Source organism: Aplidium turbinatum, chromosome 12 (genome assembly GCF_918807975.1).
Source record: "Aplidium turbinatum chromosome 12, kaAplTurb1.1, whole genome shotgun sequence".
Classification (NCBI taxonomy): domain Eukaryota; kingdom Metazoa; phylum Chordata; class Ascidiacea; order Aplousobranchia; family Polyclinidae; genus Aplidium; species Aplidium turbinatum.
Window position 1 is genome coordinate 755,680 of NC_137483.1, and position 72,089 is coordinate 827,768.

General features: G+C 39.3%; 2 protein-coding genes across 3 annotated transcripts; one reads left to right on the plus strand and one right to left on the minus strand.

Annotated features, from left to right (window-relative positions):
* Positions 1–33,060: 33,060 nt before the first annotated feature.
* Positions 33,061–45,086, plus strand: LOC145780872 (leucine-rich repeat-containing protein 43-like). The gene is made up of 12 exons (XM_082592521.1): positions 33,061–33,282; positions 33,660–33,711; positions 35,401–35,600; positions 35,719–35,829; positions 39,386–39,522; positions 40,514–40,634; positions 41,026–41,220; positions 42,068–42,158; positions 42,332–42,455; positions 42,732–42,936; positions 43,159–43,386; positions 43,497–45,086. Exons 1-12 carry the CDS (start codon positions 33,199–33,201, stop codon positions 43,725–43,727), a joined length of 1,779 nt encoding a protein of 592 aa, XP_082448647.1. The 5' UTR covers positions 33,061–33,198; the 3' UTR covers positions 43,728–45,086.
* A 933-nt stretch (positions 45,087–46,019) lies between these two features.
* On the minus strand, positions 46,020–55,006 carry LOC145780873 (validoxylamine A 7'-phosphate phosphatase-like). Of its 2 annotated transcripts, none has more exons than XM_082592525.1 (4): positions 54,791–55,006; positions 54,019–54,160; positions 47,356–47,441; positions 46,020–47,097 (listed from the first exon to the last, which is right to left on the minus strand). In XM_082592525.1, exons 1-4 carry the CDS (start codon positions 54,948–54,950, stop codon positions 46,718–46,720), a joined length of 768 nt encoding a protein of 255 aa, XP_082448651.1. In that variant the 5' UTR covers positions 54,951–55,006; the 3' UTR covers positions 46,020–46,717. The 2 variants fall into 2 exon arrangements, with proteins under 2 accessions (XP_082448651.1, XP_082448648.1); XM_082592522.1 differs by lacking the exon at positions 54,791–55,006 and adding an exon at positions 54,537–54,782.
* Positions 55,007–72,089: the final 17,083 nt, after the last annotated feature.

The following is a 72,089-nucleotide window of genomic DNA, read 5'->3' on the forward strand; positions in this document are numbered from 1 at the left end:
TTCTCGCCGTGTCAATTATTTTGTACTCGTGCGTCGTTGATCAAAATAAAACAGTTCATCATCTTCTTACTGCTTGAAGCACTTTGGCATCTGTCTGCAGTTATTTATATACCTGATATACTTATGAGCAGCCTGTATTAGATTAATGGGTTACATATGGGCAGCCCATATTAGATTTGCGGGTTGAGTGTGAGCAACTCACATGAAACCCATCAATGAATATGGGCAGCCTATATGGGGGCAATGTGATGCCCGCGGACACAATGTGTATGGGCCCTATATGGGTAGCTCACATGGGGCCCGTATATCAGCCCATATGGGTCCCCATTTGGGGCCCATATGGGCTTGCTGACTGGGATTATGTCTAAGCCAAATGAAAAACGTAAACGTGTGAACTTGTCGGTGATGCAGAAACTAGAACTGATCAAAAAGCTTGAAAAAGGGGCCAGCGTTGAGAGTGTTTGCGATCAGTATGGTGTCAAAAAACAAACAGTCTCAGACATTAAGAAGAGCAAGGACAAGCTGTTGAAATACGCTACGTCTTATTGTGTTGATGCGGCGTCTTCCAAGGGTGGTAAAGTGAGCAACAGAAAACATATGAAGATGGGTAAGGAACAATCTTTGGACGCAGCAGTTATGAAGTGGTACGTTCAACAACAGTCCAGTGGAGTGAATGTGCGTGGGACAGAGTTAATCGCAGCTGCTGCTAAACTTGCTACCAGTCTTGGCTTAACCGATTTTAAGGGCAGTGATGGGTGGCTTTGGCGATTCCGGAATCGCCACGGATTATTTAACGAGGTTCTGCATGGCGAGGCTGGTGATGCAGATACGGCAAGTGTGGCCCCCTTTCGCGAAAAATTAACAAAGTTGATTAGTGACGCAGGTTATACAGCCAATGGACCAGGGGGTTATTAAGCGCCTTGAAGAGGTGCTACATCCGACGTTACTTGGATGAGGTCCTGGTCATTGTAGAGGACGAAACAGATGCTGAGGTCAACGCCAGGGGCCAGCGGACCTTAAGCAACATAAAAAATTACAATATTCGTTCGGCCATTTATAACTTTGCAGCAGCGTGGCAAGACATTAAGGTGTCTGTCCTCGCAAATTCATGGAAGAAAATCTTAGAGGACAAAGATTCAGAGGCCAACTTTGAAGGAATAGAGGCAGGAGATTTTCGCCAAATTTTGCAGCGTGGTGGGGAGGTATCCACCTCCATCGATGATATAACAGACTGGCTGGACGAATTAGATCTGGACCCAGGGTATCAGTTCATGTCTGAGGCCGACATAGTGGCATCTGTGGTGGATGGTGGAGAAGAGGAAAGCAGTGACGAGGAAGAGGCAATTGAAGTCCCCACGGTGAAGTTGTCAACTATACGGAGTTATATCGATGCCCTCATTGATTAATCCGCCTACAGCCAACTACCTGAGATGGCGCACCAATATGGGAAGCTCAGGATGATCAGGAAGCATATCATCAAAGAACAGCATATGGGGGGTCGCCAGACAAAATCAACAGCTTCTTTGCCTCTAGCCGCCCTGTTCAACATGGTGCTCCAGCCAACCCATCTGTGTCGTTGTTCACGACAATTATTCACCAAATCAAACGTCATATAAAACCGTTATGGTCGACTTAACCTAGCTGGCATCTTACGTCATGGAAATTGCTAGAAAATGTCCAAATATTGCACCATCGGTCGTAAGACCTGATGAAATATTGCATTAGCCGCTTGAACACCTGTTTGAATGACTTCATAATTGTCTTTCATTATTGCGTCACAGTTACTGTCTACGTGCATTTGAGATATCGCAAATTATTCTAGTCATTCGTAAAATTGTTTGTTGGAAGTCAGTCGCAAGTTTAACTGTTTGCTTGGTGCTTGCTAGCTGGACAAATTTTCCGTCTTTTATCTAAGTAATCTGTTCTGTAGTGACAAGTTTTAGTGGTGTACGGCGTTGCATCCAATTTTGACAGCCAGGTGGCAAATTTTACAGAAATACAAATTTGAATAGACGTTTCGAAGGAGTGTTTCTTTTTCGGTCATTACATACAGACGAACGGATCCGGGAACTTTATGTTACAATTTTCCCACGAAGAGATTATGGTTTACCGCTGTGACCAGTCGTCTCCATCTCTCTTACGCATCCCACCTGCCCCTGAAAATCTGAACAATGATGCCCCATGCTGCAGTTATCGTCCCGCCATCCCTGAGGTTGATGTTCAGGAGGATGGACATGATGAGTTGATGATCATCTCTCACTCAGATTAATCTACATTTAAGTTGTGTACTGTAAATGTACCTGTGTACTGTAGTCGCGTAGGCTATACAAAATACAAACAAGGAACGCATTTCATGTGTCTTTAAACTGCTACCGTGTTGTACTGTACAGTATTTGATTTATTAAGCGGTGACAGATGGTCTACGCTATAGCAGAGTACTTGACTGTACAGTGTACACTGTACAGTAGTGGGAGTAGCCTACGGTATTTTCGATTAACGGACTTTTTCCAGCAACGGACTGCTGCTGGTCCGCATTTGTCCGTTAAATCGAGGGTTGACTGTATTTATTTTTTTTGCTTGCTAATAAACAAAAATATACACAACGCAATAAACAAAAATAATTTGAACAAGGATGGTAGTGAAAGACTTAAACATAAAGAAAAGACTTAAAGAAATACTTATCATAACACAATGATCACTTGAGTTCCTCCGCCTATGGAATCTACGAACAAGCAGTTAAAAATCTTTTTGAAAGGACACCACTTGGTGAATTGTTACCTAGCAGAATCATGGTTATTTCTGCCACATCCCTGTTTGCTTTTGGAGATGAGAGCTTCTGCAAAATTTCGAACAAAAAACGGTGTTTCTTTTCTTTTTTCACTGAGCCATAAGCAATAAACTTCGTCAGATTGAACTTTCTTTCACTTTGGGGCAGTTTTTGTTATTTTTTGAGCTCTTTACACCATGGATTTTCAAGATTTTTTACTAACACTGCACCAACGGTTATCTCCAGCCCATGGTGGAGTCAAGCTAACTACCATTTTTGCTCCAGATCTTTCTCCAAACGTTTAACAGCACCCTCATGAATTCCACTGCTGTTAGCATAAGTATTAGGGTGATGACTAAATTTTCTTTTGAGGAAATCGAAAACGCCTGCTATGGCAAACGATGAACTTTTTTATGTGTAGCCTACCAAGAATGTGAAATTTTTTTTTGAAAATTTTTCAAAAACCTCCCCCACCAATTGATATTTCTGACGTCACCTAAGTACATTTTTCTCCTTTTTTATTCCTCATACATTGTTTAAACTTGTTACAGACTCCTTACCATACTAAAAAGGTGGCCCACAGTATGGTGCAGATTTAAAAAAAAATTTGTCGAAAAAAGTCAAGGGGGTTCAGAGATTTTAGCCTTTTTGTCATTATTTTTCGCAACAGCGCCTCTAGCGGAAAAGTTTTAATTAGTGTAACTTCAAGAATTCTTAAGCGATTTCGACAATTTTTTGTCAGATGGTTTATTTTTGATACTGGGTGACTTGGTAGTTTGTTAGTAGTTGCATTTTTACCACTAGATGGCAGTAATTTGTTTTTTAGAGTAAAACTTGCAAAATCCTCAAATCGACTGCATGATACCCAAATTTATCGTATATTTCCATGTTCTTTTGCAATGTTTCAATATAATCAGTAAAAATTACTCTACTTATTTTCCTAGTGTACTACACTACTACACATGACTCACAATCAGTTACTTAGTAATATGAATGGCAAATTGTATTATTGTGACAAAATCATTTAGATGCAGTACAGGTGTGCAAAGTATTAATACACACAATACTTTGTCCTTAACAGCTTCACAATTTGTTGCATGCAACAAATTTCACACTCAAATATTTTTCTTTGGTGCACTTCTTATGGAGTTCTTCCATCAGCTTAACAGCTCTTTCAGCAATCATATTCAAGCGAGGGATGTCGAGAACAGAGCAATCCTGGTTCCAATGTGTTTTCAAGCATTTCAGTGCACCGTCACACTTAACATAAAACATATTTGTTAAAGCCTAATTTACTGTTGGTATTGGTAGTCCGGTATAACCTTGCAATATTTCATAAACATTGTTTTGGCTATTCAAGCGTACAAATTTGATGAGGATGATGCTTTTATTATATAAATAGTACCGGTACCATAAAGTTACCTCAAAATATCACGGTTCACTATGGTTAAACACTAGTTTTACTTACTTTGATTCCTTCAACAGCCAATAACAATTTTGGGTATGTCTCCTCTGAGTATCTTTGGTCAGAAAACCATTGCTCTTGCCATCCATTAGTAATAAAGTGACATGGGATTTCTAATTTTCCTCTCCATTGCGAGATCAAGAAGTATGCGATTAAAGTATAAATTGTTCGTGAATTCCATCTAGCATTGTGCAAAGAAGGTAGTTTTCTCCATTTTATTTGAGGAAAAACATGATGCGACTGTAAAATTATGAATTTTAAATTGATTTATTAGAAGATGGACGTTTAGTAACCTTACAGCACAGCACGTTCAAATTTTAGCTCACCTTATAAAATTGAAAAGAACGACACAGCTCATATAAGAATTTGAAGTCATCTCTCCAACCAGGATTTTCATTGATGTTGACACAAACTTCTCCACTGTAATATCTCTGCAATTCTTCATATCTTTCGGAGATATCATCAATAAATTTGTAACTCAGAGTTGGTTTAGTGGAATGTTTGCTGACAAAGAAATCCAAGACATGCTTCAGAATTCTGTCCAGTATATGGTGTTGACTGTTGACAACCAATATATTGTGGTCGATCCAGTCCCATCTCAACCATTTTTGTTTGTAATTTCACCACTATACCATTTAGTCGACCAGTAGGCTATTCACAGCGGTTGTGTCACAAATAATCATTTTGATACTGGACCAGGCTTCATATTCATTCAAAATTACTTCCAATTCATTATAAATATCTTGAGCAGATCCACTTTTGCACTTTAGTATTCCAAGTTTGACCTCATTTGTTTCTCTTTGGAGGCAAACCACCTGAAACTCCTCCCCAGACAACCTTTTTCCATAAAAATGGAGACAGTAATATTTTCTTTCTTTTAACAGCAACTTTATTTTATCCTTTTCGTTGTTTCCAGCTCTTATAACACTACGCCACACGCCAGACTGCGATGGAGTAAGGAGAGTAACCCCTTCTTCATTCAGAGTGGTGCACACACCCGATGCTTTGTGCGTGGACAAAGAATGGCAAACCACCATTTTTGTTGCTGACAATGTTGACGATCTCATCTTCTTTTCAAACCCATCTTCTTCTTCTTCTGAAATTGTGCTCTCGGAATAACTGGAGGCCCTGTAACTTTCAAAATCGCCATCTTTGCTGGACTCATGATATGCAATCTAAAACAACCAGTTAAGCACCCCCAACTCCAAAACCCAATACCGGTAACTAAAAAAACTAACCCGATAACTAGGCTAACTTGAATTCAATTGCATGATATAGGCCCATTAAATAGACAAGGCTACACTTTCAAGCTTTTATGTACAGTACAACAAGCTGCTAATAATTAATAGATCAAATGATTTCAATTATTCTTTTAAATTATTAGCAACTTCCAATGCTATTAAAAACTCTTGTCTGGTCTAGCTTTATAGGCTATCAGTTCAGATATAAAGCACTAGTGCCCTCTAGTGACAAAATATATCAAAATAAAGTAACAATAAACCTCCTCAGCATTCAAAATGAGCTTATTGAAAAAAAAATTTACCGAAATCGCTTAAGAATTCTTGAAGTTACACTAATTAAAAATTTTCCGCTAGAGGCGCTGTTGCGAAAAATAATGACAAAAGGATAAAATCTCAGAACTCCCTTGACTTTTTTCGACAAATTTTTTTTTCAAAATCTTCACCATACTGTGCGCCACCTTTTTAGTGTGGTAAGGAGTCTGTAACAAGTTTAAACAATGTATGAGGAGTAAAAAAGGAGAAAAATGTACCTAGGTGACGTCAGAAATATCAATTGGTGGGGGAGGTTTTTGAAAAATTTTCAAAAAAAAATTTCACATTCTTGGTACACATAAAAAAGTTCATCGATTCCCATAGCAGGCAAAAAAATTTTTTTTTAGTCATCACCCTAATAAGTATCACCTACTAATGCAACTATACTTTCCTTAGATCCTATAGGCTACTGTTATGTATTTTGGTTTATTTGCATTGAAACGATGTAGACCTATAGTTTGTTTTCGTTTCCCTCAGGTCTTCTCTTTTGCTTTGTATTCATCCGCATGCTTTTGTTGCCTAGCGCTTCTCGTGTTGGGCTAACTTTGTAGGTTTCACACTATATCTTGGTTGTGCAATTTTATAATAAAGCAGAATTCCAGTACGACTCTGGTTGAATGAGTTAAGAACACAACAGAGTTATTTGGCGACGAGGATGGGATGCTGAACGTCTGAAGGAGAAACTTACGGTGGTACGCAGAGTGTTCAGTTTTAGTTCCTATACAAGTTTTTAATTTGTACAAGTTTTAATTTTTACAATCAACTGCTACTCAAGATGGAAAAAGTGGTGGAATTGATGCAGTCGCAGCTGGAACATATGTGACAACAGATACAACAGCAAGAACGTCATCATGAAGAACAACTGAAAGAGTTCATTTCAGCCCTCAAAATTCCTATCGAATCGGAAAACTAAAATCGGGTATCCCAAAGCTATTCCTAAATTTTGTGAGTTTGATTCAACTATAGAACTTTGGACTGATTAATTATTGGTCTCGTTTTTGCACATTCGTAAAAGCACAATCCATTCCTGGTGATAAGAAGGCTCAAGTTTTCCTCACCAACCAGTCAAATTTCTAATTACATGAAGGCACAGTTCGACCCTAAGTGCTTCGTTATTCGTGAACGATTTCGCTTCTGGAGCAACTTGAAGCGGAAACCAGGTGAGACTGTTCCAGAATTGGGTGCACGAATAAGGCTAGCCGCTGCCGCGTGCGACTTTTCTTCTATTACTAATCCTTTAGATGAAGCTTTGCGTACTTGTTTTATGTGCTCGGTAGGAAATGAAGCAGTTCTTAAAGCTCTCTTTAAAATTAAACCTGTCGATCTTACTTTTTCACGTGCTCTTGAAATAGCCATAGAAACTGAAGACGCTGCCAAAGTGGCTAAGGAGACGGTGTTTGGCACTGAACCGTCGGTGGTACATAAAGTTAAAACACCGATGGACGATTTTCTTCCAAGAAAGCTACGGTGGTCAGTGCTAATGCGAACAAGCAAAGTAAGTGCTATCGATGTGGTAATTCTAATCACCTTGCTAACAACTACAGATTTAAAAATGCGACCTGTCATTTCTGTAAACTTACCGGGCATGTAGCCTAAAATCCGCATGTCGTAAAAAAGCCGCACAAGTTCATTCTTCTAAGGTCAACTGCATACAGGAGGTAAATACTGTTCATAATTCGTCGAGTAAAGTCTCTAAACTCGAGGTTCGAAATTTTATTAAGTCTTTTCCCGTCTTAATGGAACTTGATACAGCTACAGGGGGAAATTTCATCTCTTCTGAAGTTTGGTCGCAGCTAGCCAAACCTATCTTGCAGACTCCGCAGCTACGTTTTCAGTCGGCAAGTAAGCACTCGATGCCTATTATTGGATCTTTCACTGCCGAAGCGAGCTGCAACAAATCGGGAAAGACGACCACAGTTCAATTTATGGTATGTGAAGTACCTAACCTTAACTTATTAGGGCGTAATGCTATTCAAGCACTAGATATTTTGGTAGATAAGTTCTTGCTTCATCTTTACATGCTATTCATCGTCACAACGACATAGATTTTTAATAGCCGAAATCGCGATCTGCAACAGAAGAATTTCAATTTGGACTTTGTCATGAACATTTAATTTCCACCCAACATTTTCTATTTCTGTTTGAGCTACATGTACTAGGTCGTCAATATTACTGCATTCAATTTTTTTCAATAGATTTTTAACTTGCAAAAATCATGTTCCGAGTTATGTGATCAATACAAAGACTTATTTAAACCTGAATTAGGTTGTCTTCAGTATTACGAATTAGAGATTGAGTTCAGCTCTGATTGTAAACCAATGTTTTCTAAGCCCAGGCCAGTGCCTTTTGCCATTCAAGAAGACTTAGCTCTTGCCTATGACGCCGGCATAGAAAAAGGTATCTGGACACCTGTACAATTTTGCGACTGGGGAACTCCTGTAGTACCAGTTCGCAAGACTTCTACCGATGGTAAGAAATCCAAATTAAGAGTTTGTGGTGACTATACCTCGACGGTTAATCCACAACTTAAAGCTCACAGGTACTCTTTGCCTCTTCCAGAGGATTTAATGCGTAAACTAGAGGTGGCCACGGATTTACTTAGATTGACTTGGCAGATGCTTATAACCAGATTAGGTTAGGTCTTAAGAGTCGAAAAATATTGGCATTAAGTACCCATAGAGGGGTTTTACTGCAAAATGTTATGCCGTTTGGCATCTCTTCTGCCCCAGGCCATTTCCAAAAGATAATGGATGATCTAACTATAGTGACCTTCCAGGTGTAGCAGTCTACCTGGATGACATTTTGATAAGTGGAGTTACAGCGGAAGAGCATTTCCAGAACCTTAAACGACTACTCGATCGTTTATCTTCGAAAGGTCTTAGATGTAGAAAGGAAAAATGTAGATTTGCCCAGGCAAATGTCGAGTACTTGGCAAAAGGCAAATGTCATGTTCTTTCTAAACAGGGGTTTCAAAGGGTCTAAAGTCGATGCTGTACTGAACATGCCTGCTCCTTCTAATGTTGGCACCTTACGTTCTTTTCTGGGGTCGGTTCAATTTTATTCTATAAGTTTATGCCCCCAGATTTTCCATGGTAGCGCAGCCGTTATATCATTTAACCAAGAATGGTGTTCCTTGGAGATGGGAACACAAAGAAAAATGCGCTTTTGCAAAATTAAAAACGTTTCTTTCCGCAGAAGATGTCTCGTACACTTTAACCCGTTGCTTCCTTTAGGAATTGCATGCGACGAATCAAGCGTGGGCGTTGGCGCCACACTATTTCACCGCTCCCGGACGGAAGCGAGTGGCCAATAGCCAATGTGTCGAAAATCTTGACAAAATCTCAAATAAACTACAGCCAAATTCAAAAGGAGGCTTTGTCCATCATCATCGCTTTGAAGAAATTCTACCAATAGCCTACCTCTACCAGTAGGAATTTTATTTTGGTAACGGATCATAAGCCTTTGCTTTCACTTTTTGATCCAGATAAACCTACCCCTTCACTGGCGGCTAACCGGTTAGCACGCTGGGCGTTTTTTTTAGCCAATTTAGTTATACTATAGACTAGAGTATCGCAAAACAACGCATCACCAAAATGCTGACGCCTTGAGCCGTCTTCCATCCAACGATGACACAATTTTTGATAAGAAGGAAAGTGCAGATGATATTGATATTGTCTGCGCTATTGATACGTTGGATTCGCAGGTGAGTCATTCCGATTCTTCTACTTTGCGCAAGGAAACTTCCAAGGATCCAGTCTTGTCTAAAATCATTCGCTTTACACAAGAAGAATGGCCTGCGAAATCAAATTCTAACGATCCAATCGAACAGTTTAGAAGAGTGGCTGATTCTCTAACAACATGTTATGGTGGTTTATTATATGGTTCTAGAGTAGTTATTCCTTTTAAACTCCGCAATGATATTCTTTCTCTTTTACACGAAGGTCATTTCGGCACGCAGCGAATGAAACAGCTGGCCAGGACAGCAGTCTACTGGCCCAATATCGATGCGGACATTGTCGACCTCTGCCGAACATGTACTACATGTGGTGAGCATCAAGCTGCACCAAGCAAGGCTCCTATCCACCCATGGATAGCTCCAGAGAAGCCTTGGAGTCGAATTCATGTCGATCACGCTATTAATTTTTTAGGTTCCAATTGGCTTATTGTTACCGATGCTTATAGTAAGTATCCTTCTATTCACCCAACTTGTTCCGTATCGACATCTGTTATTATTGATCTTTTAGAGCAAGATTTTGCCCATTTTGGATAACCCCACTCCATCGTCTCAGACAATGCGACTACGTTCTCTTCAGAAGAATTCAAGATTTATTGTAAAGCTAGAGGAATAACACACATCACTGGAGCACGTTTGGTGCGCATTTTCAAGCAGGCTTTAAGAAAATCGTTGTTACCGCTTAGAAGTGCGACCACTCAATTCTTGATGCAGTTTCGCCGTACGCCTAATGCTAGTGGTTACTCTCCCAGTCAGTTATTAAACCACCGCCAATTACGTACTAAATTAGATATTTTACTTCCTTCCTCAGCTCAGATCACGTAAACGTCGAAGAGTCCTCCCGCCTCGGAAACAAAACCGGAAAACAATTAATTTCGATGTTGGTGATCCGTGTTACGCTTTATACTTTGGGTCCAGGCAAAGTCGAAGTCCTCGTTGGGTTCTTGCCGTCATGGTCAAGCGAAACGGGAGTCGGAGTTTGCAGGTTCGAGTGGACCCTCGAGGTCCAATATGGAGACGCCACATCGACCAGCTACGTCTGCGTTACATCTCGCCGGAAGACGGGGACCCAGGGGAGACTACTTTCACGTCGTCATCGACAGCTGACGAGGTTCCCAATTCATCGACAGCATCTGACGAGGTTCCTGATCCATCGACGCCGATTGCGACCGAGGATTCATCGACGCCGATAGCGACCGACGATCCATCATCGTCATCGCATCAAGAACAAACATTAAGGCGATCAAAGAGAAGACGCCAACCACCTCTTCGTTATGGGTGGTCATAAATTTGATTGGGGAGGTGTTATGTATTTTGGTTTATTTGCATTGAAACGATGTACTTTGTTTTCGTTTCCCTCAGGTCTTCTCTTTTGCTTTGTATTCATCCGCATGCTTTTGTTAATTAGCGCTTCTCGTTTTGGGCTTACTTTGTAGGTTTCACACTATATCTTGGTTGTGCAATTTTATAATAAAACAGAATTCCAGTACGACTCTGGTTGAATGAGTTAAGAACACAACATACGCTGAGCAACTCAAGAAATGCTTTTGCTCAGAATGCACCAGGAGAATGTCTAGAGAAAGGGTCATACCCAGGAATTTTTCTTTTTCATATTCGATCTAGTCAGTGTTGGGCGCGATAACTCATTTTTCAGTTAAGCGATAAAGATAATCGATAAACGAAAAATGCCTAAAACGATAACTCAAAAAAAAGTTAAGCGATAACGATAAATTATCGCCGATAATGTCCGATAACGATAATTTTTTTTTCTTGATTAGCGCTGCCCCATCCCATGCAGCACGAACTGTTTTCATCAACATGACGAAAAATCGAACATAAAATACTGTAAAGGGACAAAACTTTTTGCAAGTTATGCATGAATAGAATCGCAACAGCGGCAGTGGGTATCGAATCTTCAACCTCTTGATCCAGAATCAAACCACTGAAGTAACCGCCGTGCTTATAATTATACCTTCAGATACCAGTTGGATGCTTTTATGAATTAGAGTTACACTGCCGGTTACGTGCAGTGGGCAAAATAATTAAATCAAATGAAAATACCATAAAAAATTCCAAACTTTGTACTTTGCTTTCTGCTTAAAGGGCTGTTTACAGTAAAGTCAGCAATAATTGAAAAAATTCCAAAAAACGCAAAATGCTTGAAAATTTATCAGTAATCTTAAAGGGATACTAAAGGAAAAACCTGACTTGGCGATTTTCCACGTTCTTTGTGTTTAACATGCTACCATAAAACAATTTTGAAAAAAATTTGGCCCCATTGCGGTCTGATCAGCATTGCGCGCGTGCTTTGTCAGAGGTTTCAAAACCGGAATGGGCTTGAGCAGCGAAGTGTGCGATTATACAGTCTACATCACTAATGACTAGCAATCAGCTGATCGGGCAAGAGTTTTTACTGCGTGAGTTTCAAGTGGCAGATGTTGTTCTTCAAACAGTAAATCAGCTTCTTTTACATAGATTCAACGTATTCAGGCCTTCAATCAATGTAAAATGAAAATGTAAAAAAACAAGTTTTTGAAGGCAAACTCCACAAAGGCATGTGAAAAACTTCAGTTAGGCAATTCAGAAAACTTGGAGTAATCAGCATTTTTACATGGATTCAACGTTTCCAGGCCTTGAATCAATGTGAAAATTCTTGGAACGCAACACGTTTGAACTTTCCAACCCAACGCGGGAAACCACTTTTGATAATGCTACTGCTAGTCGCTTGTGACGTAATTCTCGAGCAGTTTTTCCACTTCTTGATCATTTTGCAAAAAGTAAAAAATGAATGAAACACTGGACTTTGCGCCTTGCCAGCGCTATTGAAATCAATTTTTTTTCAATAATTTTTTATGAAATGTATTCTTGAGTGTTCTGTTTACGCATTTTAATGCTTAATTCCTGTTTGAAACATTTCATTTAGTATGCCTTTAAGCGTTATTGGTAGTCAAAATGTGCATACTGTGAAATCCATCAAGCTTGTCAAATTAGTCGTGTTTGTTTTAGAACAATAACATAATTATCGTAATTTACTGATAATTTCAGATAATTTTTTTTTGTTTTCTTTGTGAACACCATCATTAAAGCAATGGCAGAACGCTGAGTTGTTGAGATAAGAATTACAATATAGGCGCTGTATTAGTGGAAATAAAAATATTTGATTGATGTAGGCTATGTCGCATAGGTAAATGAGAAAGGTTATACTGTATTTAGCATAATTTTACCACGCAACTCGATGCATCTATTGTCATGCAAAAACTTCTATAAGATGCAAAAAATGTGATGTCGGTCTGCATGTCAAATGCTTCAAGCAATATCATATTCCGCAATGACTTGTTTCAGTGATGTTGTGTTACTTTGCTAATTTTCATCTTCATATATTTTGAACTTTCACTTCAATAAAATGCGGGATGACAATAATGACATGACAAGACATGAACAAGACATTTCCCAATTTGCAACTCTAAAAATTATTGTGTTGTCACTTGTCAGGGCCGTCGCTGCAGGGGGGCGTGCCCCCTTCCCTGACAACGACCTGTGCACACACACTTCAGGCACTGAAGAAGAACTGGTTTCAGTTTTAGTTTCATTAACTAGGTGGCTAGTAAAAATACTACTTTTCATGGTCTTTCCACTTGTGTGTTGATCTGAAATAAAATTTATCGGCGATTATCGGCGATAATCAAATATTGCCTTTGGCGATAACGATAAACGATAACTGAAAAATAATTGAGCGATAACGATAGGCGATAAAAATTTATCGCCGATAATTATCTCCGGTAAATTATCGCCGATAATGCCCATCACTGGACTTAGTGTCTCAGACACTGATATTGTCAAAGTTTCTGAAGACTGGCCTGGCTTCGAACCCAGCATATTTATTAAGAGTATGCCACAATGAAGAACACAACGCTTTGGTACTTGCCCTTAAAATTGGTTCAAGAGGTAGGCTTAAGTGATTCTTAAACTGATTCTCATTCTTCTTGTGGTCGATATTGAGATTTAAGATTCGTCAAAACGTGCACCACCAGCCTTCAATACAGTAGCGGCTAAGGCAGTGGTTTGATTGTACTGATGAAACAATCTCCGGCTCAAGCCAAGCTCCGGCCACCTTTTTCAACTCCGGGCCGAACGTGTGTATGCCAACTGTGTGTATGGATCTGGTCAAGTTCATGACCTTGGATGAATGTAATTTTATGTTTCATTGTGGTACTGCAGTAATGCAAGAATACACAATTACATATTGTTTGTTTATCTTTATCCTGCATTGCGGGAAAGCGGAGCGCTATGCATCGGTGTACGCCTTCCGACATACACCTGACCCACGCTGCAGCCGACTGCAATGTCTGTTTCCGGTTGTCTACTCTGCTTATGACTTAAATTTGGTACTACCCATTACTCGAAATCGATCACTGGGTAGAGGCAATTATCGTAAAGTTTCTTGCCCAGAGAAACAACAGCAGTGCGGGTGGCTGGAGTTGAACATGCAGGCTCTCGACTGCGAGCCCAACGCGCTAACCACTCGGCCACTGCTTTAACATTGGTCTTAAATGTACAATCATGTAAGATTCAAAATGCATGTTGAGGGCAGTGTCAATTTTGCTTGTGTATACGCACGCTCCGGCACCAAGCGAAGGGAGCATATTTGGAGATGCTGTAAACAAGTGCAAGAGCACTTGTATGGAGTAGCCTATATGGAGGTAGGCTACTAGTACCCCAGGATGTCCTAGCTACACATCTGAGCAAGTTGTTGCGTGCTGATAGCTTAGTGAAATTCAGCTTGTTGTTTATAGGTTAATTGCGATCGAGCTTCATTTCTAGGTAAGTGGGGCATGGGTTGTGTAGTAAAGAGTTTCCATTAAGAAAGACTAACAATTGGCACATGGATTCCATGTTGCACAGGTGAAAGGTGTGACGGTAGTCTTTACCAGGCTCAATTTCAACCTCCACAACCTCAGATAGTTTGCGATTTGGGCGAGTCGTCTGTGAATGCTTCTTCTACCACATGCCAGTATTTGTCAGAATGGAGTAGTGCCAAATCATCAGCATAGCCGTAGGCTACTGGCGTGACGTAGTCTCTGGCATGTCGCTGATGTAGATGCCGGGACACTACGGTGTAGATGTTAAACAGTAAGGCAAAATAAAAGGTCCGATTTGCCAGAATGTTGGTGAGAAATCGCACTACCTTTTTGTCTGGGATCATGCGGAGGAGCTTAAGAGTTAACCTTTCATTCGCAAAAATTTAACAAAAAAAAAAATAGCAAAAATTCGCCAAGGCGACTGAGACAAACTTGTCTGAAATTGTGCGTCATCAAATATGGTTGCCTAACCTAATGGATGGAATAATTTACACAAGACAAGAACACTCCAACAACTATCAGAAACTTCGCTTTACCCATCTTGGTAATCGGCCCTGCGTCAATAGTTCAAAGTCTCTAATGTCAATGATCCGCCCCGTTAGCTCAGTGGTTAAACGCCCGACTCAAGTTCAAGCGGCGCTGGTTCGACTCTCGAGGTATGCTTTTGAACAACGCACTTTAGAACTGCTCTCCATTTAACGGCACCTATAGCCTAGTAGATGAAATAATTAAACGGTAACAACATTTCAACAATCGGAAACTTCATTCTGTCAATCTCGGTGACCGGCCCTGTGTCAGTGATTCAAAGCCTCTGCAAGTAGGCTAGGCTATGCGAAACTGCCAGGATTAAGCTCTCAAAGAAGCTTTCCCAGCCAAAGGATAACTGCTATATATAACTCAGTTCAGTTTAGCTGTTTTTATTTCTGATCATCACAGCAAAAACAATACACGTCAACGTAGCAAACGTCGAAAAAAAGGTAGAAGCGACAAAACGCCAACGTTAATGCTGCGAAGCTGCTAGAAACAACCTTTCAGAGGCTTTGTCAGTCTGAGAATAAAGACTCAAACCATTCAACCAACTACTAGATATGTAGCCTAGCCTACAGGCAGAAAAATTCGTTGTCTTTTTGTCAAAGACGTTATAAACAAAATTGGTTGTGAAACAAATGCACTTATGAGGCCTGTTTAGCTGTTTCTTCAAACTGAACTGCATTAGACCTACTCTGTCGAAATCTTTGATACAAACAGTTCATAAAAAACCACAAAAGTTTAGCCTACTGTATTTGCGCAGATGATTTAAATATGTTCAGGGCAATTTTGTTTTAATTGCAAGCGAGTTTATAAGCCTACAGCAGTGGTTCTCAAACGGGGGTCCGCGAAGCGATTTCAGGGGGTCCGTAAAAGTTTCCGAGTTTGCAGAATGATTAATAAATTACGAAATTTAAAAATTGGTTGGCTGTGCTTTATTTGTGTATTACCGTGATTTTCAAACTGTAGGCTACTTCCTAACTAACTGGTGCGATGTCCTTTGAACTTTCAAAGGACATTGCACAAAGGTTTGGTTTCTTAACTAAAACAATATCATATAACTTAAATGAATTAATTTTTTAATAAGGCTATGTTTAAATTAATTCTTTTGAGACAGCAGTCTATTGATCAATGATTGACTTAGAAATGCAAACGTTAGTCAGCAGTCTATCAGCACTCACAGTTTTGCGATGACAAAGATTGTAACGAATTAACGGTGATTAGAAATGAAAATAGCTAGAAATTGTTTGTAACGGTCGCAAAATTCTATTTATTTTTGATAAAAATTATAGAAAAACATAAAATCTCATAGAGATTACTGATTTTTGATGCTGTCTGCCAACATAAGGCTCATAACATAATTTCGTCAATGTCATCAATCGTCATAAATTTGTCGCGAGTTCACCAAATTCTTCTAAGTGGGTCGCTTCGAAACTTATGAAACATTTGATTCCATTATAGGAGAAGCGATATAGGCTACCAATATTTCAGATAAATTTTTTTAAGGGTCCGCGACCGCTTCGAAGGTACCAAAGGGGTCCGCCAAAACAAAAAGGTTGAAAACCACTGGCCTACAGAGACCACAATACTGCCGATCACAATGCATAGAATCAGAATCAAACACTACAACTTCCTCTACAAACTGCAACTGAGTGCATGAATGTTGCTGTGCAATACAAAGTCGGTTATTGGTTGGTGATATATTGTTTTGGACTTTAATCCAACATCTACGTACATCAGTTTAACATATTACACTGATCTTGCTGCCTAGGGTGAGTTAATGTCAACAAGGATAGCTACTGACAGCCTATTTGAGATAATGTAGTTTCGGGAGAGAGTTTGCTTTCTTGTACCAAAGACAGGCAAGACACAACAATACAACAGTTACCTTCAAGCTAGTTAGGCTACCTTTAAGAAGTTGAAATTTATTGCATTTTTTTTAAATATTTTCAGATTCCTGATGAGGGCTTAGGTTAAGCCGAAAACGTTCGACTGTTAAACTGTTTGTAAATACATATATTGTTGTAATGCTCAAGCCTGTTGTATTGTTGTGTCTTGCCTGTGTATTTGAGACAGACGTATTTCCCCGGATTAGATGTGATTGCAAGAGTTAATTGTTACATTGAATCGATGTTCTAGGTTCATTTTCTGTTCAAATCTTTTCAGAAGCAGCAGCTCTATTCATCCAGTTGATTTTCGACGACGTGCTTGGCGATTTTCCCACCAATTTTGAGAATCTTCCAACCGGCTTTTCTTCTGCGTTTCTTTTTTTCTTCGCTTTCAGCATCATTGTCTGATTCGCTTTCTTCCTGTTTGTTCAAGTTATTTTTGGTCGAATCGTATCCTGGCAACGGCCGTCCCATGTACCACTCGGACCCATAGTCGGGCGCTCCTTGCTGCGTTTGAGCTCTTGGGAAGAATTGTTTGTCCCCCTCTGTTTCGATCTGCACTTGACTCGAAAGTGGCGCCGGTGCATCGCTTTGTTGCGTCATCAGTCGCAGTTTTCTTGAGCGTTCTTCTAGATAATGCTCATATTCTAAGCGTTCTTCATCTGCAGGGCTGCCAAACGGTCCACTGTTGGTTCTATCTATGTGGTATAGCGGGTTTCGTCTGGTCCCAGGATAAAATCCATAGTTTTCCACTCCCATTGGTGAAAAGTGTCGTCTCGGCATCTCAGATAGTGACGTAGTAGCTTGCTTTTCATGCCTTTTGAGTAGTTTGTGAGCTGAGAACAACAAATTATAAAAGTTAAAGATGGTGACAGTTTATGAAGTGTTGTGTTTGTAGTTAAATAGCCCTATTATTTATTCAAAAGTTCGTTGCGTTTTCATTGTTGCTGTCACTGTGACGCAAACAATAGCTGCGATCACTCACTGCTGGACTCCAGATCGGCAAGCTTCTTTGTCATTTTGTTGCAATAGACGATCGTGACCACCATGACGACAAAAAGCACTACCGACGCGACGGAGATGACGATAATTCCAGTGGTGGAAAGATATGAAGAATAGACGACGTCACCAGCCTTGGTCTGAAATGCAAAACAATCTCTTTGTTCTAGAGTGGAGACAGAAAGCGACTGGCATTATGATGTTTGGCCATGCGATATCCAATCTGTTTCTTAAACGCTGGCATGGTTGTCAAGATCAACAGATTTCCCACTTGTTTTTGAAGTGTTGTTGTCTTTGCATTATTCCCTCCACTAGGTGCCACTTAGCAGAGAGCCGTCCTTAAAATGCGTTGCTCAAGCGCACACCCCGAGAGTCGCACCATCACCTCACACGAACTCCTCGTCGAAAAAAAAGCAATGATCCTGCTCAGGTTACTTAACTTTAGATTTATTTTTTATTTGAAGCCACTTTTTAATATTGTATTCATGCCTATTGAAGAGGGGGTTTACTTGATGACCCGTTGTGGTCTTTCCACTTATTTCATTCAGTAGGAATTGCTGGTTGTTAATTTTTGCAGGTCAGCAATTTCGCTGTATCTATTGAAAGGAAAATAAATTGATTGGTCTTTCCGGTGTAGGCTGCTAGTTCATTATGTTTGTTTGGCATGACGATATTTATAAATTTCAACCATTTTTAATCATGTTTAAAAACTACTCTGAATCTTAAAAGGGCCGCAGGTTCGTCACCTCTGGTTTAGAGTGAAGATATTTATGGATTTTCTCCATTTTCAATCATTTTTTGAAATACTGCAGTAGCACATGATGCTAAAACCATATCTGGACATGATGCTAAAACCATATCTGGACATGATGCTAAAACCATATCTGGACATGATGCTAAAACCATATCTGGACATGATGCTAAAACCATATTTGGACATGATGCTAAAACCATATCTGGATACCTAAAACGACTCCGAATCTTAACCGGTCTAACAAGACAACGATGTGATCTCGATGTGATCACGTGCAGACAGTGCTGTGTCAAGGGGGGGGCCAAGGGGGGCCCGGCCCCCGGGCCCACCATCTCAGGGGGCCCACAAGTAATAGACTTTTGCGCGTCAGTGTCATGTTTTTTAGCTGCTAAAGTTTACTGCGTATACTTCCATTGAGAAGATAATTTAGGTCCGATACCAATGAGACGCCGAGCCTGGGCCGTGTACCAAAATATCTCAAAAATCACCATATTATCTTCAATCAAAGTTAAAATAGGCTGCGACAACATTAGTGAAATCATTTGTATTTGAAACAAAACAGGTTGGTTGCAATTGAATACTTGAAATCAAGAAGGGCCCAATTCCCACAAAGGTGTGTTTAAAATAAATGTGTTGTAGTTATTTGGTGATGGAATTTCAGGGGGCCCACAGGTAATAGACTTTTGCGTTTCAGTAACAATGTGTTTTTTAGTTGTTAAAGTTTACTGCGTGTAGCCTAATTGTCCATTAAGAAGATAATTTAGGCCCGGTACCAATGAGATGCTGGGCCCTTATACCAAAATATCTCTAAAAACACCACATTATCTTAAAGAAAAGTTAAAATATGACAACATTAGTAAAATTACCTGTATTTGAAATAAAACAGGTTGGTTGCAATTGAATACTTGAAGTCAAGACGGGCCCAATTCCCACAAAGGTGTGTTTAAGATAAATGTGTTTTAATTATTTTGGTTGTTTATTTTTTCGTATTTTGTGGTAGAACTTTGGAATTGGCAACTGTTGAACTCAAACCACTTTATACACTGGTAGGATCACCATACTTTGTAAGCTACTGTTAAACCACGAAGTAGACAGCTCATTTTAAATTGATTGTCATAAATGGGAAAATTATGTAAGACATTTGCATAACTTTATTGCAATGCCTTGTCTAAATTTTGCAAAAGCATTGATTGAAACCTTTCTTTAGCATACCGGGTAAGGTGAAAGCGTTCATGTTTTGTAGGTTAGCTTCTCTTTAGCATAAACTTTAAGAGTGAGGTACGATTGATTTTGAAGTCTGCCAATAACTAAACAAGACACATTAAATACTTTTTGTAATACTGGACTAGCTGAAAGTTTGGTTGGTCTATTGATATCCCTTTTAACAATAAAGTATTTTTCTACATTTACTGGTATAACTTGCAAGGTAAAAGTCTTTTTTGAAGTGTCATAAGCTGCATTAAGGCTGTTGCATTTTTAGCTTAACGTTTTGGTTTTACAGGGTGTTTTGTTTTCTTAAGCTTAACTTCAAAGTGAATGTTACTGGTTTACATTTGGTAGTCTAGTTCTAGAATGGTGTAACATTGCTATGTACCAAGATTTCATTCAGCATTTCATAAAGAAGATGTCTTGTTTGAACTAGCGACATTCTTGCTTTGAACATTTCAGATTTATAAACAAAACTCTCAAAGAGGAATTCTTTGAAATGGCTGACCATGGAGGTTTGTCAGAACCAAGCAAACTTTGCTTTGCCATTGAAGTACATTCGTTTACTATGATTACCAATGGTGCAGACGTGCTGCAAAAGTTTTGCAGATGGTCCAAACAAGGGAATGTTTTTCTCAAAGCTCTTTGCATAGTTTTTTTTTCAAAAGTTATGTTGAGCCAAATGTTAAACTTTGAATGTACCAGAAACCATGAAGCATTTAATGCGATCTTTACCCATGTCTTTAATTGCTGTGGTAAGAACCAGATAAAGTGACCAGCAGGCCACAAGCTGAAGAACAACCACCAAAAGTAAGGCAAACAATTCAAAAACTGACCTCAAAGGTCAGCAAGTAATAAGTGGACAGCGGACATTGAGTAGTGTAATAATCAATTCACCTGCCTTTAGATGTAGGCCATAAAAATGTTTGTCTTATTTGTAGCCTATTCCATTTCTGCAGTCATATTTTGTTTACTGCTAAAAAATTGTAAACAGTAAACAAAATAGGCTAGCATTTCTCATAGATTAATTAGCATTTCATTTTTAGCATTTACAATCCCGTAATTATAAATATCCCTGACTTTACAGAGGTAGCTATCGGCAAGTGTAACCAGCTTACATTTAGATACCAGTATAATAAGTATTTTATGACAGTTGCCAGGATTTTGTTTGTGATTTCAAATCGTTGCTGCTTTATATTTCATTTCTTTCATTCCAAGCATAGATGAAGGTATAACTTGATAGACCTGTGTTTACTATAAATTATATTTCTGCTGTGTTCTGTACACTGCTGGGTTGATGGTTGTTTATGAAGTTATAAAAGTTTAACTAGGTAGTAGTTATTGTGCCGTAAGCATTACAACATTTCATTAAGCACCAGTCACCTATGAAGGCTTTCTAAGTACTGCAAAGTTGTCAGTGAGTAATGAAGCTGTTAGACCTTACCTAGAAACCTATTAACTAGTGTTGCACTGTAAATATTGCTCCGATTTTTTAAAGTTCATAGTAATTTTCTTATGTATGCTGTGATTCCTGTGAAGTAGTTGCAACATGTGATGAAGTTATTAAACTTCATCTACATAAGTCAGCATTCATTCCCATGCACCATTCCAATAACAGCTGTTTTTAGCATGACCAATGGTGTTTGCATATGAAAAAAATAATTACATGTAGTAAAGTTAATTCAACAGTTAGATTACAGCAACTGCTGCTCATAATTGTGCTTCTTAAATTCAACAACCACAATGTTCCAAAAATAAAGCAATTAATAAAAAAATGTTTTAGTGAAATATGGCATGATTAACAACAGGTTTCTAATAATAGTGTATCTTGTGTGAGTAGGCCTAGTTAATAAACCATGTACGCCATTCTGTGCTGTTATAAATTACCACTGTTCTGTTGTGAATTGAAAGTATATCACTAGATTGGTAACTACTGTTTTTATCATACTAAAGTTCCTGATTATGCACATTTGAGTTTTGAGTACACTTGAGTTTTCATGTTAGCATTTTGAATGGGTACTTGGGTAGCTTTTTGAAAGTATTGTAATGGTGAGTGGTTTAATCAATCAATTACTGGTTTATGTTTTTTCACAAAATATTACACCAAATGCACTGGTACATTACATAAAAGTGAGAGAGGAAGAAAGCGAAAGACCTTATGAGGTCACCAAGTCAGCCTCCACCCCAGTGATCCTATAAGGCAAAACATAATTACCACTTGGTGAAAGTGTTGAAATGTTGTTTGTTAAAGCATTTGTGAATTCACTTTATTTTTTGCACTTCTAAACTGTTTTGCTATGTTATGGCTATACATTTAAAAATAATAGGTTAGTGAAATTTCAGATGCCAATTGTAATTTTTGGAAAAAATTGCTTTCAAATGTAACTAACCAATTTAAAATTCTCATAATTTTGTCAATTCTTGTCCGATATAAAAAATTGTATGAACTCTATGTGATAAGCATGTCAAATTTTTATGCTAACTTCTACTGTGTGATATATACTGATATAAGATCTGGGTTAAATGACCCCTACGCTTCATGACCGTTGCCAGTATGTTTAGAAATCGTTAACACTTTTGGCTTTCATTGCAAGCAAAGGTGTAGGTATGACTTGATTGACCTGTGTTTGCTCTTATTTACATTTGTATTGTTTTCTCAACTGGTGAGAAAGTCTAGTGAAGTGAACCACCTTTCCATATCAGTGCAGTTAACATACACACTATATTATCATTAAGTCTGCTTGCCGATAAGGGGCCCAAAATTATTTTGGCCCCGGGGCCCACCAAGGGCTTAACACAGCACTGCGTGCAGATTAACATTATCTATTGTTGTCTAATAATAACAGATTATCGCTTACGCATACCTCTGGATTTCCATTGCTGTAATCAGCCTGGAATGATCCAACGTTTGAAACAAGTTTTCCCATGTCAAATTTCCTGTTTGAATATCTGGATGTCTCAAAACATAAAATATAGCTGCTTGATTATGACGTTTCAAGTTGTTGCCAAAAACGTAAACAAAATGGTTTGGAATGTGCAATAACATCTCACGTTCTATAAGGGTTTCTTTTTGCAGAAATTACTCACAAAAAGTTGTTATTGGAGGAGGCCACTCGCCCCAATTAGCAAGCTCCTGTATGTGGCCAACATACGTTGCATTAATGTAAAAACACAGATATTTCTGGCTGGGAAGTATCACAGTCTTTGTGATCGAAAGGAAACATCCAAATAGAAAATTCATAATTTTTACATTGATTTAACGTCTCCAATGATCCAAAAGGACACGTTGTGCGATAAAAATATTAAAAAGTAGGGAGTAGAGGCTTCTACACTAAACTGGTAAACTCAGTTTATTCTAAAGTACATTTGCTAATTTAGTGTGGTTTTCAAAAAACACATGTTTGTATTTTTAAAATGTTAAAACAATCTTTCCAAAAATACCTATTTCTTTCAAACTAATTTTCGACTATTTTATAAGGTGAGATGCTCATATTGGTGGACTATACTTATATGGACTGACCCTGCTTTTTCGCTGGCGATCTCATTTCTGAATGGGCTGATCAAAACATTGTTAGAAGTATTATCGAAACCGAACTGATTGTTCAATATTCATCATAAATTATTGTTTGATCATTAATAAACACGCTTTCATGATTGATTGCCGTGAATTGCGGTTGGCACGCAAAGGTGGGGAGCAAAGTCTTGTCAATAAAATTTGGAGTGTGAAAAGTTAAATCAATTAATTACTAATTATTATTAGCAATCGATAATCAGTTGATTATTAGACAACAATAGATTATGTCAATCTGCACGCAATCATTGTTGTCATATTAGACCGGTTTAGATTCAGAGCAGTTTTTAAAAATGATTGAAAATGGATGAAATTTATAAATATCGTCATGTCAAACAAACGTTGGTTGATTGATTGATTCTTTATCCTCGGACTGGGAAAGCTTCTTGAAGAGCTTAATCCTGGCAGTTTCGCATTCTTGTAGAGGCTTTGAATCACTGACGCAGGCCCGGTCACCGAAATTGACAGAGCGAAGTTTCCGGTTGTTGAAATCTTGTTGTCGGGGAACTATTCCATCCATTAGATGCCGCTGAATGGAGAGCAGTCCTTAACGTGCGTTGCTCAAGCACACACCCCGAGAGTCGAACCAGCGCCGCTTGATCTTGAAGCTTCTTCGTTCTAGAAGTGACGCGCCAACCAATTGAGCTATCGGGGCGGTCGTAATGAACTAATAATAAACGTAACGAACTAATAGCCTACACCGGAACCACCAATCAATTTATGCCATAAACAGACGACTGACAATAACTTGCAAATTGAATAGCATTATTGAAAACAAGTAGGCTGCAATACACAACAGTTCAAACGTTTTTGCCAAGAACTCTTTGTCCTCACCAGGAAACATCCACAGTAATACGTCTAACCAAAAAAAAGAAATAACTGTAAAAAAACACAAACAAATAACAATTAATACTTTGTTTAATTTTTTTGTTACATTGCGCATCATTTTGGATTGCAAGGTTTTCGATTTTATTTTCGTAATTTTTTATTTGATGTGAGGAGGAAATGAATTGATTGAGAACCCTGAAAACAGCAGAACGCTCATGTCGTGACGATTGCCTCGATGACGAGAGGTAGTTTATGAATCTCAATTCTTTTATTTTTGTGAGTTCGGGTTGTTGATGGACGATGAAAAAACAAAACCAGACAACGTTTGACAAACAAATCCTAATGCGAACTGACTGATTCCCGTTCGTTAACGTGCTGGTCTATGTCGACTATTGTAGTTAGCAGGCTGGTATCTTTTTCGTCCAAAGCAATTAAAAATATTTTAAATCTAGATATTCAATCAAGTTATACGTAGGTCATCCAACACACTGACCTTCTTCCACATTGAACCAACGTACGCAGACGTTGAATCAACGCAAAAAGTGACAGTAACTGACCAGCTATATGATGCAAACAGTACGAGCAAAGTCCGAGCCAGAATTCGAAGACAGGTTTATAAATTAATCAGAACACTTTATCAAAAGAACTGTCCAAAGAGAGGTAGCCTACCCACGCATAGCCTATAGCCCGGCCAATAACCTAGTTAAAGTTTACAAAGTTTAAAATATTTAGCGATTACGATTGATCAGCCAATTTCTACTTTTAAAGGCATAGGCTACTAAATGAAATTTTCAAACGAGAATTAAGCATTAAAATGCGTAAACTGAACATTCAAGAATACATTTCAAAAACAATTACCGAAAAAAAATTGTTTTCAATGGCGCTGGCAAGGCCCAAAGTCCAATATTTCATTTATTTTCAAAATGACCAAAAAGTGCAAACACAGCTCGAGAATACGTCACAAAAGACAGCAATAACAAAAGCCACGTTACAACATCTGATGTTTTAACATCAGATCTGAGGTTTTGAGCAAACTGTCTGATGTTTTGACGTTGAAATCTGATGTTTTGATGTACATACATACATACATACATAGCCTACAGTTAAATCGCCGCAGTAACAACTGTTGCGTGATTAGCTGATTGCTCGTCTTTTACTACGTAGATTGTACAGTCGCACGCTTCGCTGCTCAGGCCCATTCTGGTTTTGACAGCTCTGACAAAAGTACGCGCGCAATGGTGGTCAGACCGCAATGGGGCAAAATTTTATTGAAAATCGTTTTATGGTAGCAAGTTAAACACAAAGAACGTGGAAAATCGCCAAGTCAGGTTTTTCCTTTAGTACCCCTTTAAATATGTATGCTTCAATAACACAACTATTCAATTCAATTATATTTTTTTGCTGCTGGCGCAAACATGTACAGAACGGCAAAGTAAACATACAAACTATTACGTAAAAGATATGTAAAAAACAATGAGAATTAGCACTGGAATTCTAATCGATCATCGATGAAGTCATAAGAAAACTTGATGAAAAGTTTAGCATCCAAGTTTTATTTTTGAACTGATATAGCTTGTATTCTTTTTAACTCATAACTTTTCTCTTTCCAAAGATGAAGATTCAATTCAATTTATTTTTTTCTGTCGGAATGCAGAAGAAACGGTGTTGTGGAAATAAACATGGAAATATAACTGACAAAAGAAGAATATGACAAAAAGTCCATGCAGGTATTGGGACCAATGCTCTGGTCAGAGGTTCCAAGTAGGCTAAAAAACTTATCATTTCATTGTTTCAAAAAAGAGATCAAAACGTTAATTTTACAAAGCTACAGTGCATCGTAAGCAGGGATGGAGGAACCATTTTAAAAGTAGGTGGGCCCAAAGGCGTAGCAGTCAAAGTTAATCAAACTTCTGGGGGGCTTCGCCCCCCAGACCCCCCATGACATTGCTGCGTTCCTAATACTACCAACCGTTTATACATTGTGTTTTCATAATTTCCTTTTGTGCCAACATGCGAAAAATTTCCGTTTTTGGCCCGATTTGGCCAAACAAATTACAAAATTGTTAAATCGCTCTATAGCGCTGTACAAAATATGGCGATTTACACACAAATAAAAAGACAAAAATACACACACAGTTATAATACCAACCTGGGAGAAATAATCTGCAGCATTATACAGTAGGCCTATACATGCAATCGTGCATGCACTGCATAATATGTCATGATATCATTGTTTTAACATTAGAGAACAATTAGATTGATTTATGGATTACTCCACCAATCACACGCAACCATGCCCACACGTGCTGCCCATCAATAGTGGGCTCAACAGAAAAGTTTGAAGATTAGATTTCATCATTGAGCTATCAAAGTTTTATTTACATCTGGCTTATACATCTGGCTCGCCGGGCGGGGGATCCTAACCACTTGCTTCATGCAAAACTCAACATCCCACCTCAGGAATCTCCCCGGCAATTAAAGTCAAGACACCCCTTTGTGCCAGCTGCTGTTGAATTACTACATCCGTTCAGCGATCATGCCATCAGCGCAGCACACTTCATTGAGCTATCAAAGATAACACAGGTAGCCTAAACAAAAAAAAATTTTTTTTAAAGGCACGGCATGTGAGAGTCATTTTAGGGTATTTCGAGGCCCCTGATTCCGAAAATGCACTTGTTTTTTCGAATTGGCTCTAGTTTTTGAGATAGCCTACCGCAAAAATTTTTTGCACTTTTGAGCCTCTATAGATTTAACGTCCTGTCGTTTATTACATAGACAAAACTGAAAGTAATCCCAGGCACATTTCTGAGTTGTATAAACGCTATTTGGAACCAATCACGTTGATTACAACCCAAACAAACGGCTATTTAACGTTTACTGGCCTAGTAACAATCAATACGATATGACGTGAAGCAAGCCTTAGGATACAAGATGTAGAATAAACAACTTGTGCTTTGCGTTAATATATTTGTTGACTTCAACAGTATCAGACTTACTAACTAAGCTACTAAGTACAAACAAAATGCATACATTGTTTTGCTAAACAAACTAGACGAATAAGCAAAACAAAGCCATCGATGAACAAACAAAAGCCATCAATGAACAAACAAAGCCATCAATGAACAAACAAAACTTCGTTCAATTCTTTATTATGGTAGGCTTACTATACCGAGCAACACCCATCAAGGTACGAAGGCCATTTATGTAATTACAGAATACAAAGTTATGTTCTTCAGTAAAGTAGGTGCTTGAAATTTTATCCTTGTTACGGAAGAACGTAATCTTGATTCCAAATTTAATTCCTGCTAGTTTCGAAAATTCGAAAAAACTAAGTGCATTTTTGGAATCAGGGGCCCTGAAATGCTCTAAAATGACTCTCACCTGTTGTTCCAAAATTTTTTGTTGGCCTGTGTAATCAAACTAGTTTGTATCAAATGAGTGAGAGCCTTTTTTTTGGAACTCCTTCTCTAATTTGCCGTTTTCTCTACCTTTTTGCCCACCCAGAAAATAAAGTAGGTGGGCCCAGGCCCACGAGGCCCACGTGTTTCCTTCATCCCTGATCGTAAGTGATATGTTATGGAAGCCAACTTGTCAGTTTCTTCGGAAAATTGATTATTCTCTGCTTGCTTCATGGAATTTTGTGTTTAGGCCTACGTTATCATCAATATGTTGTTTTTTTTCTGCGTATGTTGTTGTTGAAGCGCGGGAATGTTTCAACGTTTTATTTTTTCTCTTGTAAGCTTATTTTAAATGGCAAAATCGTCATTTCCGTAGGGTGGCAATTGACTAGTAGGCCCAGTAGCGTAGCCAGGAATTTAGAAAGGGGGGGTTTTGACGACCCAACGGCGGGGGGTCTGGGGGGCCTCCCCCAGAAAATTTTGAAAAATTACTTTGAATTTGGTGCATTCTGAGAGCATTTTCAACAAAAATGTAGTTACGAATATTCCTGTAAAATGGTGGTGTCTGGTGGCATTGCAAAAGGATAAGATCATGTTTTCTTGGGCATTTTTCGGAAATAAAGCTAAGTCTCTATGTTTTCTTGTTGCTAATTCCTGGCTAAGATGTTTGGTATTGGCAAAACTTGCTCTTTTAATGCAATTTTGTTTAAAATTAAGCATTTTTTTTAGACTGAAATCATCATTCTCAATATCGTGACGTCACACGCGTGCCAAAGGGGGGGTTGTAACCCCCAAAACCCCCCCTTTGGCTACGCCACTGAGTAGACCGTATGGTCGTCTCGTTGTCTCCCTGTCGGTATGGGAACTTTTGTAACTTTTGCATTGTGTATATTGCATATTTCAAACATGTACCTATGTTCCTGTTACTGACAAATAAAACATTGATTGATTGATTGAAGAAGAAGATGGCAAAACCGTAACGTAACCGAGACAATTTAATAACGTAGGGCAGTAGCCTAATCCTTGCAAATCAACTGATTGTAGTCATGTGACTAAGCACGTGATATCATGAGCGTTCTTTTCGAAAGATTTTTAATACAAAGTAGGCTACATTAGTAGGCCTAAACATATCGTAAACACGTCAACAATGTGGCCAACTAGGTTAGGGTAAGGAATGTAGGCTAGTCATTTCGATTGCGTGAGTTTGATTCCCACCCCTTGCCTTTGCTCCTTGTTCTTCTGTAACTGAACTGAGTGCAAGAATGATATTTAACTGTAATCAGATGGGTATTTAGTCTTATATTTCTTAACCGGTGCGCCGCAGCGCAATGGTGGCAGCTGGTTCGCGCGGAAAACTGTCCTAACTCACGCTAAAGTGTCAACCAAACCGTAATGATTTGGTCATGCATGCATGCAAAAGTCTAATTCTAAGGCTTATGTATCGATGAATATATTCAGCCACGGCCACCACACCTAACAATTCAAACAATGACGTAGATGAATTACGGTATTTGAAAGAATCAGTCGTCTCTACATTTCTAAAACAACTAAAAAGGGCCAATTCTTGAAGCAATGTGAGACGACTGTAAGAAAGAACCTTTTATTTCGTCTGTTGCGAGATTATTATTACGGTACAATAATAAACCTACGAATAAAATAGCACCATAACAATCTAGATTCCCCAACAGACAGGAAGTAGCAAAAGACAATATCAGTCATCTAGTCAGCTGCGTCCCGTGTTCTTAATGCGACAAATGTTAAGCATAGGCAAATTACTTTGAAGCAAGATAGGCTGATGTTCAGTGAAATGAAAAAAAGACGTTGTTTACTGCTGCGATCGTCCAGTGGACTTTTTTGGTTTTCTTCAAATATCAAACAATATTATGCCCTGCAAAAGTAGTATGAGAAGAAACAAAACAAAGGGAAAAAACACCTATGCAAAATTAAACAAAACCAATCAATCATCACATAAACAAGCTACAACGCACACATACCTTAACTGCAAGTTGTTGTTTTTTTCATCATCATCATGTTCCTTCATCGCATTGAAGTTTAGAGGTAATTTTCCATCCATTGTTTTTGTTCACAATCAGGAGCTGTCGCGCCGCATGCGGAAAAATGTGTAGTCAAGGAGATGCATTGGAAAAATTTCCCCTTGCAGTAAAATGTTGATGCTCAGTAGGGCGTTGTTTTGAAGTTGCGACTGATGCAAATCTTGAATTTATGTTACTTGAGTATCTTACTGTGATTTTTCAAATAGACGTTTGATAAGGTGATCTATAAAGATTGGCTCTGACCAAGTCAATTCTGTTTATAGATTATCCACCGTTCCATATTTCTAAGGTTGTCTCGTGCTCCATATTTCTAAGGTTGTCTAGTTGTCTTTTGCTATTTTTTTGGGGGGTTTTGTGGCCGTGCTAACTACTGATATATAGCCTTCTACATAATTTTTCATTTAGGCACGTTTCAAATCTTTCAAGGTTTTGCCACCTTTTCCCGTTCATTAACGTGCTGGTAGGTTTATATTGATTTTTGTAGTTAGTATCTTTTTCGTCCCGGACGCGTTAATGACGAAACATAAAATGATTGATTGATTGGTGTCTGTCAAGCTGTGTTGACTTGGGCTAGACAGCCTAACATAGGCTTGTATAGAGAAGTGAAATGTGTGGGAGTAGCTCTCTTTTGTGTTATTTCAATATGTAAAATAGAATATTAAAGGATCTGACTTATACTTACCATGGTAGATGCTCAGAATAGGTTTATCAACAGTAGGCTATACCTAACCTCCAGGTGTATTCAAATACATTTTTGGCAAAGTCAAGCACAGAAAGTCAGACAGTTTATTTTTGGTGCGCAAAAACAGTAATGTAGACACAAGAATAAACAAGCAAAACGTACACACATACAAGACAGCGCACCAAGAGGCCTCGAAAAAAGTGCAAAGTTATGGAGCCAAGGCCCCCTTTGGTATTCTTTAAATGAGCTAATATATGTAGGCCTATAATATAAAATAGACTAGCCTACAGTTTGCCCAATTTGTTACCTCAAGGAGATTGGAAAAAAAGACGAGTTAGGTGAATCAATAAACCACACAAACAGGCTAAAACCACGTGGAGCATCCATTTGTTCTCAACTCAGTGTGTGACATCTATTGTTGAACACAATGCTCCCACACAAAATTAATATTTACAACATTCGCAGCTAGATGGCTGCTTTTGTATTATATGGTTTTGTTTTGCTCAGTCTTCTGTTTTTAAAACTTATTTTCACTGCTGTTGCTAAAATAGTTAAATTATCCAGATTGGCAACTGACTGCAGGTCGTCTTCCTGTCAAACCAAAGCTTGAAACATTGTGTAATATGGAGTTTGTAATATCAGCATTTGGTTCACCTGAAGCCATGATGGCTATGATTCAAACAGAAACATTTTTGTGAATGTTTTAATAAAGATTTTATTAATACAGTAGAACTTGGATAACTCGTCACCCCAGGGGGAACAGAAAAAGTGACGACTTATGCGAATTGATGACCAATGCAAACAGCTAAATTTTGCCATTGTTTTGCGTCGCATTAATTTCATGGTGCTCCGCGACCTAATTAAATGTGATAGTGGTAAAGTGAGACGAAGAGGAAAACGAGAAAGGAATTTAATTACGGTACACAATAAAGTACAGTGCAGTAATAACGCACTTAACAGCTTAACTGAAGAATACAGATATTTTTGACTGCGTTTTGCTTGCAAGTGTCTTGTCAACCAAGTAGTCATGCATTTTTGATAGTGAGCTTGCGAATTCAACAAGTACTGTCTTCTTGGCATAACATATAGTGTTGGAGCTTTCCAACCATCTGCAAAGCTTCTTTTGTAGATGGAGGTGGCAGAGGCTCTTACACGAAACAGTATTGTCGCAAATGAACCACGCACATGCTGACTGCTAAACAGCGCTTCTCTTATCGGCAACAGAGCATGTGCACGCACACCCACAATCGACCAGACCAACATACTCCACGCATGTGCGTCTGGCCTGATAGAGTGTGTGCGTGCACACGTCTTAGCGCAGTAATTTCTTCTCAAAAGAGTCTGTAAATACCACGTCAGCATTTGGGTGGTTGACAACTTAGACGAATTTTACGTCCCAGGGGAAGAAAAACAGTGACGACATAATCGAATTGACGAATTATACGATGACCACTTAACCGAACTTGATTGTGTACAAAAGATAGGGACCTGGCAATCATTTACGACTTGGGCAAACTGTGGAGTTTTCCGAAGTCGAGTTATTTAAGTTCTACTGTATTCAAATTGTAAAGATTTTGTATCCTCATTTGACTTTTTGTGCTTTATTTTTACTACAATAGGCCACTGGTATAGAAAGTTACTAGAAAAACAGACTGATCAGATCAGCATATGTGATCTACCCTACAAATTCCATTTATATGTCATCATCATCATAATAATCCATCGTCGGTTTGTTCCCCACTGGTGGGGGTGGCCGATTAAATAATATTTTGGAGCAAAGATTTTCCAGCCGGATGCCCTTCCTGACGCTAACCACAGTTATTGGCGGTGGGCCTAGCCTTTACTTAATATGTATAATATAGTTTGTAATTGCTATAAACAATATAATATATAATAATACTGACATGATTTGAAAAGTAAATCAAACGATAAAAGAAAGAAAAAAGAGAAGTTGTTTTATTTGCCAATGAGAATCTATCATAGTACACATTAAGCCTACAAGAAGAAGACAATAACACTTATTATACGGTATGATATATCATAAACATAGAGAAAATTATAAGTACCGTACGGTGTACGCTCAGTATTGAACAGTTCAATGTGATTATCCAGGGCCGGCAAAGGACCATATTTTCATGTAGTCAGCAATTTGTATTTAATTTATATTAGATTTATAGGTATTTAAAAAAGTATTCATGCACTATATGATTAGAGTTTTGTGATAAAAACGGGAATGTTTTGACTCCGGGGTTGATTTTGGGAAACAAAAACAGGGCATAGCATTTCCTTAAACATTAGCTTTAATAAACTTCGCATTGGAAGAGAGATTGCTTCAATTGCAATGACTGGCCACTGCAGTACTTCACAATTTTAGTAGTTTAAGCTAAAAATATATTATTATTAAACATTAAGATCAGACTGCATTGCCGTGTGGTGAGAGCCCTGGAACGATGTTCAAAAGCACGCCGGTTCAACACCGCTCAAGAGCATGTGACTGTGTCTTTGGCAAGACACTTAAATGCATGCCTGAAAGTGGACACGAAGGTTGGCTTCCTTGTCTCCCCAGCTACTTAATCTAAATCTTCAATCCCGGGCGTAAGCCTGGATACGACAAACAAAGTTAAGATCAGAAATGAATAAGATGCACATTGCACAAAGTACTTTTCCTCGCTGGTCTTCAACGACTTTACAATTTTATCAAATTAAGGCAGAACTACTTATCTGGCAACACTGTTACGGGAAAAATAGCCACTGCATAAGATTCATTATCAACCACATGTATTTTTTGTACAGACACTAGGTCATAACTGTGCTGCTTTTTGATTTCTTGTGTAACAACAGCTTGTAGCTAAGATAGCCTCATAGGTCTAATGACTTCCAAATATTGTTTCTCACCGAGCTGATTTTTAACCATGCCGACCACATGCTATTGTGTGTTTCAAAATCTTCTAGAAGCTTTAGCATTACAGCAATTTCCATGTGGTTTCGGAACATGGGTGAGAGGTTTCGTTAATTTATTATGGAAATTTACCCCTGAGAAAGCCTCTTATGAAGGTTAACCCTGGCAAGGTGGCATACTTAGAGGCCTTGAACCACTGGTGCAGGCTCAATCATCAAAATAGACAAAGTGAAATTTTTTACTTCATGTGTTGTGGTTTGTTAATTACCCCATCCACAGATGTTAGCTTGATAATAGGTTAGCTTGTTGCAAGCAGCCTAATCTACTTTTAAGTATTTTTTGACCAACAGCTAGTCAGAAATAAACTGAACTGTTTCATTTGGTTTAGTCTACCTAGAATGAATTTTTAATAATATTCTTTTTTTTGTACAACAACCTGTTTGATTTCACATGGTTTTCTGTTTTGTATTTCAGAGAAACCCAAAGGAACAGTATGCAGATAGCCAATACTCTGTCACCACAAAAGGTAGTTGACTTTTATTACTTGACCATTAGAGAACTTGATGTAATCCACAGTTTGCAACCTGTCAGCTCCATGCCTATCCAGAGCATGTGCCTCTGCTTGGGCAAGGAACTTAACATTAAAATTGAAACATTAAATCTTTGTAGCGATTGTTGGAGAATTGGATTCAACAAGAATAAAGACAAATTTCTTCCTGATAAATATTCTCCCAATAAATTTATCCTTGGTAAAACTCCGACCTTGGAAATAATCATGGGAGAAAATGATGTTTTTTAATTATATTATCATTGCATTTCATCATGAAATGCTTTTTGTATTCACACCACAACTAACAAAAGTACAACAGTTTTTTTAAATATTTTTTTCACAGTTAGCTCCGATTTATCCAGAGCTTGTACTACTACATACAAGCCTAGCCTAGGTATGATAGACTGATAGTAAAGTAATGCAGTAGGCTACGTATTTAGTACATTATCACTTTCTGTTAATGGATTTTCAACTGATTTATAATTGCAGAACCACATACAGGGTACACTCATATGTTTATTAAAAATGCTATATGGTCAAAATTATGCCATTTGCAAAAGTGTCGATTTTTCGCCATTTTGATGCAATGTTGGTACCGTAAACCGGGGTGGCTTTGGCCCTTGAGGTTGAGGGTGACTTTGGCCCAAAATTTATAAAATTATTTGAAATGGTGTAATTTTGTGACATGTTCATTTTTATACTTAGTTTTGGTGTCAAATGAAAGATAACAATCTGTATTTTCAATTTTAAGAATCAGTATCATACTATGAGTACAACAAATGTAGGAAACTGTTTATGATATTATGTTAAGCAGGTTAAAGAATGTCAAACTTTTGATGAAAAAACATTCTCAAACTTTTCTGCCACAGTATGGCAAACATAATTTTCTAATTTTTTTTTTTTTTTTTCATTTAAATGGGGTTATTGGGGTGTTGTGATGGGATGTATATATATACTTTTTTTGTTTCCACAAATCTTTATATCTCAGATAAATGCTAAATTGTATAATCAAGTGTATAAAAATGGTGTTTTATATTTTCAACAACATTACCACCAATGACCAATGCATCATAAGTTTGAACGAAGTATGATGAACTCAACAACAATATTGCATCAATGTGTCCAATATTGTATATACATGCTGCTAATCAAATCACAATCAGATTAGGCTACATAGTAATTCATTCATAATTTCATATCTGTAAAAAAACGTATTCACCCTATCTAAAAATCCATGAGAAAAGTAAATGTATTTGTATGCATAATTGTCAATGTGTTATATTGTGACATGCTGTATATTGTCTTTTTTTCAAACACGTTGTTGAGCCAAAGACACCCTCCTGACTTTGTTAGGAGGGTGTCTTTGGGCCAATTTGGGTAGGATGGTAAGGCAAAAGGAGACATGGGCCAAAGTCACCCCAACCACGGGGTGACTTTGGCCCATGTTTTGTTAAAAAAAAACGCGCCAAATTGTAATAATTTGAGAATTCTTTTTGGGTTATGATAACACAAGAGCTCTGTCTACAATATAATGATATAAAATAAACCCTAAGTTATTAGGAAATCAGATTTATCATAGAAAACATAAAAAATAATTGTAAAATTGGGCCAAAGCCACCCTGGTTTACGGTAACCCTGCAATCTATTATTTTACATCCTGTTTAGACTACGGAGCACAGTATGAAAAAATTGAGACACTTCAGGAATATCTACAATCTGGACCTTGGGATGTAGACACTAGTTGGAGCAATGAGGCAGCGGTCCTCCGAAATATTTCAGTTTCTAAACCCGAGAAGCTTTTGAATGAACTCGGAAAAAAGTTTATTCATCAGTTTTTCAAATCTCTACGGATTATTGACAAGCAGGTTGGTGCTGCTTTGGCATTTCACAGGATGCGAGTGAATGCTGAATATTTCAATTGGTTTTTAACCAAATTCATTTTCAAATTAGCTGCTCAGTGCTTACTCATTACATTTTCAAAAGGTTTCCCACATTGACGCCGAAATGCTCCTCCTGAAGAATCTGGAAAACCTCACACTAAGCGTCAACCTCCTCCATGAAGTTCCATCCGCACATCTTCCCAGGAAGCTTAAGGTGAATTGAGTCACTCTTCATGTTGTCATCTTCTAAGATGAGGAATTTGAGGATGTTGGTTGAGGTGGATGCTGAGTTGTGAGGTAGTTGAGGTAGTTGTAGGTAGTTGTATGTCATAGTTGCTAGACCAAACATAGCTTAAGACTATTCAGCTCTGTCGTCTCGAACAAACCAGCATTCACCAAAACCGGATCCTTGTGTCTGAAGCACCTGATGTACATGAGATACCTAACAAATTGAGATAAACTAAATACTGAAAAGTTTGGGTGTTCATCAGGACAATTATCGTTTCTAGCACTAGTTGCTACGTTCATCTGATGAAATTGAAAGTAAAATTAACAACAAACAAGATGGTTTATTGCTTCACTGACGTTTCGCGCACCATGACAATGCGCATCCTCAGAGCGAATAACATACAAAATAAAATTTCACCAGGTTACATATTGCAGTGCGATTGAAGGCAAGAAAAAATAAAACACGCAATATTTTAAAAATTGGCCAATGATGTGTGAGCAGTTACTTTCCACGTTAAATTACGTAAAAACTTCCAACAATAGACATAAAAATTCGAAGCGGTGACGACCAACAGAAAAAGTGCGATTGAAGGCTTAAGAGAAATAGAACACAATGTTTTAAAGATTGGCTAATGATGTGCGGTTACTTTCGACGTTAAATTACGTAAAAACTTCCAACAATAAACATAAATTCGAAGCACTGAAGACTACTCGAAATTCGAGACAAAATTAAATTGCAATAATGTTTCCAACTGTGTTTAAGTAGGCTTGAAGCCTGCATGTCGAGACAATAATGATTTATAAGGTTTTGGTAAAATGTTCCCCTCGTTCCGGTTGAGTACATTGCAATGTTTGGATGTGATGTTGATGAAGCAACTTTCTGCGGTGGTGCGTTGATAATAGTTACTTTCATTTTTCAAAATTTTTGTTTCTGATCAGTTAATTTTTTGATCCTCTTCTAACATAATTAATTAAACTACCATTCAACGTTTTATAGGCAGAGAAAACTTTTTCTCGAACCATATAAAATTTCATTATCAGATCACCGCTTCAATGCGTGATGGAAATCTACAGATAAATCTGCATCAGGCATTGCAGAGTGCAAAAAACAGTGTTGCAAAACGCGTTTTCGAATATTAAATTCTCATCAGTGCAACTACGTTTATGAACGCAATAACAACGGTTAAATTTAAACTCAATACAATACATTACAAACATTATAAGGACATTTTCTCAGTGTTCAATTGAATATTAATAAATCCAGAGACATCAGAAAATCACTTCCCGCATGCAAATAATTTTCTACGGTTCGAGAAAAAGTTTTCTCTGCCTATAAAACGTTGAATGGTAGTTTAATTAATTATTTCTGAAAGTTCCTTAGTTTCATATTATCTTCTAACATATGTGAACAAAGGGCTGACTTTTCATGTTCCATATTTTTGACCGCTCTGCGATGTTCTTTGACCCGGGAATTTATACTACGTTCAGTTTGGCCAATATAAACTGCGTCACAATCATTACAAGGAATTTCATAAACAACACCACATTTATTGTCAAAAGGGGTGGGGTCTTTTGGTAGTGATAAAATATTGCCGATGGTTCGAAATGGTTTCATAGCGACTTTAACTCCGGCGCGATTCAATGCTCGTCTTATCGACTCAGAAACTCCCTGTATGTATGGAATGGTGGTGAAACTGTTATAAGTTTTGCTGTTGCTTTGTTTGACCTGACGTTTGGTCGAGAAATGAGTGTGTCGTTCTGCCATTTTCTTGGGAAATCCATTAAGTTTTAAAGTGTTATAAATTTGTTTGTTTTCGTTTTTCTTGTTCTTTGCAGAGGTGACCAAGTTGTTGGCGCGGTTGTAAAGTGTTTTGGGAATAGATAATTTGTGTTGAAGAGGGTGGTGTGATGTGTATTGCATGTACCTGTTGGTGTGTGTTGGTTTTTTGTAAATCTCTGTAGCTAATGTACCGTTGGTTTGTCTGGTGACCTTCACATCAAGAAATGCTATGCTTTGGTTGTTTTCAACGTCTTTAGTGAATTGGATGGAGTCTGATATGGCGTTTAAGTGTTGATGAAATTGATCTACTGCGTGTTTTTGTAGTATAACATAAGTGTCATCTACATATCGAAGCCAAATTTTGGGTGGTGATGAAAAAGTGTTGAGAGCTAATTCTTCGATGTGTTCCATGACTAAATTGGCCAAAACCGGCGAAAGTGGCGACCCCATTGGTGTTCCAAAAACTTGCCTGTAAATTGTCGTTTTGTAGGTAAAAAACGATGCATTAAGGCAAATCTGTAGAGCACGTTCAATATCCGGAATTGTCCAATCAGTTCTGTCTGAAAGAGTGCAATCTTGGGAGAGTTTATCTAAAGCGATACTACTGGCCATGTCGACAGGTACGGAGGTAAACAAACTGATTACATCAAAGGAAATTTGGACTTCATTGGAATTTATTTTATAATCGGCAATAATATCACAGAACTGTTTTGAATTTTTAACCGAGAAATCGGTGCACCCAACCAAAGGATTGAAAAATATTGGCCAAGTGTTTTGCCAAATATATAATAAGTAGGCGAACCGACAAACGAAACAATTGGTCGAAGAGGAACTTCCGGTTTGTAGGTAAACCGTAAAATTTTGGAGCAATGCCGTCTGAACTTCTTAACTGTTTATAAGTCAAAAAATCAATTTTATTTTCAGTTTTTAAAATTTTCCAAATGAATTTATTGAGATTAAGTTCGGTTGCCGGAAGAGGGTTCTTTTTACAAATTGAGTAAGTTTTGGAATCGGACAATAAAGCGTTAATTTTTTGTTCATAGTCACTGGTGTCCAGTATAACCGTACAGTTACCTTTGTCAGCTTTCAAAATTGTAATGTCCTTGTTGTTTTGGAGACTTGTTAATGACTTTTCTTCTTCATTAGATAGGTTCTTTTTCGGGATCTTGGCATGTTTCAGAATGTGAGAAATTTCTGAACGAGCATCGGCGACTTTCATGTTGGCTTCTTTTTCTAATCTGAGTCTCTGACTAGATCTTCAGTGCTTCGAATTTATGTTTATTGTTGAAAGTTTTTACGTAATTTAACGTCGAAAGTAACCGCACATCATTAGCCAATCTTTAAAACATTGTGTTCTATTTCTCTTAAGCCTTCAATCGCATTTTTTCTGTTGGTCGTCACTGCTGCCAATTTTTAAAATATTGCGTGTTTTATTTTTTCTTGCCTTCAATCGCACTGCAGTATATAATCTTGTGAAATTTTATTCTGTATGTTATTCGCTCTGAGGATGCGCATTGTCATGGTGCGCGAAACGTCAGTGAAGTAATAAACCATCTTGTTTGTTGTTAATTTTACTTTCAATTTCATCAGATGAACGTAGCAACTAGTGCTAGAAACGGTACTTGAGATACCTGATGTGCACAAGATACCTGATGTACAATTGTACATGAGATACATAATGTACATGACATACCTGATGTACATGATATAGCCTACCTGATGTACCATTTTCTCCTCCCTTCATGCAGGTTTTGTCTCACAGGTTTTAGAATTGTGCAACAACTGTATTCGAAGCATAGTCTCTCTTTGCAAGTCCCCTCCGCCCCTCGAACACTTAGGGTTGGCTCACAATGTGCTCCATGATCCGTCCGAGTACAAGTTTCTCACTGTGGAGTATTGGTGGGTTGCTGCAAGTTGTATACTAACCAACTAGAACTGTAGTTACAGGCCACAAGCCTTATTGTTGTGTTCTTACTAGACCTGCATTTAACAAAAGACAGAATAAGGCAAAACAAGCAAAATAAGTCGAAGTGAAATAGTGTAGTCGATTGCACTACAGTAGTAGACTCATAATAATAATAATGTTATGGTTTAATTTATTGTCGCTCTACAACTGCTACTTAGGTCTTTTAACGACTGGGCTTACTTTTAATTTTATATCAGATTTACGATGTCATCACATTATAACCCGACCTATTTTCACTCCTTTTTGCAAGAAAGAACGCAATCGGTATCTTAAGGTCTTGGTTTGACCCGACCTGGAATCGATCTTAAATCTACCAGCATCAGAGCCAAAAGAGAAACCACTTAGCCACTGAGCTGGTTGTAGATGTTAATATGATGTTAAACGATGTTAAATTTAATATGATGTTAAAACGATGTTAAACGCCACGCAATTTATACCGAGAAAAGAAAGCAAGAATGTAATTGAAGTGAAGAGTACAAAGCGTTGTTTTGATTGGAACGCCGTGCGAGTAATCGAATCAAACGTTTGTGCACTGTAGACGAAAATGTTACGTTTAACTAACGGAAGACTAGAACACTTATATTGTCTGCACGATGCTCGAGGGATTTAGGTTCAACACCGCTCTAGAGCACGCAACTGTATCTGGGTATGACATTAGCAACGTGCTTGAAGATGGGCACGGACGTTGGCTTTATGATGTCATGTCCACGTAACCACAGCCTTTATTCAAGCCTTAAGCTTTGATGAACAATATTACATTGGCCCCTTGTTTGGATTACATTGCGGTATGGCTCAATTGAATCGTAGCAACCTGTCTAAGTCGCCTTGGATTGAAGCGAACATTGTGCACATCGCGGCCATATGCCTTCTTAGCCACTTGGGCGAAGATGTTTCATTGGTCACTAATTGTGAGATCTCTTCCAGGCCGCACTTGTTGTCGTTGGACTTGAGTTTCAACAACTTGGTGAGTTTGGTTGATCTGACCGATCGTCTGGCATCCCTGCCCAACCTCAGGAACCTGGTGCTGCAGGGAAATCCCCTCTCGGTGAGTCACAAATGTATGTCAAGAATGAAACGTAGACAGGGGGAAGGAAGGCTGAGTAGGAAAACCTTGGATTTAAAAACTTTTCACTTCATAAACATCGTGAGTGAATCGACCCCTCCACAAGCAGGCGCACTGCAAATATGACATTTACATTGTGAGTATCACTCCTCCTTCCTGCAATGATGGAGGATATTGATTCCTCCTTTTGCAATGGTGGAGGATATTGACCTCTTTGTTTGCAATTGTGAAGGACATTGATTCCTCCTGCAATAGTGGATAAGATTGATTCCTCCTGCAATAGTAGAGGAGATTGATTACTCCTGCAATGGTGGAATTTATCCCTCTTGCAATGGTGGAAGAGATTGCTAAATCGTTTCTTCTTTACTTTCAGCTAATCCCAGGTTACCGTGGTTACACGATTGACTCATTGCGTGACCTCATCATTCTGGATGACGTGCACGTATCGGCGGATGAGAAACATCACTTTAAGGGACTTGGTCGCAAAAAAGAACTGATTTTGGAAGAGGCCCAACTGGAAGTCACCATGGAAACACTCACCGGGCAGCCAATGCCTGAAGAACTGAAGGTGGATATGTAGGGAAATCCCCTGGCTCAAATTTACAAAATTTCTATAAATTGTTTGGTGGCTTCAAGCTGGTTGTAATTGGCAAAAAGCAGCGCATTTTGTTTGTTTCTCGGCAGTCGAGTGTAGTAAGAATTGGCAGCGATGGACACGTGCTTCGCCTATGAGGCTGGGCATGGACGTCGCTATAGCCTATAATATCATCTGAACTGGAAGCCAAACGCTGGGCCTCACCTTGCACGGCAAACAGGGTTGCCACATTGGCGGTTTTTACGCCAAATTTTAAAAATTTGACCGTTTTATTTTTAATTTTTCTTTTTACAGCATTTTAAATAGTTTAAATAACTCTGTATTATCAATGCACGCGCAGTAGTCTATTCACAAAACATCAGGTTTGAAAAAGCAACTTTTCCCGAATCTTGACGCTTTTCATAATATTGCATTTTGGGCTGATTTTGTCAACAGCATGATTACTACCATAGCTCAAGGTATTGTGACTGTGCCATATTTTGATATGAAAATGTATTAAAAAAATGTCAAGTTTCTAAAATTTGGCAATAAATCCGCCAATATGGCAATCCTGCTTGCCTTGCAAGATGAGGCCTAGAGTTTAGCTTACAGTCCAGATGTTATTATGGCGATGGTAACGGGATAGGCTCATCAGTATCGCACCACTAATTCATCCCACAGAGTTCTCAACCAGATAATTGAATCCATTGGTTGCTAACCTGGGCTTGGCTTCAAATTTGTCAGTGATGTGTAAAGGGAAGATGAAAGGGAAGCTTTGGTTCAGACGTGATGTTTGTGATCTCGTCAGCCATATCGACTTAAAGCGTTGTCGCTTCCACAGGAACCGCACGAAGCCGACCAGTACCCGATAGTGACGACACAATACATCGTACGCTACGACATGATTACCGACGCGCCGATCCAACCGACAGGTGAGCGATGTGACGATGCAGTAGAATCAAACGCGACGTCAGCGGCCTGAAAATGATGCCATTATGGCAACAGGGAACCCACCATGCGCCATCTGGCCCCCACTCAGGGGAGTTCATATAACGATGACGTCAAATCTTTTCATAGGTCAAAGTTCATTCTTTCACTTTTTTAGGGGACGAAGGGATGGGAGGACCAGGCGTGACCGACCAGCATCGTGTAGCGGGGGACAGCCAGATGATAACGGAGCTTGAGACACCGGGGAAGGAGTGGGACGAAGAGATTAACATCGGACACTCGTGAGTCGATGATGATTGAACTATCATTTGTAATAATTGACAGAAAAGCACAGGAGGTTGATGGCGCCTTCACCGGGCTTCAAACCCGCGTTGCGTTGACGTCTCCACTTGAGAATCAATTTGTTGGAACTGATTTCCAATCTTTGCTCTTTTAGCATAATCTTAAACAACAATCATCATGTTCCCAGATCACAGACGTTTATTGAGTAGTCACTTCTAGTACTGGCCACCCCCATTAGATATAGAACAACTGCACAAGATTTGCATATTTGACAGGAAACTGCATGTTATTGATGACCTGGTCAAGTTCAAAGACTTCCTGATCCACGGCGTGACTCTGAAGGTTATGACCAAGACCATCAAGTCGTGGCCGGTTGAAGACCACGGCGATTCGGTACCGGCCACCCCTGAACGCAAGAAGTCAGGCAAAGGGGGCACACCGACGAAAAAAGAATCTAAGACGCCAACCAAACCCCCAAAGGTAATTATATCACCAGGGAATTGAAGTGGGACGTCACTTTTTGTGGCAGATCAGTCATGCGTGACTGTGATGATGTTGCTGCTGTAGTGGCTGGATCATTATTTCCTTCACAACACAGGTCGTTTGTATTCACTTTTGTGAAGTAAAGTTATATCACTTGAAACATAATCGCAGGTGAATTTTTTAATGAAAAGTAAATCACTTATTTCTGCTGGGTTTCAGAGTGGCAAGAAAGACAAAGGAAGGAAGAAGGGTTCGACAGAACCCGCCATGGAGCTCCGATCGGATCCTCCTATATTCACAGAGATTGGTTCGCATTTAATTTCAACTAATTTTTTCCTTGAAGGAGACTCTCTTATAAATGAAACACTTCACTGCGGGGGAGGACCAATGATGACTGAAGAAGAGCGAGAAAAACTTCTTGAGGAGCAACGACTCCTCCTGGAAATGGTGAGAACTTAAGCAAAGAATGATCCTGGGTAGATCTTTATCGCATTCATCGTTCGCCTCTTTCAAAATCATGCTCACGCGACACTTTTTATTACGTCATCAACTTGCAGGATGAAATTAAGCCAGACTCGAAGCAATCGAACAAGAAAGGGAGATCCCCTTCACCGAAACCCAAGAAGCCAGGATCTTCAAAAAAACCGGGATCTGGGAAAAAGAAGGACAAAAAGAATCATGAGGAAAAAACTGATTTAAAAGATCTTCTTCCTCCCAAACCGATAACTTTGCAGCTAAAGATTGAGTTGAAGAGATGGAAGACAGCCCATGACAGCATCCAAGAATAAAAAACTTGCGTCATTCTTAAAACCTTTTCATTGCTTAGAGTTTCCGTTGGTGGTGTTTGTCTCATTGATTCCAACCAACAATTGATTTATTTTACTTTATATAAAAAAATGTTTTTTCAATAAATCTGTTCGAGCCTGGTTGCTGATAAAGTTTTAATGTTCAGATTGTTGATCGTTCAGTGTATGCCCGCTAGTTGACGCTCAAGAGACAGTGGTTCAACTCCCTGGTTTTGTACCTGACCAACGTAGTCAAAATTCTATTTAGTAAATCCAGGGCACGAAATAATTTATATTTCCAAAAGAGGAAACTTCCCTCCGTTAAGCTCTTTGACCGGGCCATCAAAGCTTCTACCAGTAGCCAGTGGCGAAACTGCTTTCTTACTCAAAGCAAGGCACCTTCTTTAGAAGTAGAGCAAGCTACTTGGAAACAGCGAGAGACATTTCAAGCCTCTCCTGTATCGTTGCTATGCCAATTACGCGAGATCCATCTGTGTTAAATTTGCAAGCGAGATCTTTTCCATCAAATAAGTAAAAGCGCAATAATTTTAATTTGCTGCCCAGCAGCAAACTAAAATTATTTGTTTCACCCATCGACATCATCTAAAACCTTTGACTAAACCTTTGCTTCACCCATCGACATTCAGTTCAGTTGGTTCTCTCTCAAGTAGCAAGTTTCTTCACTCTGTTGGTAGAAAGCTTCAACGAATAACATGATCAAGCAGACGCCTCTTTCAGCAAAACGATTAGAAATGCTTCTATGGCACGAAGCATCAGCTTTGCTTGTCCGAGGATAAAGGTTGAAAACCAATCTGAACCGGTTTTCGTAATTTTACTTTACTTCGGTACCACAAACCTAAGTTGTTTCTGACAGAACACAAGGGTCGACATGCCAAAACAACTAACCCTAACTCTGCTTCTTTCTTTTTTTTTGTTCAGAACAAAATGTTTTTTTTGCTTGTTTTACTCGCTGAAGTTACAGACTGCAGCATCATAATCTTCTTCTTCAACAGTTTGATCAGCTGTGATCTCCCATATGAACTGCCTCCATTTTGTTCTTATTAGTGTTTCCGGCAAGCTTTTTATTCCAGTAATTTGGTTGATATGGTCAAAATATTTTATTTTTTGTCGTCCTTTTGTTCGTTTACCTTGCACCATCCCAGCCAACATTGAGCATCATAATAAGTGACTGGTCTTGTCCTCTGCATTTTAACTCCTAATAGGCTAAGTAAGTTTGGTGGCTGTGCAAATTAAAAATATTAATTTCTTAACACGGTTTTATATTTTAAAGCTTTTTTCATCTTTTCCTTTTTGTTTGTGCCAAACTCGTATGTTTACTTTGTCGTTTTTTTTTCATTTTTGCAATCATTCAGCAATTTAAAATAATTTCCATTTGAACGTCATGATTGAGGCTTTTTGTAACATCCGATGGAGGTGTGCCTTTTGTAATTCTGAGGTATTTTTGCAGATTAAACTAAGGTTTGTCCCGTTAGCTCAGTGGTTACGCGCCCGCGGTTCACAATCAAGCGGCACTGGTTCGACTCTCGGAGTGTGCGCTTGAGCAATGCATTTCAAGACTCCTCTCCATTCAGCAGCACCTAGTGAATGGAATAATTCCCCGGCAACAAGACTTTAACAATCGAAAAAACTTCACTCCGCCAATCTCGGTAACCGGCCCTGCGTCAAGAGCTTCTACAAGTATGCGAAACCACCAGGAATAACCAATCAAGACTCTGTCAGTCCGAAGATAAAAATTCAAAACCAAACAAGGTACCGGTAGCCTATAATGTACAGTATATCTTTTTGGGTATTTCGAATTTATTATTTTTGCATTTTTTTCAGGACATTCTGATCCCCCCTTAGGGTGAAAACAGGCACTAGAAGTTTTAGAAAGTAATAGCTATATTTGATGTAATTTGCTCTGCTTGGCATTGAGCAGTTTTTGTAGTAGACCTATTAATAGCATTTATTGTTTATGTAACAGTAGAGGGTCTAGTAGCCTATGTTTTCGGTTTAACCGTATTTGCAAACATGTGTGTGTAACATTATAAGGCTCAACTCTAATATTATAACGTTATAGGCTAACACTCAAATCTGCTGTGCCTTGATTGTCTGTGGTGCTGCACAAAAAAGCGAAATTTCTCCCGAAACCTCTGCATCAGATTTATTACTCTTTTACGTCTGGAATGAAACCTCGCTGGCGAATGTCGCGTCGATGGTTGCACCTCGTGCTACCGCCAAGACGCAGCTACGTATCTCCTGTTTGCAACAATGACCCTGCACTCTTGTTCGAAATATTTTCTACAATAAACTGTTTGAGAACGAGAAATGATTCACAGGAACGAGCTCAGTGAAACGTCACGTAATAGTTCACTCAACAATGCGTCATTGTGAAGAAAGGTCTTCGGGCTCATCAATATAAATGAAAATAATTCCGACGTTTAAAACTTAGTCCGACCATAACGTGACGGCAACGCCACAGGAAAACAACAGCAGCAAGTTGCGGCTCATGGAAATATAAACAAGTGAAAACACTAGGTGTCTAAGCCTGGTGACGTCACGGGTGTTTCAATAATCCCACATAGGGAGGGCAGGTACCTCCACGCCTGGTACAAACCGAGTGAAATACAATCTAGTTCTAGACATCATTCAACCAAACCCCATTTCTTTGTTAATGTTAAATCATGGTATGAAGGTCTTGACTGGTGACAATGTGGTACTTGGCCGCGGTTGGGATTACATTGGTTGACATTGCCTTGTTGAAAGAAACTAAACTTTGCATTAGAAATATACAACAAATGATCATCATCTTGAATACCGTATAACATCTTTGTTGGGAAAATAATTCTATAACCTGCATGATGGGGAAACCATAGGTCAACTTAACATGAGCATGAATAGCCAGATAGACCACCTGTACCTGGTTGTGCTTGCGGTTTCCTGTTGCGTTTGCACTTTTAATTGTCTACACCGCCACAAACACCAATTTAACGTCACTTTTTTCGTGTCCCGACGATCGCCGCGATACTGGCCGTGACGTCATCGAAGCCTTTGTCTAGCACGAAGTCGGCATCGACGAGGTCCCCCGGGGAATGGATACCGGTTGCCACGGCAACGCAGGGTACATCGTTGGCGTGGGCACACGCGATGTCTTTTGGGGTGTCTCCTATCACAATCATGTCATTCGGTTCCACATCCGCTGACCCTCCAAGGAAGTCCCGGTATCGTTCTCTGGCAACCCTGACCAGCTTGCTGCGGTCGCCATCATCCGATCCAAACGCCCCAAACAACTGACCAGGGCTGCCATTCATGAAGCACTCGGTGTTCACGCCTGCTGTCTGCAACTTGATCATAGCCACGGACTGGATATTGCCTGAAACGATCGACAAGTCACGAAACGGGAAGTTTGGCGTAAGTGGAACTACATTCTAATAAATTGAATGACGTCAATATTTGTATCAAGATTGAACATAACACAAGGTTGACCACAGTTGTGGCACGAAACAACCAAATGGCCTCTATAGAAGCAGGGCGGTACAACCACCACAACCGGACAAATCCATGTCATACACGGGACACTTGACCACGATGTTGATAAAGCCGTAAAGAAACACTCTCTAGCGCCACTGACCGGTCAGAAGTCCAATCTTAACATCCTCCCTCTTGGCCAGCTCTCCAAGCAACTCGTTCACATTGGGAAGAATGTTCCAACAGTATCTGGAAAAAAAATTCGTTATAAATGAATATTTGAAGCAATTGACTACAGTCCATGACCCTGTCTGACAGGTCAGACTATGCTTCGAATTGTTTGTTACCATGGCCATCATAATAACGATACCGGTACAGTCATATCGATACAATTTGACACAAGAATTAAAATGTTGTTCTAAATATGTCACAAGCATTGACAGACAGGAAAATAAACACTACACAGTTTTGCATCATCCTCATTTTGGTAAACCACTGACGACAACAAGAATATTTCACAAACTGTTGAGTTTCCAATCAGGTTGGTTTTCCATCCACCAGATACTGCAAAATTACAAACCATGCAGAAATTATAATAACCAACAATTCCTATCGATGAAAAGACCACAAAGAGTCATCAAGCCAACTGCCAAAAAAAAAATAGAAAAAAATGACAACCCAAAAAACAGAATTCAGTGTCAACATTAGAAAAGAAAGTGGGAAAAAAGAAAACAACAGAAACGTTGTTCCAGACGGTTGTTCGCCTGGTCAAACGTCATGTAGAAACCGTTCGGGTCTACTGAATATTACGTCATGGAAATTCCTAAAACATGAGCCAAAATTGCACCATCGTCCGTAAGACTCGTGTCAGACCGGTTTAAACCTGTTTCAGTTTGAGACCTGTTTGGACATGAAATATTGCGTCACGAACTGCTCACGTGCCTTTGAGTTATCACAAATTTTTCTGATTCATTCTCGAAGTTGTTTGTTGGAAGTCGGTCGCACATTTAACTGGTTTATTTGGTGCTTGCTAGCTGGACAAATTCTCCGTCTTTTATCCAAGTAATCTGTATCGTAGTGACAGTTTTAGAGGTGTAGGCATTGCACCAGTCATTTCGATAGCCGCGGGCTAATTTTACAGAAATACACTGTTTGAAAAGAAGTTCAAGTGTGTGTTTCTTCGGTCACCTACATGCAGACGAACGGATTTGGGAATCTTATGTTACAATTTTCCCACGAAGAGATTATGGTTTACCGCTGTGACCATAAAAAATAAAAGACGATTCTCTGTCTAGTGTTTGGCACAGAAGCACTTAGAAGCAAAAAATAAAAGACGAGTTCTTGTCAGTTGGTAGGTCAAGAAGAAATTAAAGCAAGAAAAATAAAAAACGAATTTGTTAGCTGGTAGGCCAAGAAGCACTTGAAGGCATAAAAATAAACGACGTGTTTGTTGTCAGCTAGTGCAGAAGAACTACTTAGAAGTACAAGAAATAATAAAAGAAGATTTGTTGGTTGGTAGTCTACACTCTTACAGAAGCAAAGAAAAGTAAAGACAATTCTTCTCAGTTTGGTACAGAAGAAAAATAACTTTGACATTCATTGGCAAGAAAGAAGATTAAAAGACAATCCATCTGTGCTTGTAGATTCAAGTGGAAGAATCCAAGCAAGTTTTGTGGACTTTAGGACTTCATACCCGTACAGCTACGGTATCGTGCATTTAAATTCTTTTTTGTATTTTTACGGTCTTTGCAGTTAAGTTTTTTATAACTACTGTAGCCTAATAATTTTGTGTGTTTGTGTAACTTAATTTTTTTAATTGTTAAATTTAGCCCCAACATTTAATATGTCTACACTCGGTGGCGACAAGGACTCGACCGCCGTAGACTCGACTGAGTTTAAGCCTGATGATGTTCTTTGCGGTCGGGCAGGCCATTCTGGGGAGGGACCCAATAACGATGAGGCTAAGTCAGTTCGAGAGGCCCGGCATCTTAGACGGGATATTTTGACTCAAATTGGGGAACTTTCTGTAGCCCTAGGTTCTTTGAGTGATAAGCAGGAACTGTTAATTTTTCGATCTAAGTTATCTATTTTAGAAGAGGAATTGCTGCATTTCCATGCTCTTTTGACTAAAATCTTTAACTCTGCAATCTTGGCAGAACTTCGTGATAGGGTAGATCCCGAATTTAACTCTTTAAAACATAACTTCGAACAAAAAGAAAGTGAGTTCTCAGATAGGTTGGATGCTGACATACATCCTGAGGATAGCGCCTCAAACGTAAGCACTAGGATGTCTGAGAGCTCGTCACGGATAGTTACACAAATTAACCTACAGTTAAAACGGGAGGAGCTCCAGATACAAGCTGAGGCCGAAGCAAGAGCTGCTGAGGCCATCGCGAGAGCTGAGGCCATACGAGCTGAGGCCGAAGCGAGAGCAGCTGAGGCCGCCGCGAAAGCCGAAGCGAGAGCTGCTGAGTTCGCACTCAAAGACGCTCAGTTGAGGGCTGAACAACGAAAAGAGGTAGTTTTAGCTGAATATCGATCAGAGGCGGGCTCCCGGCGTAGCTCTAAGAAGAGCTCTTCTAGGCATTCCAGAAATGAACATCAATCGCAGTTTAATTTACATAACCTTTTCCAAACGCCCGTTCAACCTGTGAGTGGACCAGGGCAATCCACACGTTTTCCAGCTGTTTCAGGAGGTCTCGGGGCCGCGGCTAAAGGTCTTCCGAATGCTGTAGAGCCAAGGTCTGCGAATTACAACCGAACTCCTCCCCCAGAGCGTACAGGTCACGGGGCCGCCCATAGCAGTAATGCTTTGCCCCCTTCAAAGTTTTCTGCGCCGCTAGTTGTGGATCGCCCAGCTACACGTAATTTGGGTGGTTGTGAGAGGCGTATCGCGTCTCCTGATTTTAACGTGTGTGAGGATCGTGATCGGGCTGTGCACGTGACTGAGCCCACTCAGCCCCTTAAGGGATATAGCTTGTCTTCTCCCGCTAAATCGAGTTCTCAACAGCAGGATTGCTTTTTTGAATACCAAAATAGTAGGACGTTTTTCGATAAGGCGGCCTTGATTGGTTACGATGGTAATAATATGCCATTTATCTTCTTTAAAAATCGTGTTACGGCCTTAATGGCAGCTTCGCCCTTTAAGGGGACTCGTTTGACTTTGTTACAAGCAGCTTGTGTTAGGACAGCTGCGCAAACGATTGCTAATTTGGTTTCTGACACCCCTGGCTTGTCAGAGGAAGACAGGATAGAAATGTTGTTAGCTCGCTTGTCCCAGCGTTTTGGGGTTCGTGGAGGTCTTTTTGCAGAACCAGAAATTAGAAAGTATCGCTATGGTAGCAAATTGACTTCGACCTCTTCCAGTGATCTGAAAGAGTTTAAAGATGAATTGTCGCAGTGTTTGCTTTACGCGCAAGCTTATGGTCAGCGTGATAAATTAGAAGGACGTTTTGTTTTGGATTTGGCTAAGCGACTCCCGTTTGACGCTAAGCAGCGTTATCTTGACTTTTTAGGTGATCAGTATGGTGGCACTGATGAGCCTACCTTTCAGAGTTTGTTTGAATTTGTAGTACGGGAGGAAACGCGTAAGTCGACTGATTTTAGCATTATGCTAATGGGCGATTCTGGTGAGTCGCAGCAATTTAAAAAGTTTGGCAAAGGAAAATTGCCTTCATGTCCGGTTAGGCAGACGTCCGTAAAACCCCATGATGATGTGATGTCAGGGAGTTCGCAGTACTCGACTGTTGTTGGCGCACCGCGCGGTGGTGAAGCCAGACGTAAAAACCTACCGGCATGCATTTGTTGTTCGTCACGTGGTCAAGTTGAATATCATTTTTTGTCTAATTGTAAAGAATTTTTGCGCTTGACACCTAAAGATCGGAGAGATGTCATTGTGAAAGCTGGCAAATGCTTGAATTGTTTGCGCCAGCATATGGTTAGGGATTGCGTTCATGCAAATAACTGTCGTAAGTGTGGGCCTAACAACGATAGGAAACACTATTTTCTTCTGCATGATTTTTATGTGACGTCACGTGATTCTCTGGATTCGGTTGGGAAAGATGATGCTCGTGCCAGAGTTCCTGTGCGTAATGTTAAGATTGGAAATGTTAAAGCAGCTTTTAACCGCGTTACTGCTGCTCGTGTTTTGAATCCAATGACTGGCAAATCGAAGTTGGTGTATTGTCAGCATGATCCTGGTTCGCAGTTGACGTTTGTTTCGAGTGATTTGGTGTGTGAACTTGATCTTAAACCGTACGATAAAGCGTCGTTTAAAATGGATACCCTGGCTGGTCAGAAAGCTACTTGTGCTGACCTTGTCAAACTCAACATCCAGTCGTTAAAGACAGATGAACTGTTTTGTGATATAACTTCGGTGGTTAACCCAGCTTGGGCTGACGATGTTAAAACTTTACCGCATAAACAAGATTTAAATGGTTTCCGTCATTTTCATGACGTGAATATGTTTCATTTGAATGATTGTAGTACTGTAGATGTACTGATTGGCAACGACAACGCTTATTTGATGTGTGCAAAAAAAGAGCGTGTTGGTGAAAATCGTAGTGAACCACATGCTTTGCTCACTCCTCTCGGTTGGTTGGCTTGTGGTGGTAAGTCACCCTTAGATGAAAGCGTTGCTAAAGTGTGCAGAGTGCAGACGTCTTCAGAGTCGGATGTCATCTCTGGCTTTCAGCGTAAAATTGAGTCTCGTGATATGGAAATAGCAGACCTGAATAAAGTCATTCAGGATTTGACGTTGCAAAATGAAACCTGTGAATTGTCTCGCACAACTGCCCATAGGAAACCCTTTTTTGATTGCGGCTTAGACTATCTTGGACCTTTAACTTTCGTTGAAGGTAGAAGTCACAAAAAAGCTTGGGGACTCTTGTTCACATGTATGGCATCTCGCGCTATTCATGTTGAGCTGGTTACGTCATTGTCGCTGAGTGATTTTTTACTTGCCTTTACAAGGTTTACAGATTTACGTGGGCAGGTTAATGCTATCTATTCCGACAATGGAAGTACCTTTCAGGCAGCATCTAAGAAGTTACCCGAGTTGATAGGATCAGCTGAATTTCACAACGCCCTGAGACAGAGAGAGATAAACTGGGAATTTATACCTCTGTATGCTCCGGCGCAAGGTGGCGCCTGGGAGGCAATGGTTAAACAATTTAAAATTGCATTTTTTCACATTTTGGACTCTTCAATTCGTAAGCCCAATTTTATTGAACTGCTTACGTACACAGGCAGTGCCGTTCGGATCGTGAACGAACGCCCTTTGGTACCTTTGAGTGACGACCCTAGGGATTTTACTGTCATCACCCCTGCCTCACTTTTGACCCCATACTTAGACCCATACTGTGCTGTTGGGCAACCACATGATCGTGACCAATTAAGAAGGGATTATCGGTTCAATTTGTCACTTTCTGATCAGTTTTGGAGTAAATGGATCGATTTTTACTTGCCAGGTCTTCAGGGCCGGAAAAAATGGCTAAAAATGGCCGAGAATTTGGAGCCTGGTCAACTTGTAGTGGTAGGTTCTCTCCAGGACATTGGTAAACGTGGGAAGTATCAACTTGGGAGGGTGCATGAGGTAGTTCCACAAATTAGGAAAGGGAAGCCTGTGGTTCGTAGAGCTAAAGTTGCCGTCTGCAACTATGATGAGAGTACGGGGAAAGTGAAAGTAGACTACGTGTTGAGGGATATTTCGTGCCTCGCCCCCGTAAAGAACACCTAAGTGTTAGGGTTTGAGCCTGGTTTTGTCTGCGGTGGCCGACACTTGTCTGAGCCCAGAACAGTCGGTTATTATCGCAACCATGGTATATAGCGTCATTTTTTGCGTGTACCTACTACCTATGGTACCAATTTCATGTATCGTCGTGTTTATTCTTATTGCTGTTCATTCTTTGCATGCCCTTTGTATTTGCGTATTAACTTAAACGTGAGTGATTCAAACGATTTGTGTATCATGTGTTTTTATTCATTGGCTCACAATTGTCGTCAATTCTTTTTTAGTTATGCCATGTCAGACTGTCATAACTAGGGGCCGCTATGTTCCAGACGGTTGTTCGCCTGGTCAAACGTCATGTAGAAACCGTTCGGGTCTACTGAATATTACGTCATGGAAATTCCTAAAACATGAGCCAAAATTGCACCATCGTCCGTAAGACTCGTGTCAGACCGGTTTAAACCTGTTTCAGTTTGAGACCTGTTTGGACATGAAATATTGCGTCACGAACTGCTCACGTGCCTTTGAGTTATCACAAATTTTTCTGATTCATTCTCGAAGTTGTTTGTTGGAAGTCGGTCGCACATTTAACTGGTTTATTTGGTGCTTGCTAGCTGGACAAATTCTCCGTCTTTTATCCAAGTAATCTGTATCGTAGTGACAGTTTTAGAGGTGTAGGCATTGCACCAGTCATTTCGATAGCCGCGGGCTAATTTTACAGAAATACACTGTTTGAAAAGAAGTTCAAGTGTGTGTTTCTTCGGTCACCTACATGCAGACGAACGGATTTGGGAATCTTATGTTACAATTTTCCCACGAAGAGATTATGGTTTACCGCTGTGACCAAACGTGTTTATACAGTGTCAACAGTACTAATGTACATTTAGGTGGACTAACATATCAGAAACAATACTTCACACAATAAAATAACTGCATTGCCTCCGAGATAGTAGATAAATTTTAGATTGCTTTTGAAGAACCATATATATAAACATTTTAGGTTGTTTGGAACTACATTCCAAATACATAGCTGGACCACTTATACAAATCAAGAACAACAATATATATATCACAAATTTGATCCACAATGTGCAGTACCTGCCTTCAGCAACACCCCTCCTTGCTATTTCAGGCAACATAGCAAATGCTTTTTCAATGTTTTTGTGATAATTCGGACAGTTTTCCTCAGTGATTCCATGGGAATCTAACACAGCTTTTGTTATGCTTGGGTCAGTGCCACCTGGGATAATAATAATGATAGTTTCTTGTTACAAACTGAGTTCCTCCAAAAGTAAGAATACACTTTGTCATGCAAATAAATTTGATGCATCAACCTAAAATACATGCCATGGCTACTGACAATCGCATACACACTTCACAAGCTCTCACAATAAATGTTAAATTTTCAAATAGTTATATACACTATTTAACAAATAATGTGGCATTGTATGATGATTCAGTGAAATATATTTGCAACAGATACATGGAGACCTTAACCGAAATCATGTTAAAACAGTTTGCTAACATCAAATGGTTTTCAGTTTAACAATTGAGCTATAAAGTCTTTAACTACTGCTATGCTGCTAGAAGCCATACTCAATACAACTAGTGGTTACCTGTAAAATCAACACCATTTCTTCGAACAGTTTGACCAAATGCTATTGTGAGAGCTTCCAGCAAGGAACTTCTAAATTTTTTGCCAACTTTTACATGCTGAGACCTAGTGAATGTGCCATCAATATCAAACAGCAACAAACGAGGCAACGTTTTTGAGGCCACACGAATGCATGAGTGATTCATGCTAGCTCAAATCAATTCAATTTTTCAATGAAATAAAAAAAATAATCGAATAAAATGTGACTTAAATTACCTGGAAATGATACATTGTTGCGTGAAATGTTTTGCTCAAAAGTCAAAGCAAGCCCTTCCAGTAAATAACTGCCAATCTCGTTGTTTGTTTTCTTGTGTTTGGAGCTGGTTAGTGTTCCATCGATGTCAAATAAAAGCAAACGGGGTATAGAAGAACTCATCCCAAAGCAATTTAGTGCAAAGTAATTATATAAATATATTTTTACTACTACGTCAGTTCTGCAAAATGTATTCTGTACAATGGTAACTATAAGAAGTGGCTATTTTTCCCACAGAAGTGTAGCCAGATAAGAAATTCTGCCTTAATTTGAGAAAAGTGTAAAGATGTTGAAGACAAAAACTTGCCAATTTGAAAAATTTTGAAGTCTTTAACAGAGAAAAAAAATTCCACTTTTAACCCTTACTCTAACCTTAACCTGGCAACACTATCTACAAAACAATTTTAAACCGTAACCATGGCAACCAAACTGGTAAAATAGCCACTTTGTAATATTATATATATATGTGTGACCATAAACCGAGCTTTATACACAGGCTATGACAACAGGCAGCTTCAAATTTGACTGAAGGCCAATCTGTTACTAGGTATACAAAATCGCTAAGTATAATAAGTTAATAGTTTAAGTACCGGTAGTTAATAAATAATAAATATAGTCCTTGTGTACATATTGAGTTGTAACTTTTGTGCTGTTGTTACTATTCAAATAACAGACTAGATTTGTGCACTTGTACTGGAAATCCAAAAAGCATCTGGGAACACAGGTAACATTGGGATATCGGGCTTTTCCGCTCAACCATGCACCAATGGGGAATGGCTTCTTCCTCCTCCTGTAAATGTGGTGCCGAGGAACAGACCGCAGACCACATCATCAATGACTGTACCATCTTCAAGCCACATGGAGTGGAAGGTCTGCGCGTCTTGGATGATGAAACTAAAGTCTGGCTGCTCTCTAGCAGCCTTCCAGTGTAGTCCGGGAACATCGTGAATCTGGGGTGGTAAAAGGATAGACCCTCGGCCCCATAAGCTCAGACGACGACGACGATTCGGAAATTGTCATTCTTAGGCCCAAAAGCATGGAAAGATTAACCTTCAGAAATAATCGGAGCAACGACTTTAAAAACTTTCACGAAAAAACTTAAAACTCATTATCATATAATTATGAATAAACTTTGTCTGTGACTGTTTCTATTGTCACAACATTGACAACAGTTTCACAATTTCGGATTGAACATTTTTACTAGTAGGCTACCATTAGGGGGGAGGGGGTTAATTTTAGTTTCAACTTTAGCCCTAATATTAGAATACAACAGGACATTCTAAGACTTCTGAAAAAAAAATTAAAATTTCCGTCCAAAACCTCCACCCAACCCCTCTACCCTGAAAACTACTTTTTGGGTCAAATTGGCTTGTATTGCATGCAGTAGATGTCAATTTTTGTTTAAGGTATTAAAGTTAAAATATTATTTGCTGCTGTATTAAAACACGTTACAGGCCTTAAAACTCGTGTTTTTTTTCCGGCAGCCATCGTGGCCTACTGAGAGCTCCTTCTCGGCGGCCAAATCTGCATGCTTGGAGGCCAAAATACAATAACGATAGCACAAGTAAATAGCATTAAACTTGCAACAATGTTAAAATGATCACTTAGCGTTGTTGAAGTCTGGGCGACGTCCTGCAATAGAATCGTTGTACCACGCATTAAATGCTTTATCGGGATTGTAATCCGGTATTGTGGGACCATCTAACGACCCTAAATTGTTTTAACCGCTCGCATCTCAGTCAACTACCGTAGTACCTAGTTCTCCTTTTTAACAACGATTCAATATCCGACAACATTGAATCGATATAAAAATGACAATATTGCCAGCCGATGTAAATTAGCACTTCGGATTAACACTTCGTTAAAATAAATATCGGGAATTGCAAACAAGACTTACAGCGCTGGTGATCGCAGCTGGATATATTCAATACAACAGTAGTGACTATGATGCGATGACCTAATTCTGCGTCACTCTTTGATACTACATATTTTCGACATTTAATCTACGATCAATCGATCATTCTATTGCGAAATTAAATAATTGGCTAGAAGAAACCGGCGGCCAAACTTGGCCGACGGAGGAGGTAGCACAGGCGGTCATTCAAGCACTACTTAGCGGCCATGGCCGCGATGGCCGCCGGCTGCTTTAAGGCTTGACGTTAATAATGTTGCAAGACAGCTGCAAACAGTTTTTCTGGTTTTGGTTTCATTGTAAAACCCAGGAAATTGGTCAATTCAGTTTGTGCGCATGAAGATACAAAAGCATACCGAAAATACAGATATTCTGTATTGAAGAAATAGAGAATAGGCTACTACAATAAATTGATCCAAGGGTATTGTAAAGCTTTAGCCACACAAGTAAGCTATAGCTTCTTACATACACCTATCATTCTTACAAAAGCAGAACTTAAAAGCTTCTTTGATAAGATAGGCTAGATATGTAGGCTAGTCACTAACGAAGCCACACTTGTGTTGTGTGGTGAAAAAGCTTCTAATACTTGATTGGGATGCCAACGATGTCGTATTTAGGGTTGCCAGAGGTTAATATAAAAAAGAGCCCAAGCTTATGCAAAAAGTAGCCCAAAAGTAGCCCAATTTTTTTGGGGTTCTAAAATGGAGCCCAAGCAAAGAGCTAGTTCAGTTCAGTTTATTTTTTTGTTGGAGAAAAAGAAAGACACAAAAAGCAAAAACACAATAAACACAAATAATTCGCACAACAAGGATGGCAGCGAAAGACAAAAAGGTCACCAAAGTCAGCTGCCACCCAAACATTTAAACAAAAGACCCAAAATTAAGAACATTAACACATACGGTATATAATATATAGCACAATACCAGCACTTTGATTTGTGAACATTAACAATACATTAACAATGGAATAACACAGGGCAACATAAAAAAACTGTGTAGAGAAATAAGCGGATGATACATTTCAGGAGTGATCATTGAATGAAATTCGTTGCTAATAGATTGCGGACCATTCTCAGAAGTTATTGAACAAGGGTAAACCATGCGTTGCAAACATTTTCTTTGTATTTTGTATTCGTATTTATATTTGTATTCGTATTTAGGCTACTTAGTAACAGAGCTGATTCAGCTGAAACCAACGCTGAACCAAATGACGTCAGTTGAAACAATCTGACACCTTGAATGGCTGTTTTATAGTTTTTATTTAGTCTTCATTATAATTTCAATCAATTACCGTAGGCTATTATGCCTGCAAACATACAAATATCCAATTGGTCATGGACACTGCATACAGGGTTTTAAACCAGATTTCAAGTTAACTTTGCTTGCTTAGCAATTTTTGTTCAAACTAAATTTATTTTATATACGGTATTCACAATTGATGAAAATGGCTGTTTTAATGTCTATTTTGTAGCATATCGTATCAGGCTTGGACAACTGGATAATTCTAGTTGTTTAATTCGATAAATTAGAGCGAAATGTCGGTAATTCTTATCTAATTCGGTAAAAACTTGTTTGCTCTAGTTGTAATAAAGGGATTCCACGTTGAACCAACAGACCGTGACGGGTTGAAGCTTGCGCTGAAAGTCTAGAGACTCTAGACAAACTACAGTAGGCCTATTGCACACAGCACAGATTGTTCCGTTCATATTAAAACCAGTTTAAAACCATCTTTCTGATTTATTTTTAAATCATGAACACAGAATAGGTTACATAACCACATTATCACCATAAAAACAATCATGCAGCCAAATATGGTAACGCAAAACTAAAATAAAAGTTTGCAAGGGAAGGTACCATTTTTGCAGTCAAGAACATTATATCGAAGTGTATTCGCTCAATAAATAAAGACTTTGAAGTATAGACAACTAAGTCACACCAAGGCAGACCAATGAGGACTATTTTCCCCTGAATTTGATAGAAGTAGTTGTGTGTACTTTTCAGTTTTAGTTTATCAACAACGAAATGGAGACAAAAATCATCATTAAGAGCTGCCTCTTGTACACAGTTGTTTCTAGCCTATATTTAAATTGACACTTCACTTCCAAGAGTCCAAAATTTTTCCCGGTTTCGTACTTGTCAAACACTTTTCCATCTGGGGAAGCTCCAAAAAAATTAACCTAGGATTGACTATTAGGCCACTGTCAAAAATCTCTACGTCTCTGTTTAGTTGTTTTTTCATCTCTTTCCAATATAACCGAACTGCATGCTTCTTCTTTGTCAAACCGTGGCGAACAGCTAGAACATGGTGTAGCATTGGTGATTTAAAAATTCATCTTAAAAAGGAAGTAAGGCCTAGTCTTCCGCTTAATAATTTTTCCAAAATTTGAGGAGGTTAGTTGTCGTTTTCGGCTATTGTGTCATAAAACCAGGGATATCTATAACTACGGGATTGGAAACTCTATTCAGTGCTATACATCAGTAGGGTCATTACATTAGTACGACTACAGAAAGATTAACAAAATAAAAAGCCGACTAAAAGATATACAAAATGCAATTTTACAATAATAATACAAAATGTACACTCATATTAAAACTTAATTGATTATAAAAGTACATTTACGCTGCTAGAAAAAAAACAATGAATCCAAAAAATGAATGAATGCAACGAGTCCAAAAACCGCCTACTGTTGTTCTTTAGCATTTTGGTTACTGCAAATCGGATCAGAAGTAAATGAGGAGTGTTCAGCAATCAGTGAAATATGCTGTTATATCATCAACGTGTTCACAGACCAATCCAGTACGAAACCAATACGTTTACGATGTCATCAGAACTAAAACCAATAGTCATTCAGGAAATTTTTTAAGCAGCAAGCAAAATGCAACATGATTGCACTAATGGAATACAAACAAATAAACAAACCAGGCAAGCGTAGACCTTACAATTTACAGCAAGTGAATTGATTGTTACACTGTTGGTTGTTCGTTTAGCCTACTACTTGCTGCTTTTTGAGGTCAATTTATGTGAATATTTATCACAGCAGCGCACAAAGAAAAGTGACTCTACTGGTGTATAAAATGGTTTTCAGTTCCATAGAGTTTCCAATCCCGTAGTTATAGATATCCCTGCATAAAACTGATTGAGACTGCGAAGTTGTTGCCTCCTCAAGAACATGTAATAATAATAATAATCATGTTTTTATTTGCGCCCATTGCGATAACATACAGTAGCTTACACTGCGATCACAGATGCGATACAACAGACGACACGAAGCAGCGAAGTGACATATAGTCTTCGAGTCAGCTGCTTCCTTTATTTTGGCTTGCCACTAACTGTCTTTGCTGAGACACAGCCGCGTGTTCTGGAGCGGTGTCGAACCCTCGACCTCGTCCTTTCGAACGTCGCGCAGACGTTCTCACCACTCGGCTACGCAGCCGACGATGTGCTTCCTGTAAGCCTATGTACAAGCATGTCTTCATTTGATGCATCATGATGTTTCAAAATGTAGGAAAATGGTGCATTTGAAGCAGAGAATGCTGCAAAGGCTTCAATTACGCTTTCAAGCAAGGGACGTTTAAGGTCATTGTATCTGGCATCGAATCTGCGTGATGGGATGGTGCTTTCCACCCTCTGTTTGGTCCGGGCGGTTTCCGCTCTTGTAAAGATGTAATTTGTGACTGGTTCTGCAAAAATAGCGTCGCCTCTTGGTTTGTGCCACTGTTGCTCTGTGCTGGTGCAGGACAAAGCTCCTGGGATCATTTTTACATCACGAATGTGAAAATGATGCATCTTGTATAGCAATGCAGTAATGTGACTGCATCTACCACCAAGTCTGCAACACAAAGAAATGCAAATTAATACCAAACAAAAGTTTATGCAAGGTAACAGAATAAAGTACGGTAACTTATATATACTATGTAACCAAACGTGGTAGGCCTAGTTTTAGTTATCCATGTTAGTAGCATAAACTGCTTCATATTACTACAGTAGGTAGGCTACATAAACCGCATATAGGCTTAGCTGTAATATCAAATGGCTTATGCTACAAGCAGCATTAGCAATAATATGGTTAATAAAACAATAATCCTCAAAAGTGTAAAAAGACTAGTTTGCAACTACATTAGGCCTACAATTTAATATCACCCATTCAAACTTTCACATGACATAGAAAGAAATATTTAGCATTATAGATTGCCTACAGCCATTTACTTACCCTGCCTTACAAGATCGCTTTGCTTTCTGTTGTTACGGCCAATCTCTGTACAAATCAAACGTCATATAAAACCGTTCAAGTCTACTGAATATTACGTCATGGAAGTTGCTAGAAAATGTGCCAAAATTGCACCAGCGTTCATAAGAATTGTGTCAAACCTGTTTGGGCCTGTTTGGGCCTGTTTAAACAGGAAATATTACATCAGCTTTAAACACCTGTTGGAATGACTTCATAATTGTCTTTCATTATTGCGTCACAGTACTGCATACGTGAATTTGAGATATTGCTATCTATTCTGGTCATTCGTAAAATGATTGTTTGAAAGTTGGCCGCACATTTAACTGTTGGCTTAGTGCTTGCTAGCTGGACAAAGGTTCCGTCTTTTATCCAAGTAATTTGTATTGTAGTGACAGTTTTTAGGTGTACGGCGTTGCACCAGTCATTTCGATAGCCTCGGGCTAATTTTACTGGAATACACTTTTGAATAGACGTTTCGAAAGTGTGTTTATTTTTGGGTCATTGCATGCAGACGAACGGATTTGGGAATCTTACGTTACAATTTTCCCACGAAAAGATTATGGTTTACCGCTGTGACCATAAAAAATAAAAGACGAAGTTAGTTAGTTGGTAGGCCAAGAAGCACTTAGAAGCAAAGAAATAATAAAAGAAGATCTTATTGGTTGGTAGTCTAAAGAAGCAAAGAAAATTAAAGACATTTCTTCTCGGTAGGCAACTGAAGAACTTTAAGCTAAAAAGTAAAGACATTTCTTCTCAGTTTGGTACAGAAGAAAAATAACTTTGACATTCATTGGCAAGAAAGAAGATTAAAGGCAATCCATCTGTGCTTGAAGATTCAAGTGGAAGAATCCAAGCAAGTTTTGTGGACGTTTGGACTTCACATACTCGTACAGCTACGGTATCGTGCATTTAAATTCTTTTTTGTATTTTTTACGGTCTTGGCAGTTAAGTTTTTTATAACTACTGTAGCCTAATAATTTTGTGTGTTTGTGTAACTTAATTTTTTTAATTGTTAATTTAGCCCCAACATTTAATATGTCTACACTCGGTGGCGACAAGGACTCGACCGCCGTAGACTCGACTGAGTTTAAGCCTGATGATGTTCTTTGCGGTCGGGCAGGCCATTCTGGGGAGGGACCCAATAACGATGAGGCTAAGTCAGTTCGAGAGGCCCGGCATCTTAGACGGGATATTTTGACTCAAATTGGGAAACTTTCTGTGGCCCTAGGTTCTTTGAGTGATAAGCAGGAACTGTTAATTTTTCGATCTAACTTATCTACTTTAGAAGAGGAATTACGGCATTTCCATGCTCTCTTGAGTAAAATTTTTAACTCTGCAATCTTAGCAGAACTTCGTGATAGGGTAGATCCCGAATTTAACTCGTTAAAAAATAACTTCGAACAAAAAGAAAGTGAGTTCTCAGATAGGTTGGATGCTGACATACATCCTGAAGATAGCGCCTCAAATGTAAGCACTAGGATGTCTGAGAGCTCGTCCCGGATAGTGGCACAAATTAACTTACAGCTAAGACGAGAGGAGCTCCAGATACAAGCCGAAGCCGAAGCGAGAGCTGCTGAGGCTGCCATGAGAGCTGAGGCCATACGAACTGAAGCTGCCATGAGAGCTGAGGCCATACGAACTGAGGCTGCCGCGAGAGCTGAGGCCATACGAGCTGAGGCTGCCGCGAGAGCTGAGGCCGAAGCGAGAGCTGCTGAGGCCGCCGCGAGAGCTGAGGCCGTACGAACTGAGGCTGCCGCGAAAGCCGAAGCGAGAGCTGCTGAGTTCGCACTCAAAGACGCTCAGTTGAGGGCTGAACAACGTAAGGAAGTGGCATTAGCTGAATATCGATCAGAGGTGGGCTCCCGGCGTAGCTCTAAGAAGGGATCTTCTAGGCATTCCAGAAGTGAACATCAATCACAGTTTAATTTACATAACCTTTTCCAGACGCCTGTTCAATCTGTAAGTGGACCAGTACAATCCACATCTTTTCAAGCTGTTTCAGGAGGTCTCAGGGCCGCGGCTAAGGGTCTTCCGAATGCTGTAGAGCCAAGGTCTGCAAATTACAACCGAACTCCTCCCCCAGAGCGTACAGGTCACGGGGCCGCCATTAGCAGTAATGCTTTGCCCCCTTCAAAGTTTTCTGCGCCGCTAGTTGCTGATCGCCCAGCTACACGTAATTTGGGTGGTTGTGAGAGGCGTATCGTGTCTCCTGATTTTAACGTGTTTGAGGATCGTGATCAGGCTGTGCATGTGACTGAGCCCACTCAGCCCCTTAAGGGATATAGCTTGTCTTCTCCCGCTAAATCGAGTTCTCAACAGCAGGATTGCTTTTTTGAATACCAAAATAGTAGGACGTTTTTCGATAAGGCGGCCTTGATTGGTTACGATGGTAATAATATGCCATTTGTCTTCTTTAAAAATCGTGTTATGGCCTTGATGGCAGCTTCGCCCTTTAAGGGAACTCGTTTGACTTTGTTGCAAGCAGCTTGTGTTAGAACAGCTGCACAAACGATTGCTAATTTGGTTTCTGACACTCCTGGCTTGTCAGAGGAAGACAGGATAGAAATGTCGTTAGCTCGCTTGTCCCAACGTTTTGGAGTTCGTGGAGGTCTTTTCGCAGAACCAGAAATTAGAAAGTATCGCTATGGTAGCAAATTGACTTCTATCTCTTCCAGTGATTTGAAAGAGTTTAAAGATGAATTGTCGCAGTGTTTGCTTTACGCGCAAGCTTATGGTCAGCGTGATAAATTAGAAGGACGTTTTGTTTTGGATTTGGCTAAGCGACTCCCGTTTGACGCTAAGCAGCGTTATCTTGACTTTTTAGGTGATCAGTATGGTAGCACTGAGGAACCTACCTTTCAGAGTTTGTTTGATTTTGTAGTACGGGAGGAAACGCGCAAGTCGACTGATTTTAGCATTATGTTAATGGGCGATTCTGGTGAGTCGCAGCATTTTAAAAAGTTTGGCAAAGGAAAATTGCCTTCATGTCCGGTTAGGCAGACGTCGGTAAAACCCCATGATAATGTGATTTCAGGGAGTTCGCAGTACTCGACTGCTGTTGGCGCACCGCGCGGCGGTGTGGCCAGACGTAGTGACATACCGGCATGTTTTTGTTGTTCGTCACGTGATCAAGTTGAATATCATTTTTTGTCTAATTGTAAAGAATTTTTGCGCTTGACACCTAAAGGTCGGAGAGATGTCATTGTGAAAGCTGGAAAATGCTTGAACTGTTTGCGCCAGCATATGGTTAAGGACTGTAATCATGCAAACAACTGTCGTCAGTGTGGGCCTAACAACGATAGGAAACACTATTTTCTTCTGCATGATTTTTATGTGACGTCACGTGATTCTCTGGATTCGGTCGGTAAAGATGATGCTGGTGCCAGAGTTCCTGTGCGTAATGTTAAGATTGGAAATGTTAAAGCAGCCTTTAACCGCGTTACTGCTGCTCGTGTTTTGAATCCAATGACTGGAAAATCGAAGTTGGTGTATTGTCAGCATGATCCTGGTTCGCAGTTGACCTTTGTTTCGAGTGACTTGGTGTGCGAACTTGGTCTTAAACCGTACGATAAAGCGTCGTTTAAAATGGATACCCTGGCTGGTCAGAAAGCTACTTGTGCTGACCTTGTCAAACTCAACATCCAGTCGTTAGAGACAGATGAACTGTTTTGTGATATAACCTCGGTGGTTAACCCAGCTTGGGCTGATGATGTTAAAACTTTACCGCATAAACAAGATTTAAATGGTTTCCGTCATTTTCATGACGTGAATATGTTTCATTTGAATGATTGTAGTACTGTAGATGTACTGATTGGCAACGACAACGCTTATTTGATGTGTGCAAAAAAAGAGCGTGTTGGTGAAAATCGTAGTGAACCACATGCTTTGCTCACTCCTCTCGGTTGGTTGGCTTGTGGTGGTAAGTCACCCTTAGATGAAAGCGTTGCTAAAGTGTGCAGAGTGCAGACGTCTTCAGAGTCGGATGTCATCTCTGGCTTTCAGCGTAAAATTGAGTCTCGTGATATGGAAATAGCAGACCTGAATAAAGTCATTCAGGATTTGACGTTGCAAAATGAAACCTGTGAATTGTCTCGCAATGATAATTTGGCTAGAGAACTTGTCGAACCGAATATTGAGTTGAAAGATGGTCGATTTGAGATACCTGTTCCGTTGAAGGAAGATATTGATCTACCTAACAATTTTGTGTTGGCGTCAGATAGAGCTGCTGCTTTAAGAAAGAAGGCTTTAAAACAACCTGAACTTCGTGATTTCCTTACTGACACCATGAAAGATCTTAAATCTAATGGCTATATTGAGCGTGCTGGTGAAGCAGGAAATGTCAAGGGATTTGAATGGTATTTACCATACTTTGTGACGTCACAATTAAAAAAGCGCATTGTTTACGATGGCAAGTCTGAATTTCGAGGAACTTGTGTTAATGATGTAATGTTTTCGGGTCCTGACTTGTTAAACCCTCTGGTAGATGTCTTGGCTAGATTTCGGCTTGGTAGATTTGGTCTCATGGCTGATGTGACTAAATGCTTCTTTCAAATAATGTTACCTGAGTCGCAAAGGGATTTGTTTCGCATATTGTGGTTTGAAGATGATGACCTTGAAAGTGGAAAGATTGTACCATTTCGTTTTTGTGTACACCCTTGGGGAATAAAGAGTAGCCCATATATCGCTTGCTTGGCTATAAAGAAAATGGTCGAGCAGAACCCCAGCGGTGCTGGTGAACTAACTCTCTGCAATATTGCAAATAATATGTACATGGATGATTTTATATTTTCGGCTGATAGCTTAGAGGAAGCTCAGCAAATCACTCATGAATCAATTGCTTTGTTTGATAGCCGTGGGTTTAAACTTGGTAAGTGGAGTGCTAACAAGGAAGCTATGATTGTCTTGTCAAATTTGGATAATGAGATGCTTTCACCTTTGATTCGTGCATCCCTGGATTCGTGACATTGACTTTCAGACTGAAAATATGACTTTGCCATCAGCGAAGACATTGGGTTGTGTGTGGCAAACCGAGTCTGACGAGATGCGTATCGCATGTTCCTTAAAGCCCTTAGCTAAACACACGCGCCGAAGTATGCTCAGTCAGCTTGGACAAAATTTTGATCCGCTAGGCTTTGGAGCGCCATTTTTTCTAAAAGCACGCCTTATACTTCAGCAATTGGCGATAGACAAGTTTGATTGGGACACCGAGGTCCCTGATAGCTTTGTTAAAGAGTGGGAGTCGTGGCTTCGCTCTTTGGACATGCTTAAGGATTTTTTGTTACCGAGATGGTATTTTGCAAACTCTGGTGTGTGCAGTCCGGATGATATTGTTTCATATCAATTGCATGGGTTTAGTGATGCTTCGAATCAAGCTTTCTCTTCTGTTGTTTACTTACGTAGACTGGTTAACGGAGTTCCGAGTGTGTCTTTCGTTCTGGGTAAATCTACCATTGTTGTAAAAAATCAGTTTTCTTGGCCGATAGCTAGGAAAGAGCTTGTTGCCGCTTTAAATACAGCAAGACTCGTGAAGCAGGCCTACGAGGCATTGAAGATGCCCGACTGCAGTAAGTATTTTTGGTGTGATTCTCGGACTGTGTTGCAGTGGGTTAAGAACCCTGATTTACGTTTGAATAAGTTTATTACGCGTCGAGTTGAGCATATTTTATTGTTGTCTGGAGCCCAGGATTGGCGTTTTTGCCCTACCGATATGAACCCAGCTGATGTTGGCACAAGGCCAAATCTTATTACAAAGAAAGAATTTCGAGAGTTGTGGTTAAATGGTTCTAGTCTTCTCTATCAGTGTGAAGAAATTCCATTTGTAGAAAACCCCACTCCAGTACCTGTCCATAGCCTATATCTTCGTGACGAAGAGGGGTCGCTTGACGTTGGACAGGGTGGCCTTCACAGATTGATCGAGGCCGCACCTTCTTTGTATGTTATGAAAAAGAGAATTGCTTATTTGGTTGCTTTTGTTGAATTTTTGTGCTGTAAAACGAAAAAGCGTAGCTTTATGAAGCCAAAACTGGACGCCTCTTATCTTAATAGAGCCTTAGACTTAACTGTGAAGTTTGTTCAGAAAAGCGTGTATGGCGATGTGTTACATTTAATGACCAAACGATCGCCGGATGCACTTGAGGAAGTGATAAAGCGGGGTAGTGTTGGCGCTTCGCAACGTGAGAAGGAACGCTTGAAAGGATTGCGTTCACTTAAAAAGTACAGACCTTGTGTAGATGATGCTGGTGTAATCCGCATTGAAGGGCGCTTAAGTAATTCTCCCGAGATTTCTCTAGAAGCAAAGCATCCGATTGTTTTGCCTTCGAAGCACCCCTTCACTAGGCTTGTTGTACTGTCGCATCATAATCGAAATGCGCACTGTGGAGTACAGCACACTTTGTTGTCTACGCGACAGAAGTTTTGGATCGCTAATGGTAATGCTTCCGTGAAGAGGTATCTTAATGATTGTGGTGTATGTGCGATTGAGAAAGCTCGGCCTATAAGACAGCTCATGTCTGATTTACCTTTGTCTCGCACAACTGCCCATAGGAAACCCTTTTTTGATTGCGGCTTGGACTATCTTGGACCATTGACCTTTGTTGAAGGTAGGAGTCACAAAAAAGCTTGGGGACTCTTATTCACATGTATGGCATCTCGCGCTATTCATGTTGAGCTGGTTACGTCATTGTCGCTGAGTGATTTTTTACTTGCCTTTAGAAGGTTTACAGATTTACGTGGGCAGGTTAATGCTATCTATTCCGATAATGGAAGTACCTTTCAGGCAGCATCTAAGAAGTTACCCGAGTTGATAGAATCAGCTGAATTTCACAACGCCCTGAGACAGAGAGAGATAAACTGGGAATTTATACCTCCGTATGCTCCGGCGCAAGGTGGCGCCTGGGAGGCAATGGTTAAACAATTTAAAATTGCATTTTTTCACATTTTGGACTCTTCAATTCGTAAGCCCAATTTTATTAAACTGCTTACGTACACAGGCAGTGCCGTTCGGATCGTGAACGAACGCCCTTTGGTACCTTTGAGTGACGACCCTAGGGATTTTACTGTCATCACCCCTGCCTCACTTTTGACCCCATACTTAGACCCATACTGTGCTGTTGGGCAACCACATGATCGTGACCAATTAAGAAGGGATTATCGGTTCAATTTGTCACTTTCTCAGCAGTTTTGGAGTAAATGGATCGATTTTTACTTGCCAGGTCTTCAGGGCCGGAAAAAATGGCTAAAAATGGTCGAGAATTTGGAGCCTGGTCAACTTGTAGTGGTAGGTTCTCTCCAAGACATTGGTAAACGTGGGAAGTATCAACTTGGGAGGGTGCATGAGGTAGTTCCACAAATTAGGAAAGGGAAGCCTGTGGTTCGTAGAGCCAAAGTTGCCGTCTGCAACTATGATGAGAGTACGGGGAAAGTAAAAGTAGACTACGTGTTGAGGGATATTTCGTGCCTCGCCCCCGTAAAGAACACCTAAGTGTTAGGGTTTGAGCCTGGTTTTGTCTGCGGTGGCCGACCCTTGTCTGAGCCCGGAACAGTCGGTTATTATCGCAACTATTGTATATAGCGTCATTTTAGCGTGTACCTATGGTACCAATTTCATGTATCGTCGTGTATTATTCCGTATTGTTGTTCATTCTTTGCATGCCCTTTGTATTTGCGTATTAACTTAAACGTGAGTGATTCAAACAATTAGTGTATCGTATGTTTTATTCATTGGCTCACGATTGTCCTTCAATTCTTTTTTAGTTATGCCATGTTAGACTGTCATAACTAGGGGCCGCTATGTTACGGCCAATCTCTGTACAAATCAAACGTCATATAAAACCGTTCAAGTCTACTGAATATTACGTCATGGAAGTTGCTAGAAAATGTGCCAAAATTGCACCAGCGTTCATAAGAATTGTGTCAAACCTGTTTGGGCCTGTTTGGGCCTGTTTAAACAGGAAATATTACATCAGCTTTAAACACCTGTTGGAATGACTTCATAATTGTCTTTCATTATTGCGTCACAGTACTGCATACGTGAATTTGAGATATTGCTATCTATTCTGGTCATTCGTAAAATGATTGTTTGAAAGTTGGCCGCACATTTAACTGTTGGCTTAGTGCTTGCTAGCTGGACAAAGGTTCCGTCTTTTATCCAAGTAATTTGTATTGTAGTGACAGTTTTTAGGTGTACGGCGTTGCACCAGTCATTTCGATAGCCTCGGGCTAATTTTACTGGAATACACTTTTGAATAGACGTTTCGAAAGTGTGTTTATTTTTGGGTCATTGCATGCAGACGAACGGATTTGGGAATCTTACGTTACAATTTTCCCACGAAGAGATTATGGTTTACCGCTGTGACCATCTGTATTGCTGGAGTCGATTGCTTTATCTGAAGTGTGAGTTCATGCGGTTTATCAGTTTTTCTCTGACTTGGCCAACATTTTGCCTTGCAGATAAAACTTTGAGAATCTCCACGTTTAGTAAAAATTTCACGCAATTAATCTCCAATGAAAAACTGATAACTTCTTTTGAGAGGTCTTGCAGATGGTCCAATCCCGTCTGATATTGATCTTATATCAAACGATGGTGAATATTGTAAAGATTATGACCAGTTATTCACTTCCATCGTAGATATTTAGCATCGAAACAAATAACTTGACTGGTAGCAGAGGGTTTCGCACTGCAGTACCTGGTTTCCATGCAACGCTTCAACCTCTCACTGCGCATTGAAGCGTAACGTGGAATCCCTCTATTCTTATCCAATCTCCAGTTTTGCTAAAAATTTTAGTTTATCCAACAGTATTTTTGGCAAATGGAAGGATACTGCGCTCTTATCAACGTTATACAAAGAAAATGCAATAAAACGATCAAGATCAAAGTGTCATTCCATTCCTTGAACAGCAAAGTCGTGAAAAATTCGATTAATTTATCAATTTACTGACGTTACAATGTATATTATGACGTTTACAAGTGATTTTGGCGCTGTGATGGTGAAATGACACTTTGATCCCGAGTTGCCACATTGGCGTTTTTATCCAACTAAAAAAAGATATATTATATGTCAACTAATTCTAATCTAGTTTAAATTCTACACTAATTTGTGAAAACTTGAGTAACTCTAATTCTAATCCTAGTCTAATTTGTAAACGCTTAAATTACCGTAGGCTACTTTAATTATAATTCTAATCTAATTTCGATAGACTACAAAATTTTAGTTGTCCAAGTCTGTATCGTAGGCTATATATCGTAGTATCGTTGTTCACATCTATTTTATCTTTTTCTTTTTAATTGATTTTCAAATTTTCTGGCCCCCCCCGAAAAAAATCCTAGATCCGCGCCTGCCACCAGGTGTAGGCCTACGCCTGGATACGACAAACAAACCTACTGATTTCGGAGTCAAATCATTGTAGATGTAAGCATGGGATGTAAGTAATCTATAAAAACTTAAAAAATACCCATTCGAAGTGTATATAATCGCTTTCTACAGAAACTTAAGTTTTCAAATTAAGATCTGTTCAATTTACACATCAATTTTCCAAATTCTGAAAAGTTCAGTTTTACCAAGGCATTAACTGATCTGTAAATTTTTTTTGCACTACTCAAGATGTGCTGTATAGGCAAGTGTAATATGGCTATTGGCGACAGGTCCTGCGTTAACAAAAAAACTAACGACCGCATAAGGTTGCCTCAAAGGTGCGGTTGGAAAACCTTATAACTATAAAAAACTTAATAAACAAATGTACCACAATAATTGCAGGCATGTCAAAACGTCAAAATCCTTATTTAATTTTATAATACGTAAGACATTTACCCCATTTTTAAACCATTCTGCTCGCGTTTCCTTCGTCTGCCCAACCACGAAATTAACACCCCTGGAAAGGAAATTTAATTCTGAACACGATTCAAAAATAAAATTCTGAAAAATATTTCGGGAAAATATTTTTATAGACGCTTAAATAAAGGCGTCTATAAACGGTAAAATCTCTATTTATTTTTAAATACGTAAGACATTTACCCCATTTTTAAACCATTCTGCTCGCGTTTCCTTCGTCTGCCCCACCACGAAATTGACACCCCTGGAAAGGAAATTTAATTCTGAACACGATTCAAAAATAAAATTCCGAATATTTTTATAGACGCTTTAATTGAAGGTAATTCTGTGCCGTTGATAATGTTTTTGTGACAAATTGCATAATACAGTAGTTTTCAAAAAGTTTTGAAACACAGAAATACATAAACAAATGGGGAATTTTGCCCTTGATTTTGAAAAATTTCAAAGTCGTTGGAGACGAAAATTTGGAATTAGATAAGTTTGAAGTTCCGGAATAAAGTCAGGCCTGCAATGGAAATTTGTCAGAACCGGAGTTTGAGAAAGCAAAGATCTTGTTTTTCAGAGAATGGAATGAAGACAAGCCGATTTGCTGTGGAAAATGCTGGTGAAATGGAGTGGTGAAAAAAGTAAAAAGAGCTACTGAGCGTTGTGAGTCAACAATTGAAAGAGTTGGCTAACAATTTTAACGATTCATTTCGCGTGACATGAAGATTATCGACATGGAAACTTTTGGATAAACAATCCATGCATCGATGATGTCAACACATGCGACCTTAATCTTCATGAAAAAGAAAGTCTGCTTGAATTACAATATGTTATGCTTCTACTTTGCAGTTCAGATTCGAAAAACATCATCGTCACACTTCTGGTTATCTCTTGCAAACGAATTCGTGCCTAACTTTCAAAACAATCGATTTGATGGTAATTGTTTCAACCAGCTATTTAGAAAGGACAGTTCTTTTTCATGTCTGGCTTTTACAAAGCAAAGAAATCGCCTGGATGCCGAAACAAAGCTACGTGTTTTAGAAACTTTTTTGATATCTCGTTTTCCTCACATAGGATACTGGCAGCGTAACAGTAGCAAATTTCCCACTGTCATTGATTTTGTATGGAAATGGATTGACGTTTTTCTGTTTGAGTTGATTTGATAGCCGTTTTATTCTATCTTTCGTCCTGAATACAAATTATATGCTAAAACCTTGCATTATGGTGCGCAATGACAACTTTGGTTAACAAAACGTTAGGCTACAAATATTCATTCTATTCACTACGATCTTTGGTTGCCGGTCCGTGAA

Excerpts from the sequence above, each read along its gene's own strand:
- LOC145780873 (XM_082592522.1), bottom strand. The coding sequence starts at position 54,720 with ATGAATCACTCATGCATTCGTGTGGCCTCAAAAACGTTGCCTCGTTTG. Across the intron at positions 54,161-54,536 it reads AAATGGTGTTGATTTTACAG|GTGGCACTGACCCAAGCATA; the intron begins GTAACCACTAGT and ends TTATTATCCCAG. Across the intron at positions 47,098-47,355 it reads TAAGATTGGACTTCTGACCG|GCAATATCCAGTCCGTGGCT; the intron begins GTCAGTGGCGCT and ends CGATCGTTTCAG.
- LOC145780872 (XM_082592521.1), top strand. The coding sequence starts at position 33,199 with ATGCCGACCACATGCTATTGTGTGTTTCAAAATCTTCTAGAAGCTTTA. Across the intron at positions 35,601-35,718 it reads TACGGATTATTGACAAGCAG|GTTTCCCACATTGACGCCGA; the intron begins GTTGGTGCTGCT and ends CATTTTCAAAAG. Across the intron at positions 35,830-39,385 it reads ATCTTCCCAGGAAGCTTAAG|GTTTTAGAATTGTGCAACAA; the intron begins GTGAATTGAGTC and ends TTTGTCTCACAG.